A 72,089-nucleotide genomic window follows, 5' to 3' on the forward strand; every position below is an offset into this window, starting at 1 on the left:
GCTTAAGTGCCGTACACAATAATGCCGCATCTCAGAAAAACACACACACACACATACACACACACACACACACACACACACACACACACACACACACGAACACAACTGATGTTACGGCGATGCACCTGGAACTGCAGTAGCACGCTGTTCCATTTGTGAACACCTGGTTTTCGGTGGCGTCACTGCAGTGGTGCCACTTTCTGCTGCGCCGCAAAAAATCAGCTCAGTTGTATTGGGTTGCTGCATAGTGTTCGTAGCGCCCGTAAGTTTAATAAACACAACAGGTACACATAACAGAGGCTTTAATCATCAATAATATATTCTCCTTCAACATTAACAACAGTCTGCCAACGCTGGGGTAACTTTCCGATTCCGCGACTGTAGAAATCACGAAGTTTTGACGCGAAGAACTCGTCGAACCACTTTAGGAGAGCATTTTTATCCAGAACGGAAGTTCCTTGAATGTTTTTCCACAGAAAGCGGACGAGGCGAAAATCTGAGGGGGCAAGATCAGGTGAACAAGCTGGGTGCGGAATAACTTTCCAATCTAACTCCTGTACAGTGCTTTTTGTGTCTAGCATAATGCGTGCGGGCGTTATCGTGGAGTAGCATCGATTCACAAAGTCTTCCTGGTCGTTGTTCTTGCACTGCGCCTGTAAGATGTCTCAGTCGTTGACAATAAATGTCAACAGTCATGGTTACATCTTGGGAAAGCAACTCGTAGTACATCACACCGTCACTGTTCCACCAGATGCATGACATTATCTTTTGAGGATGCGCGCAGGTCTTTGCACTGGTAGTTGCTGCTTTGTTTCGGCTCAACCATTCCTTTCTTTTCCTTATAAAGCATAAAGACACCATTTCTCGTCGCCAGTAACTATACGGGATCGGAGTGGTCGGTGTTGTTCACAACCCAGTAGATGATGAGCAAGCAGAGTGGCAAATATGTCCACCGCTGATTCTGATTTTTGCGATTTTGGTTTAGAGCATGCGATATCCAAACATACGATTTTTGAACCTTCCCCACTGCATGCAAATGTCACACGATGGTGGAATGATCAGTCCCCGTGCATGCAAATGTCACACGATGGTGGAACGATCAGTTAATCACTTTTACCAATTTTCGAGAACACTGACGTGGATCATTATGGATTAATGCGTTTAAACTATCTTCATCAACTCCGAAGGTCTTTCGAATCTCAGCTGGATCCCTTTTTAACTCTGCCTTTTAAACCAGCAATGACCTCTCAATGATGTAGACATACGCGTTACAAAATATGGCGCCGAAGTCATCATATACCAATTTGTAAGAAATATTTATAAATTATGTACAAAACCTTCTTTGTGAATAAGAGTATTTATTTGTTAAGCCGGATCAAACCACTGCAACAGTTCCGTCTGCATATGCAGACGGCCACGAGCAACAAACTTCAATTTATGTACGTAGATAAGATGGACAAGATATAAGAAATGCAAGAAACGCACACCCAATGTAAATCCCTTTCGCTGCACTGCACTGCTGGACGACAAACTGATTCTTACTCATTCTGTAGGGCAGAGATGACTTCTTCAGCGACAGGCTTCTTCCTCCGCCAGCTCACTCTTCAATTTAACGACAGACTATAATTTACTGCGTACGCATCGTCATTCAAGCAGTACTTCTTCCCGCACTCCAATGAGAAGAGACTTTAATACGTGCTAAGGTGGTACGCACTTCACAGTGGGTCGCAAAGTATGGATCACAAACTATTTTATATTCCGGGCATCCGCAGCTATTGAAACGCACGATGTTACGGAAAATTCGGCTAATAGCTGGTAAAATTGTTTTTTATTAGAACACAACCGGTTTCGCGGCCTGAAACCGCTTCATCAGGTGCAACCTACATGCAACAAGCGAAGAAGTACAGAGTCCACACATTTTGTGGGTATTACAATTAATAAAGGAATGTCTAAATTTTACTCACAACGTTAAAAGATCACAGGCACATCCATCGCTCCTCGTAAAGATTTTACTATTCAGTGAATATTCAACACTATGGCGAGCGAAAGGTAACACAGACAGACGTTCTCCATTCATTTAACACAAATTGCTGTTTGATGAAAACTGCTGTTCAAAATTCAAATGGCTCTGAGCGCAATGGGACTTAACTTCTGAGGTCATCAGTCCCCTACAGCTTAGAACTACTTAAACCTAACTAACCTAAGGACATCACACACATCCATGCCCGAGGCAGGATTCGAACCTACGACCGCAGCGGTTGCGTGGTTCCAGACTGTAGTGCCTAGAACCGCTCAGCCACCCCGACCGGCGATAACTGCTGTACAGAGGCATGTTTTAAAAATTGGCTGCATCCAAAAAGAAAAATATTTTTTAGTGAGCGGTCCCTAAAAGTTTTTAAAGGGGCCGGACTGGCAATAAAAAGTTGTCACTGCTAACATAATTAGTCGCGGCACTATGTAAATTACTATGTGGAATGAATCAGGTGGCAGTGTCTTACCGGTGTGACGGCTGTGCAACCCTGTGCTGGGCAAAGTAAAAGCGGCCCGCACGAACGAGTAAGACTAGTTGGCCGGCGGGACAGAAGCCATCCACGTGGACAGTGTGACGTTATATACTCATGAAGATGCAATGGCTGAGTTATGCGGAGCTTCCTCGAGTACCAGAGCCACACGCTCACAGCAGCGCCAGTGAGGGGCTCCGTATGCACAGATGGAAAGTGTACGTCCTGAATCAGCCCGTGGGAGACCTGTTGAGAGCATCCGCAGGTTAGCGGTTGTTGCGACCTACCGGGAATGCCAAGTACAGGCGGTGGGGTAGGGGTGGCGCAGTCTCTCACTGCCTACAAGCCACGCGTGAGAAATCTGGTCTGCTGTGTGCGTGGCTCGCAAACGGGACCGGAGCGCCCAGAGGGCTAGTTCTGGGGCTCTTGTTACGTAGGCTCAACAGCCACGTCACCTACTATTTTGATGCTTCAGGTGTCTATAATATCCCCGTAACAGGAGAAATGGCAATAGCTTGTACGTTGCCATCCACAATACAATATGAACAGACAACTGTGACTGGCTCACTTACCAGGCTAACAATGTACAGGATAATGTTTGCCTTGAGGATTTCGCCACTCGCGTTGTGCGTGCGCGCTTTACTCTTTAACGTGGCCCTCGCCCCTCTGTTCACATCTTGTAGCGCGATAACAGTATTACACTGTCGGATCACATTAAGGTGATATGTTGAAAGACTAATACCTTTTGCAGCGCGGACTGCTGTAAGACGTGCAGTACAAGAGTTTTGGAAGGTACTGACAGTGATGTGCAGCCATGCTGACTTTAGTGCCTGACACTAGGCTTCTCGGTTGAGGATCTATGGCGTTAACTTCTAGATTCAGATGGTCCCACAGATTCTAGATTGGGCTTACTTAAATCCCTGAAGTTTTGTGGTCTGGGGTAAACACTGTCTGATGCTACTCGAACCACACATGAGCAATGCGAGCTGTGTGACGCATTGCATTGGAAAAAAAAAATGGCTCTGAGCACTATGGGACTTAACTTCTAAGGTCATCAGTCCCCTAGAACTTAGAACTACTTAAACCTAACTAACCTAAGGACATCACACACATCCATGCCCGAGGCAGTATTCGAACCTGCGACCGTAGCGGTCGCGCGGTTCCAGACTGTAGCGCCTAGAATCGCTCGGCCACCTCGGCCGGCGCATTGTACAGCAGCTAGATGTCATCGTACAAGGGAAAAACAAAATTGTGGGGCACACACAATCCCCAAGGATAGATGGATACTTGTGTTGATCCAGCGTGCCTTCCAGAATGACCAGATCACCCAACGAATGCCACGAAAATATTCTTCTGGCCCTCCTCTGGCCTGGACACTTTCGACTATTTTCCAAGGGTGTTTGCTTTCAGACATTTCGGAACATAAAATGTCATTCATCTGAAAAGGTCACCAGCCGCTAATCAGTGGACACCACCGCTGAACTGTCGTTAAGGAGCCACTGTTGATAGCCCCTTGGTTCATCTGGACGACCACAGTAGCCTGGGCGCCATTTTGCCATGCACGATATACTTTAACCACGGGGCCCATGAACAGTTTCCAAACTTAACCGCTTCGTAATACTTCCACCCTTGACCCGAAAGTCATCAATTATTCTCTTTTGGACATCAGATAGATCGCTCTGTTTCCGCATTACAACACGCTTTATATCTCCTCCACTGCTTGTGATACCGTCTGTGACTAGTTAATGCAAGATCACGTCGAACACAGGCGGTGGTAACATACTGTCGCCATGTGATGAAACCCTTCCGTTTGTCTCCATACCCTTCAGAAATTTTGGAACGTATTTTCGCGGAATGTGAGACGTAAACTGTAATCATGCAAACAACGTGGAGAAATTTTAATTTTTAAAACGTTCATGTTTCACGTATAAAGTAACGACAATATAGCCTCATGTTTCTAATTCTTGTGCTGGGTTGAACTGGGTCACTGCTTGAAGCTATTCCATCTGCGGAACCTCCACTGCTTCCATGTTATCCCACACGACACAAGCAGTGAAAATTCTAGGCTCTTAGAACTAACCATGGTTGCTTGTGTCATTTATACCTGCAACATCCATCTATTTGACCACGTAAGTAGCTCAAGCGCCCAGTTAGGATGGTTACGGTCAGATTAGTTACTTCACCAACACAGGCAGTCTACTTCATCAGTTTCTCAGTGCGTATGCACTCCGGTACCCTATACCTGAGATCAAGTACCATCGTTTCACTGTAACTGGAACATTCCACAAAAAAATACCATATTCAAACTCCTCCAGTGCTGCTTTCCGCCTCTTCAACAAGCTGCCTCTCACTCTGAGCAAAATTCAAGGCGCTGCTTGTTTTCTGTATTAACTCCCGGTTGTCCAGTTCACAGACACCAATTTAACACAGCTTTTCCGCAGGCTCTGATGTATTTCGCCTTCATGGAAGATAAATACAACTGTTACACGTACTGAAGATTCTGTCCTAGTTTTTTTTACACCAAAACATGTTTACAAGATTCCTTCGTAGTAGTTAAACAATAAATAAGAAAACAATGCGGAGCCAATTAGTAAACTGTACTAGTTACTTATCACGACACGTTTCTGACGCTTTGCTCCTTCATCAGTGGACAAAGTGGCATTTAATGATGTAAGGAGTACTTCAAAGAAGTTGTTCATGGCAAAGAACAGCTACATTCTCAGAAAAATAGTCTAGAGAGGCATTAGGAACGGAATTAATCAGATTTAATTAGAGTTATGTGGATTAGTACATCAGTAAACTGAACGTCTGAGGCTTATTTCCCTCAAAATTCCTCGGACGTTACTGATCCTTAACTCTCTGATCAAGGGTCTGGAAGTCTCCATATATAGCGGAACTGATCAAAAGACGTCACAAGAGGCGGAACCGCTAGTATCAAACATGGTGGTGGGTATTGTGTTAGCACTACAGAAGCAAAAGCAGCAGAAGGGGTCGATCCGGGCAGCTCAGTGACTTCGAACGTAACAAATCCACCAGGGACATTTCGAGCCATCTAAAGCTGCCAAGTCGATTGTTGGTGATGTGATAGTGAAATGAAACACGAAGAAACAACCACAGCTAGACCTAGGCCAGGCAGTCCTCTTGTACTGACGGACAGGAACCGTCAAAAAATGCGGATGGTGGTCGTAAAAAATCGGATGAAATTGGCGGAAGGAATCACACGAGAGTTTGAAAGTGCTACCAGGAGTCCAGCTAGCACAATAACCGTGCGTAGAGAGATAAAAAATGGGGTATGTGGTCGAGCAGCTAGCTCTTCGTAAGCCACACTTTCTGGAGTCATCGTAAGCTGGTGTAAAGAGCGATGCCACTGGACGGTGGATGACTGGAAACGAGTGATTTGGAGTAGGGAGTCACACTACACCCTGTGATATTCCGAAAGATGGGTTTGGGTTTGGCGAGTGCCGGGATGACATTACCTGCCATCATGTGTAGCGCCAACCGTGGAGTACAGGGATGTGGTGTTGTGGTATGAGAGCGTTTTTCTTCGTCAGGATATAAATGCCTTATTGTCCTTAATAAAACGCAAAATCCGGAAGTATCTGACCACATTTTATAGAATTATGTACTGCATACAATAGAGGAGTAGCCGGAGACGATGACTGTAATGACACTGCGTCTTATTAGGAAGTGGCATCCGTAACGCAACGGTTAAATCACAATAACTTTCCTAACATTTACTGGCCTACCTAGAATCCCGACCACAGTCCAATGGAATATCTATAGGATGAGTTAGAAATCGACTTCGCTCCAGACCACAGCGCCCAACATCACTACTTCCTCTTGGTTGGTTTCTTGAGGAAGAATGGGGTGCCATTCTTCCACAGATATTTAGACACCTCATTCAAATCATCCCCAGAATTCACGCTGTCATATATGCGAAGGGTCGACACACACCACATTAACGTTCGCTAATAGGTGTCCGGTTACTTTTGATATACACCGGTGAGCTGTTGCGGAGGAAGTAACCGTTAAGAACGTACCTTTAAAAGACTGTCAATGACTTTTGATTTTCATGTTCTATTGCAGCAGGCATTGTTCCTAAAATACGCGCTGACCCAAGGAAATTATGAAGAAATGTCTGACACAGGGAAAGTTTACTTCGTACGCATCAAAGGACACCTCCATACACTAGCCGAATGAAGTTGCATCACCTCGATAATGGTTTTGTGTTTGTAAATTGTCAAGGGCAAATAAGAAAATGGGCGTTGTTTACGGTATAAAAGTTTCAAATAATTTACCACAATGCATTTGATTTTCAAGTTCCCGGGTCATTTCTATCGAGCAGGCGCCAAGAAATGCTAGCGTGTGGCCCGAGACATCTGGAAGGCGAAGGGCAGCTAAGGTCAATCCAGCGCTCGTAGGAGGGGAAGGGAAATTGAGTGAGTCGGTCGGGAGGAGGGGACAGGGGGAGGGGGAGACCCAGTTGCTCCAGGGCACGATTAACTGCCGACAGAGCGAGCGGAGGCGTTTACGCAATCGCTGTTAACGTCGGCGGGCTATGAATGCAGATACTGCAGCCACGCTATAAGAAAAGGCAAACACGATGCAGTCAGGCTCGTCGTTGAGTGTCGAAAGAGCCACACATCATGTAACAAAAGTGACGGCATTAGGGACGATAAACACCGCTCGAAGAGCTGGCAGCAATGCGCAAGATTTATCGCGTGTGCGGTGGAATGAAGATCATATCGAGACAGCTAATCGTACACACGGGGACAAAAATAAGCTTTCTCGAATGTTTCCCACAAAGTTTAATGTGCTTCACCTCCAAATTGTTTGGGCAACATTCGTTAATGAAAATAGGGCTCGCAGTAGAATAAATCGGCAATCTGAGGATAGCTAAAGCAAGTTAAGGAGGAGGGAAGCAATGTAAATGGGCAAGCATACAAATGAACTGAAACTGAATAGTTTTCCTAGACAAGATGGTTTTTAACTTAGTACTGAACAGAGCTGCGGATCTACGTGCAAGTCTACAGGCCATTTTGCTTGGTGTCTCGAAGAAAGCGGCTGACGAAGGAGAATGGAAAATACTGGAAGAAGGACGTGCTTCTCCGAGGTACATAGTTGTTAAGAATACTCCACAGGCTGATAACTACTGTAATCCTGCCTCGGGCATGGAAGTGTGTGATGTCCTTAGGTTGGTTAGGTTTAAGTAGTTCTCAGTTCTAGGGGACTGATGATCTCAGAAGAAGTCCCATAGTGGAGACTTTTTTTTTTAAACTACTGTCGAAGTAAACAGTTTTTGGTTTCTTTGAATATGTGATTTCTAGCGTTCAATACTCAATGTATGAGTCCCACCACTTGTATTTCCTTCGGGACTCCCTGGTCTTCCCCTGGGGGAATTCCGAAGAAGTGGGATCCACCTAAATAGTCGCTGTTGGAAAATGTTCGGCCATTTGACTCCAGCATTTGGAATGAATGGTGAGCGGTGAGGGCGAAACCTAAGCGCGTCGAACAACGCTTTGTATTCCTTTTGGGTTGACTGCCAAAAGCGTACCCATTATGTGAATTATAGGTGAATGATGAAATAATATTGAGATTTCATGACGAACGGTTCTGTGTACACAATGGTTCTGTGTACACTAGGTAGCAGTCATGTTCTGTTATTCTTCATGCTGACACTGAATTGATGCCGTCCTTGTGGAGTGGTATGATTCGACTTCGGTTTGCGAAGATTTTGTTTTTTTGTTTTTTTTGGGGGGGGGGGGGGAGGGGGGGGCAGCTGCCCACCCCTTCTCCTGCCCTCTCGCTGGATTCGCCAATGTCGACACCGGCTACGAGAACTCAAACCAGTATCCTTTATGCATCTTCCCTTTGTAAAGGTGTCTAGTTGTCCACTGACGGAGGCTGGTGGGAAACTGCACAGTATTGGAAGTAGACGTGACTCTGCGCTGTCGCTGACGTGTTCGTGTTCCGTTGCGGGGCACAATGACGGGGGCGTGTAAGATGAGGTATCATTTCCCCTGCGACAGCTACCGTTTCGCTCCAGTTGCGCAGGCAGCAGCGGCGCGACCGCACACAGCCAGCGTAACGTGACGTGGCCGTAGAAAGCTGCAGGCCTTATACAGGAGAAATCGCCAAGCTGGCAGCGGTGGGGCCCGTCGGGCCACTTTCGCGGGCGCTGAGATCCTGCAAGAGGTGGCTCCAGCATAGGGTCATGGAGTGTGTGTTTTTGTGTGCTCGAGTGTGCGTGGTGTCTTACCGGCAACCGACGGCACGGGGTTAATCCTGGCTGCCGACGTCAGATCCAGCGTTCCGGCGTCAAGGTCACCTTCAGCGACAAGTGCTGCACACGCTGCTGCGCTGGCGTTTCCAGTACGGTGGCGCACGCACTCGGCCGCGTCGCCGCCGGTCGGTGGCACGCGGCGCGCACACGCACAGAGAGGGTAGTATGCGACGCGGGAGCTGGGCGGCTCGCTGGCTGCACTCGCGGCCTCCTGGGCCCTGGCTCGGTTGAGTCTCTCGCTATGCGGCGCGCGGCACGGGCAGCTCCACGGACGGTGCTCGCGCCACCGACTCACACAAAGAACTGGCCGCCAGCCGAGCGCGGCCCGGGCAGCGGCGCCCGCCGCGCTGTGACGCGCGCGCCGCCACCGGCTGCCCGCAGAACTGCCGCCCTGCAGGGCTCCGGCGTGCCTCGGCAGCGCGCTCCGTGACTCACTCCCGCGCAAACAAATCTCCAGGGGATTGTAAACACCGCCAAGCGCCGCTCGCTAAAAAAGAGAAAAAAGTGAAAAGTAAAAAAACCAATTCTCGGTATATTGTCACAGTGATCTGGGGACCCCCGCATCCTTTTTAGAGAATGAAAGGAAGAAAGGTTTATCGTCCCGTCGACAACGAGGTCATTAAAGACGCAACACTAGCACGGATTGTTTTAAAGATGGTGACGGAAATCGGCCGTGCCCTTTCAAAGGAACCGTTCCGGGATATTCCTGGATCGATTTAGCGAAATCACGGAAATCCTAAATCAGAATGGTCGGACGAGGAATAGATCCGTCGTACCACCGAATGCGAGCCCATTGTGATCAGTGTTACCAGCAAAGATTACGTCATGTTATTAAAGCGACAATCACAACATCCAGTTCTACGATTGGCGCTGTCCGCGATTTCAGAGTTTTTGAGATGGCGTCCCATCAATAGAAAAATCTCGGTCAAAGTGTGAAAGTGCCCCTCCTCGCTGAAATCTTGGATGTGATAACAAACTACTTTGCAGTGTAGTTAAGGATCAACGAACGTGAATGCGAAGTAGAGGTGGTGGCAGCAGACTGAAGTGTAGCGGACGCCGATGTCTACATTCGCTCTATTTGTTTCATGAACAGTTTCGACAGTAACTAGCTGTCGTCTTCAGAATTTCAGATCTCCCAGATTCTGAAGAAGACAGATATTTACACTCGAAGCTGATCATGAAACAATCTGTTTCACGTGAAGCGATCTTGGCCTACAATACTACAAAATGGTTCAAATGGCTCTGAGCACTATGCGACTTAACTTCTGAGGTCATCAGTCGCCTAGAACTTAAAACTAATTAAACCTAACTAACCTAAGGACATCACACACATCCATGCCCGAGGCAGGATTCGAACCTGCGACCGTTGGGGTAGCCCGGTTCCAGACTGTAGCGCCTAGAACCGCACGGCCACTCCGGCCGGCTTATAATACTGCAAATTACTATATGAGATCGCTTCAATAACGTATGTAAATTTAAAACAATTTGCCCTATCTTGATGCACTTTTCATTATCAAATCTAAAACAGGGAGGTGCATTGATAAAACCTATATTTGGTCATGGGCAAGTCTCCTACGAGAAATTAGTTGGATATTATGTATCAGTATTTGCATCGTCCATAACGAGGGAAGATCCAAGAGAGTCCATTACGTACCTTTCAACAAAACCCTGTTCGTACTATCGTTTCTACGCGTTGTACCATCTCCGCACGCTATAGTGTACGTTACCGCACAACGGCCAACCAGAAAGATATACCATATATTGGGCACCGATCTGCAAATACAAGGATTCAGTTAAGTCTTGTGTTGTAAATCTAATTTACATCAATTACGTATATCAGTTCTTAGGAATCCCGCCTGAATCCCTGCCGGACACGGGAACTTTCAGTCTGCCTTTCATGCTACTCTCACAGCTCATCGATGTGAGGAGTCGCTAGGAATGGCACGTGGTTCGGGTTCCACGTTAACATGTATGTCGCTTTTCACCGGTTGGATAACTGTGGTAGGTTAGGGATATGCAAGTTGCCAGAGTGGCGTCCAGTCGAAAGATTTGCATTCAGCCATTGAGACACTAGCTAATATTATCACTAGCAGTTAATAATGAATAAATGACCTGAGTGTGTTAACTGCAGGAATGTAAACAGAATGCATTATACTTGTTTTATGTCCACAAAATATATCTGTTTTAAACCACAGTTAACTGACTCCAGTCACCCTTCACAAAACATATTATGACACTTCCTGGCAGATTAAAACTGTGTGCCCGACCGAGACTCGAACTCGGGACCTTTGCCTTTCGCGGGCAAGTGCTCTACCAACAGAGCTACCGAAGCACGACTCACGCCCGGTACTCACAGCTTTACTTCTGCCAGTACCTCGTCTCCTACCTTCCAAACTTTACAGAAGCTCTCCTGCCAGGAAGTTTCATATCAGCGCACACTCCGCTGCAGAGTGAAAATCTCATTCTGGAAACATCCCCCAGGCTGTGGCTAAGCCATGTCTCCGCAATATCCTTTCTTTCAGGAGTGCTAGTTCTGCAAGGTTCGCAGGAGAGCTTCTGTAAAGTTTGGAAGGTAGGAGACGAGGTACTGGCAGAAGTAAAGCTGTGAGTACCGGGCGTGAGTCGTGCTTCGGTAGCTCTGTTGGTAGAGCACTTGCCCGCGAAAGGCAAAGGTCCCGAGTTCGAGTCTCGGTCGGGCACACAGTTTTAATCTGCCAGGAAGTTTCATATCAGCGCACACTCCGCTGCAGAGTGAAAATCTCATTCTGGAAACATCCCCCAGGCTGTGGCTAAGCCATGTCTCCGCAATATCCTTTCTTTCAGGAGTGCTAGTTCTGCAAGGTTCGCAGGAGAGCTTCTGTAAAGTTTGGAAGGTAGGAGACGAGGTACTGGCAGAAGTAAAGCTGTGAGTACCGGGCGTGAGTCGTGCTTCGGTAGCTCTGTTGGTAGAGCACTTGCCCGCGAAAGGCAAAGGTCCCGAGTTCGAGTCTCGGTCGGGCACACAGTTTTAATCTGCCAGGAAGTTTCATATCAGCGCACACTCCGCTGCAGAGTGAAAATCTCATTCTGGAAACATCCCCCAGGCTGTGGCTAAGCCATGTCTCCGCAATATCCTTTCTTTCAGGAGTGCTAGTTCTGCAAGGTTCGCAGGAGAGCTTCTGTAAAGTTTGGAAGGTAGGAGACGAGGTACTGGCAGAAGTAAAGCTGTGAGTACCGGGCGTGAGTCGTGCTTCGGTAGCTCTGTTGGTAGAGCACTTGCCCGCGAAAGGCAAAGGTCCCGAGTTCGAGTCTCGGTCGGGCACACAGTTTTAATCTGCCAGGAAGTTTCATATCAGCGCACACTCCGCTGCAGAGTGAAAATCTCATTCTGGAAACATCCCCCAGGCTGTGGCTAAGCCATGTCTCCGCAATATCCTTTCTTTCAGGAGTGCTAGTTCTGCAAGGTTCGCAGGAGAGCTTCTGTAAAGTTTGGAAGGTAGGAGACGAGGTACTGGCAGAAGTAAAGCTGTGAGTACCGGGCGTGAGTCGTGCTTCGGTAGCTCTGTTGGTAGAGCACTTGCCCGCGAAAGGCAAAGGTCCCGAGTTCGAGTCTCGGTCGGGCACACAGTTTTAATCTGCCAGGAAGTTTCATATCAGCGCACACTCCGCTGCAGAGTGAAAATCTCATTCTGGAAACATCCCCCAGGCTGTGGCTAAGCCATGTCTCCGCAATATCCTTTCTTTCAGGAGTGCTAGTTCTGCAAGGTTCGCAGGAGAGCTTCTGTAAAGTTTGGAAGGTAGGAGACGAGGTACTGGCAGAAGTAAAGCTGTGAGTACCGGGCGTGAGTCGTGCTTCGGTAGCTCTGTTGGTAGAGCACTTGCCCGCGAAAGGCAAAGGTCCCGAGTTCGAGTCTCGGTCGGGCACACAGTTTTAATCTGCCAGGAAGTTTCATATCAGCGCACACTCCGCTGCAGAGTGAAAATCTCATTCTGGATATTATGACACATTTAATGTGAATTTTAAAAAAAGTATGTAGATCAAAAAGTATTTAGATAAGACACATATAAAAAAAGTCCTTCAGACATTTCCAGCAGAAACTTATACACCCAAAAAACTAGCGAATGGAAAGTACTGCCAGAGAATGACGTCGCGACCAGACCAATGACAAAGTGGACTGAAGAAAGAAAAAGCATCCACAAAAAAAAAAAAGAGAACTGCTTGGAATCTTCGAATGTTTAAAATACAACGTCTTTGCGTGATCCGATAGGGTCCAATCGTGCCTAATAATAATAAAAATAATAATAATAACTAATTTCCATCACACACTATAATTAAAAAGCAAAAGTTTGACTACTGGGTTAACCTTTATCTCAGAGTTATAGTTATCACTCTGAGACAATCGTGGAGGGTGGACTTATTCTTGGGTGCTGTAGTATATACAGGAGGAGGTAGACAAAAATATGACACCAAAAACACGTCGCATTATCATGCCTAATACGGTGTAGGAAAACTGTTGGCATTAAAAAGTTTCCAGCCGTCTCCGAATGAATAAATACACTCCGTCTTCAGGCCACGAGTGGCCTACCGGGACCATCCGACCGCCGTGTCGTCCTCGGTGGAGCATGCGGATAGGAGGGGCGTGGGGCCGGCCGAAGTAGCCGTGCGGTTAAAGGCGCTGCAGTCTGGAACTGCAAGACCGCTACGGTCGCAGGTTCGAATCCTGCCTCGGGCATGGATGTTTGTGATGTCCTTAGGTTAGTTAGGTTTAACTAGTTTTAAGTTCTAGGGGACTAATGACCTCAGCAGTTGAGTGCTCAGAGCCATTTGAACCATTTTTTTTTTTTGAGGGGCGTGGAGTCAGCACACCGCTCTCCGGTCGTAAGATGGTATTCTTGACCGCAGCCGCTACTATTCAGTCGAGTAGCTCCTCGATTGGATTCATGAGGCTGAGTGCACCCCGAAAATGGCAACAGCGCATGGCGGCCCGGTTGGTCACCCATCCAAGTGCCGGCCACGCCCGACAGCACTTAACTTCGATGATCTCACGGGAACCGAAGTATCCACTGCGGCAAGGCCGTTGCCAATGGATAAATACAGGTCCCGCAAAATCGTGGCAATTTCAGGTAACTATGATGGAGCTGGACAGCGATCATGCAGTTTTCTTTTCAAAGTAGATCACGAAGTCTCAAACATATAGAGATTTGGTGAATGTGGGAGCCAGGGGAGATGCGACAACACGTTCTCATTTTCACAAAACCAGTCCTGGACGATGCAAAATGTGTGAACAGGGACGCTGTCGTCTTAGAACACGGTATCACCATTGGGAAACAAACATTGTACCAATGGATGGATCTGAGTTGTCAAAATGGTCACATAATGCTTGGCAGTAACGTGACCTTGCCGATATCCTTGGGGCCCATGGAATACCGCGATATGGACGTCCAGATCTTCGCCGAACACCCGCCATGTTTCACTTTTGAGACGTAAATTCGACCACATGTTGGAAACAGTGTGAAACAAGACTTTCTCTATTGCTCCTGAGTCCACTTTTGATGACACCGGTTACGGGTATTTGCATCACTGACGTGTGATATCGTAGTTACAGCTCACCCTGAAATTTCTTACTGACGCAGATCTCTTTGTGTTGTTTTGTTGCTGATAGATTCTGTGAGTGCAACACTCAGTTCTGCAATGACTTTTGCTGTAGATGTCCTCTTATTTTTCGTCACAATCCTCTTCAATGACCGTCTGTCATGATCATTCAAAACACACTTTCGCCAGCGTTGTGACTTAGCGGATGTTTTTTCGCTTTCCCTGTATGCAGTATACAGTTCCTCTTAAAACACAAACACTTCGGCTACACTGGTTACGAAAGCTCCCACCATACGAGCACCAACAACCTGCCCTCATTCGAAATCACTTAGTTCCAACACACGCCGAGGTGACAAAAGTCATGGGTTAGCAATACGCACATACACAGATGGCGGTGTTATCGGGTACACAAGTCGAAATAGGGCAGCGCTTTGGTGGAGCTTTGATTTGTACTCAGATGATTCATGTGAATAGGTTTCCGACGTAATTATTGCCGCACGACGCGAATTAACAGGCTTTGAACGCGGAATGGTAGTTGGAGCTATACGAAAGGGACATTTCACTTCGGAAACCGTTAGGGAACTCAATATTCCGAGATCCATAGTGTCAAGAGATTGCCGAGAATATCACATTTCAGGCATTACCTCTCACCGAGGACAACGCAGTGGCTGACGGCCCTCACTTAACCACGGAGAGCTGCAGCGTCTGCATGGAGCTGCCAGTACTAACAGACAAGCAACACCGTCTGAAATAATTGCAGGAATCAATGTGGAACGTAAAAAACAATAATACTCTGCGCAACAGGCGGACAGGAAATCCCAAAATATACAGGGTGTGTCTAAAACAATGACAGTACCAGGAACTGAACAACGCGTTTTAGAATCCACTGACGTTGCTGTAATCTTGCATATAATAAAAAATGCCGAGTATATTTGCAAAAGTTCATAAATATCGCAAACTCATTCCAGAAATTTATCTCCTTTGTTGTTGCTGTCTTCAGTCCGAAGACTGATTTGATGCAGCTCTCCAAGCTAGTGTATCCTATACAAACTTCTTCATCTCTGCATAACAGCTGCAGCTTACACCGATTTTAACCTTCCGACTGTCTTCAAGCCTCGTCTGGCTCTACAATTTTTACCCCCTCCTCCACAAACACTTATTTTTCCATTACCAAATTTATAATTTCTTGATGCATTTCAACAGGTCGCTTCTGTTAGTCAAGTTGTGCCACAAATTTCTTTATCGCAGTTCCGTCTAAAACCACCTTATTAGTTATATGATATACCTATCTGATCTTCAACATTCTACTGTAGCCCCGCATTTCAAAAGTTTCTGTTCTCTTCTGTCCAAACTGTTTATCGTCCACATTTCAATTCCGCACAAACGGCAAACTCCAGACAGGTACCTCTACGCAAAAAATTTCCTGTCAATTAAATTTATTTCTGATGTTAAGAAATTCCTCTTTTTCAGGAATATTTTACTAGCTACTGCCGGTCTGCAGCTTATTTCCTGTCTGCTATGGTCACTGATATTTATTTCGTTTCCCAAATAATAAAATTCATCTTACTACTTTGAGTATCTTATTCTCTAATCTAATTCCCTCAGCATCTCGTGATATAATTTGAACTCATTCCATTACGCTTGCTTTACTCGATGTTCATCTTAAAACATCTTCAATACACCATCCATACCCTTCAACTACTCTTTCAAGTCATTTGCCCTCCCTGAAAGAATGACAATGTCATAGGCAATCATCAAAGATTCTATTTTTTCTCCTTGAATTTTAATTTTCTTTGCAAACTTCTCTTCGGTTGACTTTAATGCTCGATCAACGTACAATTGAATAACATGGGGGATACTCTACAAGCACAGTTATACCAACGGTAGCGAAAATCTATAGAGCAGAAAAAAAGCAACCTTTTCAACTATTGAAACGATGGTAATCCTAAAGCGGCTAGCATGCATTGCTGTTTTTATTGCTGTTACTTCCATATTTTCCAGGCACCAAACGTGGCGGTGATTTTTCCTATGCGAATAGGAAAATGTAATTAATGTCCCGTCTCCTGTTACCGTCATTGTATAATGATAAAATCTGAGTGCAATGTAATACATACGGTTCACAGTAGCAGAGTCATTATCGTATGAACGAGGAGTGAATTGTAACCTAACGTGTTTAAGTTCAGAGGGAACTGATTACGTGTATATCCACATTCTGGCACGTACATTTTGATTCTTTGCGCCTATTGTAGTTCGTTTCACGAACTTTACGAAATCCGGGCTAGTTATAATACACTAAAGCAAGACACGATTTTCCATTCTTGAATACTAGTTGGTAATTCTTATAAACGCCCTTTTGACCTTGTCCTTGAATCTGAGCCTTGAGCGTACCTGTCATGTTCATCTGTTCTGTCTCCCAGGTATCGAAATGTATACATACAGTATTTTAAAGAGTGTCTTTCCCGGCAGTAACAGTTAGTCCCCCATCACGTCCATTTGTAACGCTTTCTTTTTATTTACGTGTATATCTTAAACGGTCCTGTTAAATGAGAAATTGTTTCTACCAATGTTTATTAACATCATTGGGTAGTTCTTGCTGAGAGTATACGTTTTATGTATCCCGACTGATGTAGGATGCACGAGGTAGAGGTTAAATTTCTTAAATGGAATCATGTACATTTTATTCATGAATACAGTTATCCTCTCCAAGAACTATTAAAAAATGTATCACACTGTACTATCCTTGCCAATAAGACATCGATGTGCAAGCGATCAAAAGTATACAGGTCAAGAAGAAACGGAGCTGTTTACTGTCTAGATAGTACACATTACGTATCCATCGTAGTGCTGTAGTAGACATGTGGGTTTTGTTTGTGATATTCGACGCATGTAAGCACAGGCACCCATCTCCCCCCCCCCCCCCACTCCCCTAGACACTTCGTTTGTTGTTGCATTAGCATACAGTACGCTGCTTCCCGACGTAATAACTGCGTGGCGGTAGTACACAATGTCAATACAGTTTTTGTTGTGTAAAGGTGTATGATACACAACCATGACGATAAGCAGAAATGCCGCTGATCTATAGAGAAAGTTCGTTGACAGGAAATAATTTAGTAACTTGCATTTTTATGTTCGGTGCTGTTAGAGAACATTGTAATTATTATGTTATTATGTCTACCTTTGTATTCTACTGTACATAGCTGTAGGCGGCTGTAATTGGCTGTAGGCGGGCGAAATTCTGTTCCGACACAGCTACTGTACAGCAGAGCATTTCCTTACAAGTGATCGCCTCCACCCTGGTTGTTTGATATTCCCATTTGTAGTCTATATAAAACCGGAAGCTTAAAAGCAAGACCTCTAAATTGTCGTAGAATACGAGCAGACGAAGCTGCTGAGGTCGTTGTGCTCGCTGCCGTAGCTGTGAATCCCCTAGTCAGCGCACGGCGAATTCAACATGAAGTTGGTGTATCGAAAACATGCAACGTCATAAATTCCATCGTTACGATGTTCATTTACACCAAGAACTTCATGTAAATGACTTCAACAATAGGGTTCAGTTTTGTCAGTTGCCTCAAAAAAAACTTGTGACTAATCCTGATTTCTCCATAGATGTTCTTTTTACCGACGACGCGTCATTCTCCAACAAAGAAATTGTCAGTATGAGAAATATGCATTGTTGGTCCATCAACAATCCACCATGGCTCTAACAGAGCATCAACGTCCATGGAACGTCAATGTTTGGTGCGGAATTACTGGAGAACTATTATCGGACCATTCTATGTAAATGGCAACCAAAGTAGCAGACAATATACCAGATTTTTAAGACGCACTCTTCCTGTTCTCTTGGACGCCGTACCTCGGAATCATAGAATGGTCATGTGGTAGCAGCATGATGGATGCTGTGCACACAATGCGTTAAGAGCACGACGAATTCTGGAACGAAATTCCCTGGTAGGTGGATTCGACGTGATGGCCCAGTTAATTAGCTTTCCCTGTCTCCGGACCTTACATGGTTGGATTTTTTTCTGTGGGGAGCAGTCAAGAATGCTGTCTACCAAGATGCTCCAACGACACCAGAGGACATGCAGCAACAAATTATTGATCCTAGTACAACCATCACAGAGGAAATAGTAAAATGATGTAGGGTGTCCTTCATCCACAGAGTGCTCCTGTGTATGAATGCCAATGTTCACCATTTTGAGCAGGCCATGTGAACTATTTGTTTTTCATGCAGTGGTAGTATCACAGGAAACGTTACTGTAAAGGACTATGTTAATTCTGCACAGCCATAAGTACTGTAATATGGTACTGTAAAATAAAAAGATCCTATTACTGTACAGTGTAGTACTTTGCATTCAGTGTTTATTGGCAATTTGTAAAATGTTCAAGCGGGCCTTGAAGAGTTTAAATGATTTAGTTGATGAAATGTACTGAAGTGACATTTAAATTAGAGAAGTTATGTATTATTTACCATTTCAATTGCTACTAGTTTCGTGGATAAAATGATACAGTGTGATCCATTTTTGAATAGCTTTTGGAGAGGTTGAGTGTATTATAAAATGTACATGGCTCCATTTAAAAAATTTAATCTCCACGCTGCGTCTGTGAGGATACATAAAAAGTACGCCCTCAGAAATTTCTACACAATGATGGTGAAAAACACTAGCTAGAAGAATTTTTCATTTAACGATAAGAAAAAAGTTATTTTGGGTGAGCAAGATAAATGGGACACCCTGTGTACGTGGCGATCAAAGAGTTTCCGTCTGAGGGCGTTGTTGCAGCATACATGCAACGTAACGCCACTCCGATGGGAGTATGTAAGCACCGACATGTAAGCAAGAGATTAGTGTGGCATTCCGAAACGTGAGCTGTGACGATGTTCGTTCAAGTAGGACCAACGTGCTGTTTATTCTTTTTTGCCTGCCCAGGGCAAATACTGATAGAGATCCATCAAAGGAAGAGGAACGTGTATGAGGCAGCATGTCTGTCGAAAATCACCGTTGTGGAATGGTGCGCGATTCGACGCAAGGGGGCGGTCGATCTGAGAGAAATCGACAGTTACGCCAACTTAAGTGACAGACCCCCGGGCGCCCGCCCTTTAGTCCTGATTTCTACCCATGCGATTATAAGGCCTTCGCCCCTTAAAAATAGCCTTGACAGGTCAATGATTCCTGTCGGACGAGGAAGTACAGCAGGCAGTTACGGGCAGCAGGACACAGTGTTTTGTCAGACGGGCATCTTCAGCTTGGTGCGTTGGCGACATGATTGCCTGAGTGCACATGGCGGTTATGTCTTATTGGCATACTGATTCTGGAATGTACGACCAAGCGGTGTGTGAAGGAAGGCACTAGTCGCGCCAAACTCATATTTCCCTCCTCCTGTCTCACTCGTGAGGGAAAAACGACTGTCTGAATGTCTCAGAACAAGCACTAATTTCCGTTATCTTTGAAATTTCCGTTATCTTTGAATGGTGATCATTGCGCGATATGAAAGTTGGTGATAATAATGTATGCTCTACATCCTCGGCGAAGATAGCATTTTGGAATTTTAGTGAGCAGCCCCTTCCGTTTAGCGCGTCGTCTATCTGCAAGTGTGCCCCATTTCAAACTTTCAATGAGATTTGTAAAGCTCTCGCGATGGTTAAATATATGAGTCACAATTCGTACCGTTCTTCTTTGGACCTTCTCAATCTCTTGAATCAGACCCAACTGGCAACGGCCCCATACAGACGAACAATACTCTAATACAAATAAGATGCATCGAATTAAAAAAAAAAACTACCCCTTACATGTGAAGAATATCGATTTAACTAATTTGCATAAATTTTTTATATCAATGTGGTATTAACGGTACAATGGTTAAAGGGGTGGTGTATGTGAGTGGGTGACATGGAGCAGAACAGCAGGTTAAGTGCAGAACACTAAGATAATTTGAATAATTTTTATGTAAAATGCAGTACAATAGTTTAAGAGGTGGGTGACAAAATAGAATGAGCCAGAAATGGTGTTCAAAAGCATGTGAAATTCGAAAACTGTACTAGAAAATGGTGGGAGGACATAACCGATTACTTAATTTGGTATCAAAGGCGGTACACTAGTTTAAGTGCAGTGACATGTAAAACCACTTATCTGAACAACAGGTTAAGTTCCAACAAAGGCCCAAGCATTAAGTTAAGATACTCAGAGTACTGTGCCAAACATAAGGTTATGCAACATGTTTGCCCCATGTAATTGCTTCTTGCAAGACCTACATGTTTCCAAACAGCAGAGAATGATGACCAAGAGAAATCTAACCCCCCACAAAATGAATTTTTTATAAATAAACAATATACCATTTCCATATATTCCATACACTGCCTTGAATCCTCTAAAACAATATTGCATACACAGTAAACGATTTCCCTCCAAATAACCGATCAACTGAGTGTCTTTCCCACCATTTTCTGGGTGAGAGGGGAGGGGGGTTTACGAGAGGGGCAGAGGTTGATCAGCTTAATTAAGTAGTCAATCAAACTGATAGTAGTGACAGGACCTACTCCAATAACTCAGACCTGAAAGTGTACCTCTAGCAGTGAGGGGGGAGGGGGCTTTGGTGGAGGGGGAGGGGGCAGGAGAACAATAGGTTGAGGGTGGTGACATGGAAAACCACTTAACAGGACAATAGGTTAAGTACCTGTCAATCAAATGAGAACGATATGTTTGCCTCTTAGTGCATACCTGCCCCTGATGTAGGCAACCTGCACTAACAAATTGGCCTGAAACGAACTTTGTTCCACTACTCATGTTCATTTCAGGTATCACTGCTGTACCATCAGTTAATCGTACTGTGCTAATTTTCTGCCCTTGGTAACCAATAACATACCTGCACGTATCTCAAATCCAAATGAAGCTGCAAAAAATTATAGCGCCATAATAAACTCCAAAATATGACCTCATTTGCAGTTTGAATGTACTTTGTGATTCCATAGACGTAATACAAAATCCTCGCAGTGTTTTGTAAATGCCAGCTGCTTAGCGGCGCTGCAGTAGCGTAGTTGCAGAAATACTGTGAGACAATCGTGACTGTGTTACGACCCTTCTCAATTAATACTTCCTTTCATGTCCTTCGACTGTTATAACTGCGTTCCAGCTTCTGTACAAACTGTAGATGACCTTTCACACTCTGTTTTTATCCCTACTACTTTGAACTTTCAGAATTTGAAGGGGTGTATTCCACTCAATAACGTCTAAAGCTTTCTCTAAATCAACAAAGGCTATAAATGTAGCTTTGCCTTTCTTCAATCTATCTTGTAAGATAAGACAGAAGATGTTCCTGCAGAAACCAAGGTAATCTCCCCGAGGTCGGTTCCTACCAGATTTTTCAGTCTTCTGTCAGTATTTCGCAACCATGACTTATTCGATTGACACCTGTCACAATTTGCCTTATTTGCGACTGGAACTCTTACATTCTACTTGAAGTTTATTTCCTTTATTTATTTAGTGTATTTATTTAGTTGCGACGCTGCGATACATTTGAGAAAGCCCACTATAATCCGAGAGCCGGCCCAGACAGCGACTGCGTCCGTGTTTTCTCGGTAGCTACGGCGGCGGCGGCCGGCCGCGGCGGCTCACGTTTCTTCCGGGAGGCGTCGGGCCGCGCCACGCCTGCTTATCTGCCGGCGAGTCGCCACAAAACACGTTCTTGGGTTGCAGAACGCGCCAGACCTGCTGACGTCCGAGGTGCTCAATTGTGGGGAACGGCCATTGTGTGGCACACGTAAGCAGCCTGCTAGAATGTCTGCGCGCTGCGGCAAAATACCGCAGATGCAGCGCTAATGACGATAGACCCGTCTGCGCCGGTCGGTGTGGCCGAGCGGTTCTAGGCGCTTCAGTCTGGAACCGCGCGACCGCTACGGTCGCAGGTTCGAATCCTGCCTCGGGCATGGATGTGTGTGATGTCCTTAGGTTAGTTAGGTTTAAGTAGGTCTAAGCTCTATGGGACTGATGACCTCAGATGTCAAGTCCCATAGTGCTCAGAGCCATTTGAACAAGACCCGTCTGCTTTGATTCACAGGTTAATTTCTTGACCACTGTCGTAGTAAATTATTCTGTCGATATTTCATATGGAAACTTACAGCCACGAAGAAGTGTCTCCATCACGTGCACACGACATACGTTTCTAATGGGAAATGGATTACGAAATGAGACACTGAAAGTTATAGACGAGATTTGGTATTAAGCTGCAGAATATCCACGGCAAATGCAAATAGGATGTGGAGATCAGACGGGTAAATGGGGTAACTAATGAAGAGGTACTGAATGGAATTTAGGGAAATGAAATTTATGGGACAAACTGTTTAAAAGTAGGGACTGGATGACAGGAAACATTCTGAGGCACAAAGGAATCGGCAGTTCAATAATGGAGGGAAGTGTCGAGGGTAAAAAGTGTAGAAGGAGGCCAAGAGATAAATACAGCTAGTTCAAACGGTTGTAGGTCGTAGTAATAGCAGAGAAGGTGCTCACATAGCGTAGCCTAGCGTGTGGAACAGTGTCAAACCAGTCTACGGTATGAAGACCCCAAAAATTTCAACATCTTACGTGAAAACACTGTCCACTGTGTCAAAAACGGCTTGACAAATTTAAATTATTTCTCTTTTTCTGTTCCGATATTTGTGACACTTTCGTTAAACACGTTCTTTAACACACTTCTAATTTTCGTTTTTGAACAGAGTATAAATATTGGAAGGTTTATCACAAAAATTCGAGAAAACCGATTTTTTCCCCTTGCATTTACCGTGCTCTGTTTACCAGCCCGTACGTCACTAATGTTTTGCTCAGTGAGGATTTGCAGCTTGCTGGTAAATCAAGCGATGTTTTCATCGGTACATTAATTTGGTCTGAACACAATCTCCTGGCTCCACTATAGTTACTTTGAGGCAAAGAATAAGGATTACGTAGTTATCGCTCACAGTCCATGAAATGGTACAGAAGCTGCCTTGGGAACAGACACACAACTGTAGACTGTCAAGTCAAAGTAATGTGACTACCTTCAAAGGCCTGAATAACCACCTTTAGGACCACTGCGAGAGGTGCAGGAAGAGAGTCACTCACGTTCCGGAAGATATCAATAAGGATGTGGAGCTATGCCGTGGCCAGTTGCATTACGTTTTTCAGTTGAGAACCCAAGGCACGAATAGCCCGATCATCGAGGTGGTCCCATAGATTCTCCATTGGGTTTTAAACCAGGGCGTTTGGTGGCCAGAGGTGTCCAGTAAACTCATCCTGATGTTCTTCGCACATTCACTGCGAGCTTTGTGACACGTCACATTGTCCTGCTGGTAGATGCCATCGAGCCGAGGAAAAATAAACTGCCTGTAGGGATGGACATGGTTCCCAAGGATAGATGCATACTTACGTTGATTCATTGTGTCTCCCAGAATAACGGAGTCACCCAAGGAATGCCACGAAAACATTTCCCAGACCATAGCGATCCTCGATTGTTACAGGGTGTTCGTTTTCAGAAGTTTCACGCTGTATATGCCAACGGCCATCTGTCCGACGAAGCATAAAGCGTGATTCGTCTGAAAAGGCCATCTGTCATCACTCATCAGATGTCCAGTTACGGTACTGTCGTGCAAATTTCGGCCTTCGTCGCCGTTGAACAGCAGCCAGGATAGGTGCATGAATCAGTGAACCAGGCACTTGCTGCAGACGCCCATAAGCAGCGACGTTCGGTGACTGATCGGTCGTCGAAGAGACACTGTTGGTAGCCTCTTGGTTCATCTGGGTGGTCAGGTGCCCAACTGTTGCACGTCTATTCACCCGTTCACACTTCCGCAGCCATCGTTCAGCCCTGTAATCTAAGGGGCAGTGGTGCACCTCAGGTGCCTCGGCGCCGGTCTCGGACATCGCCATTTTGTCGTGCATGGTACACTTTTACACTTTCACCATGGTGGCAAGTGAACTGTTGAAATACTGACGTTTCATAAATGCTTCCACCCTTGGCCCAAAAGTCGATGACCGTGCATTTTTGAACGCCCGATAAACCGCTACGTTTCCGCATTATGACACTGACAGCACTGACTGTCCTTCCCCAACTCCCAGCCCCACCGACGCGCCGACAAATTTAACCCACGCTCCACTGCTAGTGCTGCCACCTGCTATCTGTGAGTGGTTATTGCACACTGATGTCAAACACAGGTGGTGGTTAGATTAATGTGACTGGACCGTGTAGCTTACAACCCCTTGGAAATTCTGTAAGTTGTACCTTTTTCTGACGTGAGGACAGTGATTATACTGTGGGGAATTAGGTTATTTCTATCTTGCGTAAACCGACTTGACGATCGTGATTCCGCTCATTTATATGACTTAACACACCCCAAAGCATACTTTTTCATATTAGGTGCATTGTGCTGCCACCTAGTGCTAGGTACTCCATATGAGCTACCTCAGTAGTCATTAGACATTGTGAGAGAGCAGAATGAGGCACTCCGTGGAACTCACGGACTTCGAACGTGGTTAGGTGATAGGTTGTCACTTGTGTCATATGTCTGTCCACGAGTTTTCCACACTTCTAGGTCCACTGTTAACGATGCAATAGTGAACTGGAAACGTGAAGGGACACGTACAACACAAAAGTGTACAGGCCGACCTCATATGCTGATTGACAGAGACCGCCAACAATTGAGGAGGGTCGTAATGTGTAATAGGAATTCCAAACTGCATCAGGAGTCACTGCAAGTACTACGACAGTTAGGTGGGAGGTGAGAAAACCTGGATTTCATGGTCGAGCGGCTGCTCATAAGATACACATTACGCGAGTAAATGCCAAAGGATGCCTCGCTTGGTGTAAGGATCGTAAACATTGGATGACTGACAGGGGAAAAACGTTGTGTGGAGTGACGAATCACGGTACACAATGTAGCGATCCGTTGGCAAGGTGTGGGTATGGCGAATGCCCGGTGAATGTCATCTGCCAGCGTGTGTAGTGCCAACAGTAAAATTCGGAAGCTGTGGTGTTATGGTGTGGTCGCGTTTTTCATTGAGAGGACTTGCACCACTTGTGGTTTTGTGTGTCACTATCACAGCACAGGCCGACATTGATGTTTCAAGCACCTTCGTGCTTCCCACTGTTGAAGAGCAATTCGGGGATGGAGATTGCATCTTTCAACACGATCAAGCAGCTGTGCATAATCCACGGCCTTTGGCGGATTGGTTGTAAGGCGTCCGGATTTAATGGACCTTACATGAACTTTATCCATAATGACAGTACGATACAGTATGACTTACTTGACTTAATTCCTTTGGCCCCTATGGGGGCATAGGGCATCCAGGAGAACTCGCCATCCGTCTCTGTCTTTTGCCATTTGCCTCAATTCTGCCCAGGTCTTACCAACTCTTTTTGCTTCCCCTTCCACTGTCCTCTTCCATGTGCCCCTTGGTCTTCCTCTCTTCCTTGTTCCCTGGGGATTCCATTCCAATGCTTTTTTCTCGATGGCTCCATCTGGTTTTCTCAAGGTGTGCCCCAACCAGCCCCACTTTCTCTGTCGTATCTGGTCTTCTATAGGTATCTGGTTTGTTATTCGCCAGAGCTCCTCATTACATATTTTTTCTGGCCACCAGATATTCATGATGCGTCGAAGACATCTATTTATGAAGCTTTGTAACTGGGTTGTTATCTTTTTATCCATTTTCCAGCTTTCACTGGCGTACAGAAGGACAGCTTTCACATTTGTATTAAAAATACGGATTTTTCTTTTGTATGTGATATTTCTATTTTTCCATATTGGATACAATTGTATGAAGGCATCATTTGCCTTTTTAATGCGGTTTTTCACGTCATCTCCAGCTCCACCATCTTCTGCCACTATACTACCCAGATACAGGAATGAGTTGACAGTCTCCACTCGCTGCTCACCTATTAACAGGGGCACCTCCATGTTCCCTGAATTTACTCTCATTTCCTTTGTTTTGCCTGTATTTATCTTGAGGCCAGCAGTCTCTGCTTCTTCTTTCAGCAAGTTTAATTTAGCTTGCATATCAGTCAGCCTTGGAGCTAATAAAACTATATCGTCTGCAAAATCCAGATCCTCCAGACGTTCGTGGATCCCCCACTGGATTCCTCGTCTCCTGCCTGCTGTGACTCTTCTCATAACAGAGTCTAGAATGAGTAGAAAAAGTGTTGGTGACAAAATGCAACCCTGCCGGACTCCAGTTGTTACTTTTATGGGCTCTGTCATATTTCCCTTGTGGAGTACGCAGCATTCGTAGCCATCATATAGATCTTTTATGATGTTTAAGATCTTCTGTGGTATGCCATACTTCCGCAACACCTGCCAGAGCACTTTATGTTTCACGGAATCGAAGGCCTTTTGAGAATCAATGAATGCCAGGTACATGGTTGCTTGGAATTCTTTGCTTTGCTCTAAGATGATCCTAAGAGCGTTAATAAGATCAACACAGCTGCGTTGTGCCCTAAAACCGGCCTGTTCTTTATGCAGTCGCTTTGCAAGGGATTCTTTAATTCTGTTTAAAATAATTCTGATGAGGACCTTACTGGGCACTGACAACAATGTAATACCACGCCAGTTATTACAGTCTGACAAATTTCCCTTTTTTGGGAGCTTTACCACCAAGCCATTTTTCCACTCCTTTGGAGATTTCTCTTCAAGCCAAATATGCTTCAGCAAAGGATGGAGCATTTTAACAGTACTTTCAATATCGGCTTTTAAGAGCTCTGGTGCTATGTTGTCTAGGCCTGGAGCCTTTGTATTTTTTAGTGTTTTCAAGGCAATCCTAATTTCGTCCATTATGGGGCACTGCAAATTTATATCTTGATCTTCAACTTCCTCTGGAACATCTCTTACCTGTTCCTCTTGGTTGTCTTCACAATTTAACAGTTCCCTGAAGTGCTCCTCCCATCTCTGTAGCTGTGCCTGTTGAGTTGTAAGCATCACACCATTCTTGTTCTTAACTGGTCCTTCATGTCTGAAGTTCTTCATTGACAACCGTTTGGTAATGTTGTAGAGCTCTTTCATATTTCCTTGTCTTGCTGCCTCTTCTGCTAATTTTGCTTGCTCATCTATCCATTTCCTTTTATCTCGACGTAGCAATGCTTTCACTTTTTTGTTTGCCTCCATGTATTCTTTATGCGCTTCGCTCTTCTGCGCTCTTGTCTTACAAAAATTTAACTTAAGTTTTAGTTCTTTCCTGTGGCTGATTTCATTCCATGCAGCATCGGAGATCCATTCCTTCCTTTGATGTGCCTTAAATCCTAAGATTTCTTCTCCCACACCTAAATAACTGTTCTTGATTTTTTGCCAGCATGTTTCAATTCCCTCTTCCATAACGTTTTCTTCAGAGAGGACCTGAAATCTGTTTTGTAGTTCAAGGGCAAATGTTTCTTTGATCTGTTGGTCTTTTAATCTTGCCACCTCTATTTTCTTGCACCTATGATTGAGCTTGGTTCTGTTTGCCACTATCTTCAGTCTGAATTCCGCCAAAACTAGGTGGTGGTCACTTCCAACGTCTGCCCCTCTTCTATTTCTGACATCTAACAGAGAGTGTCGGAACTTGCGGCTTATGACTATGTGGTCTATTTGATTTTCGGTAACGTGGTCTGGAGAAACCCACGTTATCTTATGGCAGTTACGATGTGGAAACAATGTGCCTCCAATGACTAGGTCATGTTCAGCGCATGTATCTATCAAAAGTTCACCATTTACATTCCTGATCCCCATGCCATGCACTCCCATGATATGTTCAAGCCCTTCATTTTCTGAACCAACTTTTGCGTTCAAGCCACCCTTTAAAATTTTTATGTCCCTAGAATTTGTTTGTCTAAGGACTCCGTTAAGCACTGTATAAAATGCAGCTTTTAATTCTCCTTTAGCTATTTCAGTAGGTGTAGCATTGAATTACAGTGACATATCGCCGTTTGTTTTAAAGCGTGCGGTTATTATCCGTTCTGAGACTGGTTTCCACTCCAGTAAGCTCTTCTTGCTTCTTTTAGATAGTAAGAGCCCTACACCATTCCTATGCATCGCGTCCTCACCTGTCTGACCCGCATACAGCAACACTCCACCATTTTGTGTTTGGAATTCCCCAGATTCTGGCCACCTTACTTCACTTAGTCCCAATATATCTAGTCGATAGTTCTCCATCTCTTTTTCAACCTGTCTTAGCCTCCCTGCCTCTCTCAACGTCCTTACATTCCGAAAACCGATACTGGTTTTCCTTTTCAGGCCAAAGGTCATATCCTTAAGATCCATCCGGCTGTTTCTCCTTTTAGTTTCTGTGATATGTGTTTTTTGGTGGTGCGGGCTATCAGCCCACAGCCCCCGAGTGTCTTGGTGGGGCTGCCACCTCATGGCCTGGACTCCTGCCAAGGTTTTATTTCAGGGCCTTACCCCTTAGATAGCTTGTCTTCACCACGACTACAGAATGCTATCCATCCCTTTGCAGTAAGGCCTATGTGCATCAACGTTGTCCTGGTTTCCAAGGATCTTCCGCTGTCCACATTAGGGGACTGTGTCTGCTGCCACACAATCACAAGGAGGAAAAGGAAAGGAAGGGAATGTATAGGATGGGACAGAACAGAATAGGATAGGACAGGACACTAGACGGGACGTTGTGAGACACACTTTGTCTGGATCCTCTATGGAGACCTGTCCGGCTTGGGAGGCCCTGCTGGTAGTTACACCACCGCCGGTATAGCCCTCCACTTCATTGGATCACACAAACCCCCTCGCCCACACGGACAGTGTTTCGCTAAGGCGGTGTCTCCTGAGGGGGATACAGTATGAGATCCTCAGAAAGTAATAATTACATTATATCAACAAAAGGCAATTGCAGTTAATCTCACCTATCCGAAAACTAAAAAAAAACAATATCTATCAATATATGGACAGTGGAATGAAACAAAGAAGTTCAAGCAAAACGCATTGTGGAGACAAACAGAGCAGGTGGCTAATGATACCGCAAGACTCCCATTAGCAAGAGAACGGTGAGCTTCAGCGCAGAAAGGGATAAGGCCAGAACAATACATTATTACGTTTAGAGTAAATAAGGCCATGACTCTCTCTCTCTCTCTCTCTCTCTCTCTCTCTCTCGTCCCACGGCAGACTGCACAAGTGTGGAAAGAAGCAAAAGGCGTTGGGAAGTGAGTACGATACGCTTCAGGTATCGTGGTGACAGATAGCAAAGCGGTAGTTAAATATTCCTGCGGGAATTTTTGCGGGCAATGATAGTCTGCACGTCGCTCCAACCCATAGCGAGTGTGCAATAGCCATTATTTCGACTAGGAAAAGATTAATGTTCTACAGAACGCAGGAAAGTTGCGACTGAGTGAATTCAGTCAAGGCCAGAGAAGGGAATTAGCATTTCAGATCCAGCACGGAGACGACGCCGTTGTAGATGCCAGTTGGTTAAAGTACCATCCGCATTAGGCCATGTTGAGTATAGATTTTGCTCACTCGAACTTTTGTATGCTTTGACCCTTGAATATCAAAAGCTCGGATACTAACCTACCCTCACACAGGGTACATGAGAGTTTTTCATTGGTTCAAAAAGTAAATTTATTCTCCACCAACTCGGTACTTTGACCAGCTACGATAACATATGTTTAAATGAGCTGATGAGGATTGTTAATATTCGTTCTTTCCTGTGATAAAAAAATTTTCTTGTGTAGAGATAACAATTTTAATAATCGTCATTTCAATATGTCCAAGAATTAAATATTTTGTTATTTACTATCAAAAGTAATTAAACGATATTGTTGTTTATCACTTGACCCCTGAAAGCAACAGTTGATAAATTATATGTAGAGTAAAAAAGGGAATAGCTATTTTGTCTTTCTAGAATAGATCCCGAACTTTCACTTTTATTAATTGATGCATTCTAGGTACTTGAAAGCAACATTTCTAATTATTTTTGTTACGATCCACACCTGACATTACCTGCCTTACAGGGTCAGGGTCATATTTATTTAGAATGTCTATTTGACACCCTGGGCTTGAGAAGACAGTTCAGAGGTTTTGTCCATTCGCGCGCTAAGTGGTAAGCTAATTTTGCACACATTAGTACACTCACTCCCCAGATACAAAGGTTGGACGTACGACATGTTACAAGACAATAACGTCCCTGTAATGGACTGGCCTGCACAGAGTCCTGACTTGAATCCTACAGAACACTTTTGGAATGTTTTGGAACGCTGACTTCATGCCAGGCATCACTGAGCGACATTCTCCTCAGTGCAGCACTCGGTGAAGAATGGGCTGCCATTCCCCAAGAACCCTTCCAGCACCTGATGGAACGATTGAACGTATGCCTGCGAGAGTGGAAGCTGTCATCAAGGCTGAGTGTGGGCCAACACCATACTGAATTCCAGCATTACCGATGGAGGGCGCCACGAACTTGTGTCATTTTTAGTCAGGTGCCCAGATACTTTTCACCACCTAGTGTATATACAAGATGTAACAAGTTTTGGAAATTTGTGGTAAGGTCTTATGGCACCAAACCGCTGAGATCATCGGTCCCTAAGCCCACACATTACTTAATCTAACTTAAACTGGCTTACGTTATGAACAACACATTGATCCTTGCCTGAGGGAGGACTCGAACCTCCGACGGGTGGGAGCCACACGGACCGTGACAAGGCGCCTCAGACCGGGCGGCTACCCCACGCTGTAGGAGATGTAACAGACGACGTTTTAAGAATTTGGGAAATTACAGAGGGTGAAATTCTGAACTTTTGGAACAGGGAACCTATAGCCAGAAATGTGGAATAACGTTTCTACAGGACTACGCACTTTCTACGCATCCGGTAGCCTAAATGAAATACCAGATTACTGTCGTTTGGGAAACTTTTACTGACAAAATAATAGCGTTCATGTAAGTACCGTAAACCGAATCCGTGGCTTGTGACGACTGCCAACTTAGTTACATAATGTGGAAACATGACCCCCTTTCGTGGTATCAAGTGCTATATAGATGCGCTCAATAATCTTAGGTGTTGTTCCTGGTGGTGCTGATTACGCAAGGGACTTTATAGAACCCCAGAGGAAACACTCAAGAGGGCACGTGCAGGCCAAGGGACTGGGCATCCGCTTCGAATTACTCGCTGCCTCAAGTTGTCTGTGAGTCATGCTTTGGCCCGACGGTCAAAGAGCACTGGAGCACACCCATGCTGAAGTCACAACTTAGTACGTAATTACAAGGGAAAGTCCTTCAGAAGTTGAGACAAGGCATTCTCCGAAAAGTTGAGACACCATGGACCATCCAACCTCGTAAGATGTGAGGTGAAGTAAAGTGATCTCTGAGAAATCCAACTGAAATGTTTACTGAGCACTCATCTGGTAACTTCTCGTATGGGCAGTGCGTATAAAGCGCAAAATGCTGCAGAAAACTTTATACCACATTTCCTCTACAACCCTGCCGTATAGGGTAGCCGCGTGGTCTGAGGCGCCTCGTCACGATTCGCGCGGCTCCCCCGTCGGAGGTTCGAGTCCTCCCTCTGGCATGAGTGTGTTCGTTGTCCTTAGCGTAAATTAGTTTAAGTTAGATTAAGTAATGTGTAAGCCTAGGGACCGATGACCTCAATATTTTGGTCCCATAGGAACACCACAAATTTCCAAAAATATCCTCTACAATCTTCCAAATGTTTCAAAGGTCATTCTGTAACACCCTGTAGAGATGTATGAACAAATTACAGGGACTTTGAAGCCCATTCTATGGAGCTGACTGGGGAAGTTGCGGTGATGGTTGTAGATTTTGTCTACCATATGTCCAATCGGTAAACTGAGTTTTTCTAGAGGTAACCGTTTCAGCTTATTATGCTAGAGGTCCCTGTGCTGTACTGTTACTTCCTCTCTTCATTACTCTTGCATTAACTTCAGGGATATGGTCAAACGCATTGAAATCAGTAATAAGTAAGTTCGTTCTTTTCGGGAAGGTCCATGTGCTTGTTTGGTTGGATGCCTAGGTGCGCTGGCATACATAGTTACATAGTTCTCAAGTTCATTAAGCCGAACATGATAAACATCCGCATTATGCTCTCAAGGATACAAGGAGGATCAGATACAACCAAGAGCTTGAGGAACTATACCAGCAGCCCAACATAGCAGGAGCTGTCAAAGCCAAACGAATGCAGTGGGTCGGCCATGTGGCCCGGATGGAGGATCACAGATGGCCTCGGAAGATCCTGGATTTCACACCTACAGGAAAGAGACCGCCAGGGAGACCCAAGAAGCGTTGGAGGGATGGACTCCATGAAGATTTAAAACAAATGTCAATAGATGTGGACGAATGGCGGATAGCAGCAATGGACAGAATACAGTGGAGGAGGAAACTTGTAGATGCGTGCGGTCCACTGGGCCTGATCACGTAGTAGTAGTAGTAGTAGTAGTAGTAGTAGTAGTAGTAATTGTGCTCTCAAGAAGAAAGTTGCTGTCTCTATTTCTGGGGTACTGAGAGCCGGCAATATATTTAACGGGGAGGAGTTTCAGCTCTAGAGGCCTGATGAAATGGAGAGCTTGTATGATGGCCGAAGTCACAGTCGCAGACCCTGAAGTATTCGCTAGGAGTGAGTATGTTCGGTCTGTATAGAGATCAGAACAAAAGAAGGCACTTCCCTCACATGGCTGATCATTTATTTTAGCCTTTTCAGTGAACATTTTAAACGTAACTGGCCCCTACATTGGAAAGGTAGCAGTGAGTACGTTTTTAATGTTTTGTGACTAGATGATTGTTGCACTAAAAGAGTAACTGAGAAAAGGAATTTCTAGTTACTGATTCGTTCGGAAAACTGCGCAGTGAGGAAACGTTCTTGTTAAGCACCGATTGCCAGTCAGCAGCGCGCTTGTTTCAATAGAGAGACGATATTTTGTCAAAAGAAAATCGTGCTCTTCGAGTAATTACTTGGCGTTCGCCGTACCATATTATTAGACAAAATCGTATTTACATTCGATTCCATTCGATCCCGTTCCTATTATCCAGGAGTGTACTATCATTCAACAGAACGTTAAAACACCCAGGCTAACACAGGAAGGATAGGTACGCAGCCCAAGCGATCTGACGTAACGGAACGCTTGCCAAACACGATCAGGGTCAACAAGAACATTACGTCCTATTCTCGCCAGCCTTACTGGACTGCACGTAACACTACACGATATGTTTTTGCGTGCTGTATGCAGAAAAATTTTGAATCGCCTACAGACATCCAAAACATCTCTTACACAGTTCGTTTTACCATGATACAGCATTTTTATGCTGCAGGTATTCTTCGACAAACACAATTGGTCACTAGAAAAAAAGTGTCACGTAATGTCGCATGTGCGTAAAAACGAACATAGAAGTAGACTCTCTATATTCGGTAAAACAATAAAATAACTGCGTGGTTATGGAATCTTCAGGTTTCAACAGAATGTGTCAAAGCACATTTTCTTTGAGGGACGTCTAGGAACCACCACAACACTGTCTTTTCTATATCTGAAGGTCTTTTGCGTTACTACCACAAGATTATTGGTTCGCCGGGCGTGAAAGTCACACAGATCTACCCACATCACTAAAACTCACACAGTCAAAGCAAAGAGGTTATTAATCTGAAGATTGGTTCGAACATTACAGTGAAAGATCCTGTAGATGATGGTGTGAAGTATGAACCATAGCGCAGCTTGATTCTGTCACATACGTTACTCTTTTCCAGAAATGAACTTCAGTGTGATTAAAAAAATAAAACTAAATAAATGAGTCAAAATAACAATATTGACGAAAGGACTGTCTTTCTGACAGCAGCAAAACCGCCAAGCCACGCACACATGGAACAGCTGCATTGATTAACAGTCGCTAAAGAGCAACTGACACTTGTTAAGAACTGCCAACTGCAACAACGGAACACTGCTGCGGTACATCTGACCAGTGATAGTAAAAGGAAATGTAGAGTGCGAAACGTGTTAACTGCAGCGAAGCGTGTGCACGAACGCTCTGTATGCATCTGACAGTTCATGCAGTACCGTGTTTGACGAACGTTGTTGTGGGACTGATTTGTGCGACATTCCGTGTGGTACGGCAACGTGTCTGAAAGACATTATTTGTGTGCTTAAGATAGTGGAAGAGCAGTAATGGGTATGTCCAAAAGTGTTATCTCGCGATTAAAAAAATTCGCTGAAGGTGGAAATGCTTTACGAATGAATGCCGGTGGTCGTTAGCGTTGCCAGCACACCGTTGGCAAAGGAATAGGGCGGATCGCTGGAGCCCTTGCAGCTGCTACAGGTACAAATGTTTGTGTATTTCTCAGCGGTTAAATCAGGCTGGTCTTTATGCTCAGAAGACTGTCAAACGCATCCCGCTTCAACCAAGTCATCGTCGAGAAAGAGTTGGTTGATGCAGGGAGCGTGTTGGCCGTTGTCCACAGTGACGTTCTCCGACGAATCCCGCTTCTGTGACAAGTGATTCTGGCCCCAGTTAGGGCGGAAAAAGAGAGTAAGACGTTACACACCACAGGATTTTCATCAAAGTCATTGGTATGGCTAAGGAATTATGGTATGGGCAGGCATCATGGGCAATGGCCGAACACCGCTGCATATCATTGCACGAGGTACCGTTACAGCACAGGGAGATTGTTCTGGATCATGTCCGTCTGTTTAGGGGTGCAATAGGTTCAAACTTTCTGTTTAAGGTCGACAATAGCCACCCACGTAGGACCGCTGAGTTGTCGGACACACTGGAAAATGAAGACATTGAACGTATGGAATGGTCTGCGTACTCCCTGGACCTAAACTCTATTGTGTAGCGGTAGTCAACGTTTTTTACCTACCGTCAAGGGTGCCCATACCGTAGTTCAAAGGAGGGGGAATGGCGATGTGTAAGTAGCCAGTCCGACCCTGTTAAAAACCCACATAATACTGACTTTAAATCATTTTCTTGAAAGAAAAACACCTGAGTACACCACACATTTTTCCTTACACTAAGAGCCAGGGTGTGTGTGATGGGGGAGGCCCCTCTTGCCCCCGGATATGGGCGCCCTTGCCTACCGCCCACTTTTGTATGTTAGTAGTAAAATTTTTTATGGTGTGGGTTCCTGTAGTCATGTCCTAGTTCATGAACCACGGGCAACGTATGAGTGGCCAAGTAAGTGGTCCCGACAGTCGGGATACCAGTTACTTTGGAATAAGGCTGGGCATCTCGGACATATTCTGAGTCGTGGTCACCTTTGTGCTCATACGGCAAAGACTACCAAATCCACCGGTTAGTCCCTCAGCCGTTAGGGGTAAAACCCAGAGGGACTCGGGGCAAGTAAGGCTAGCAACCTGCTTCCCTGGTACTTTAAATATGATGCTGGCAACAATCAGAGCAAAATGCCTCGGACCTTTGGAGGTGACGGAGTCCCACCTCTAACTGACAAACCAGGGACTCCTAAGATACGACTTGGCAAACAAATGGTAATGAGATGGGGAGCTATTAATATCAATGGGGGCTACTCTTGGAAGAAGGTAGAGCTGGCAGAGGCTGCAAGTAAGATGGGGCTGGACGTTTTAGCTGTTAGTGACATTCGGGTAAGGGGTGAGAAAGAAGAAGAAGTGGGAGAATACAAGGTCTACTTGTCAGGAATCAAAGCAGGAATAGCACAATGGGGTGTAGGGCTTTACATCAGGAAAGAAATGGAACCCAGCGTAGTTGCAATAAGGTATGTAAACGAACGACTGATGTGGATAGATTTGACAGTGTCTAGCAAGAAAATTAGGATTGTGTCAGTATATTCGCATTGTGAAGGGACTGATCAAGATAAGATGGATAGTTTTTATGAGGCACTCAGTGATGTAGTTGTTAGAGTAAAGGACAAGGACAGTGTTCTGCTCATGGGTGATTTTAACGCCAGGATTGGAAATCTAACAGAAGGGTATGAAAAGGTTATGGGTAAATTTGGAGAGGATATGGAGGCCAACAGGAACGGGCAGCAGCTCTTGGATTTCTGTGCCAGTATGGGCTTAGTAATCACAAAACTCCTTTTTTAAACATAAGAACATTCACCGGTATACTTGGGAAGGCAGGGGAACCAGATCTGTCATTGACTATATAATAACAGATCAGGAATTGAGGAAGGTTGTGAGGGACACACGTGTATTCAGGGGATTCTTTGATGACACTGATCATTATTTAATCTGCAGTGAAATTGGGATTGCGAGGCCGAAAGTGCAGGAGGTCAGGTCCATATGTAGGAGCATAAGAGTGGAGAAACTTCAGGATAAGGAAATCAGGCACAAGTACATAACAGCGATCTCAGAAAGGTACCAGTTAGTTGAATGTAGTCAATTACAGTCATTGGAAAAGGAATGGACAAGGTACAGGGACACAGTACTAGAAGTGGCTAAAGAATGTCTTGGAACAGTAGTGTGTAAAAGTAGGAGGAAGCAAACAGCTTGGTGGAATGACACAGTCAAGGCAGCCTGTAAAAGGAAAAAGAAGGCGTATAAAAAATGGCTACATACTAGAACTCAGGTAGACAGAGAAAGTTATGTTGAAGAAAGAAACAAAGCCAAACAGATAATTGCAGCATCCAAGAAGAAATCTTGGGAAGACTTTGGAAACAGGTTGGAGACATGGGGTCAAGCTGCTGGAAAACCATTCTGGAGTGTAATTAGCAGTCTTCGAAAGGGAGGTAAGAAGGAAATGACAAGTATTTTGGACAGGTCAGGAAAACTGCTGGTGAATCCTGTGGATGCCTTGGGCAGATGGAGGGAATATTTTGAAGAGTTGCTCAATGTAGGTGAAAATACGATCAGTAATGTTTCAGATTTCGAGGTAGAATGGGATAGGAATGATGATGGAAATAGGATCACGTTTGAGGAATTGGAGAAAATGGTCAATAGATTGCAGTGCAATAAAGCAGCTGGTGTGGATGAAATTAAGTCGGAACTCATCAAGTACAGTGGAATGTATGGTCTTAAATGGCTACACAGGATAATTGAAATGGCCTGGGAGTCGGGACAGGTTCCATCAGACTGGACAAAAGCAGTAATCACACCAATCTTTAAACATGGAAACAGAAAAGATTGTAACAACTACAGAGGTATCTCTTTAATCAGCGTTGTGGGTAAAATCTTCTCAGGTATTGTTGAAAGGAAAGTGCGAGTATTAGTTGAGGAGCAATTGGATGAAAATCATTGTGGGTTTAGGCCTCTTAGAGGGTGTCAGGACCAGATCTTTAGCTTACGACAAATAATGGAGAAGTGTTATGAGTGGAACAGGGAATTGTATCTATGCTTTATAGATCTAGAAAAGGCATATGACCGGGTTCCTAGGAGGAAGTTATTGTCTGTTCTACGAGATTGTGGAATAGGAGGCAAACTTTTGCAAGCAATTAGAGGTCTTTACATGGATAGTCAGGCAGCAGTTAGAGTTGACGGTAAACTGAGTTCATGGTTCAGAGTAGTTTCAGGGGTAAGACAAGGCTGCAACCTGTCTCCACTGTTGTTCATATTATTTATGGATCATATGTTGAAAACAATAGACTGGCTGGGTGAGATTAAGATATGTGAACACAAAATAAGCAGTCTTGCATATGCGGATGACTTAGTTGTGATGGCAGATTCGATTGAAAGTTTGCAGAGTAATATTTCAGAGCTAGATCAGAAATGTAAGGACTATGGTATGAAGATTAGCATCTCCAAAACAAAAGTAATGTCAGTGGGAAAGAAATATAAACGGATTGAGTGCCAAATAGGAGGAACAAAGTTAGAACAGGTGGACGGTTTCAAGTACTTAGGATGCATATTCTCACAGGATGGCAACATAGTGAAAGAACTGGAAGCGAGGTGTAGCAAGGCTAATGCAGTGAGCACTCAGCTACGATCTACTCTCTTCTGCAAGAAGGAAGTCAGTACCAAGACTAGGTTATCTGTGCACCGTTCAATCTTTCGACCAACTTTGTTGAATGGGAGCGAAAGCTGGGTGGATTCAGGTTACCTTATCAATAAGGTTGAGGTTACGGATATGAAAGTAGCTAGGATAATTGCAGGTACTAGTAGATGGGAACAATGGCAGGAGGGTGTCCACAATGAGGAAATCAAAGAAAAACTGGGAATGAACTCTATAGATGTAGCTGTCAGGGCGAACAGGCTTAGATGGTGGGGTCATGTTACACGCATGGGAGAAGCAAGGTTACCCAAGAGACTCATGGGTTCAGCAGTAGAGGGTAGGAGGAGTCGGGGCAGACCAAGGAGAAGGTACCTGGATCCGGTTAAGAATGATTTTGAAGTAATAGGTTTAACATCAGAAGAGGCACCAATGTTAGCACTGAATAGGGGATCATGGAGGAATTTTATAAGGGGGGCTATGCTCCAGACTGAACGCTGAAAGGCATAATCAGTCTTAAATGATGATGATTAATTTTTAACCTTTCCAGAATGGTGGTGATTTATAAAGTAAGAAAGTAATTTATAAAGCAGAGTTGTCGCAAGTTAAAGCATATTATAATAAGAATAATCACTTACCAAATACTTTACGTCAAAATTTTATGAAAACGTAGTGAAAATATCTTTAGCCCCCAACCGCCTGCCGCCCACTATGAAAAGCTGGACCGCCCGCTAGTGGGCGTTAGTGACCAGGCTGACTACAACTGCTACAGAGGGAGCACACCTGGGATGCTCTTGGCAGATGTGTTTCTCAAGGTACAGCCCCTCCCCACCCTCCACCCCCCGAATCGTGAAAGAACTAAAAATCACCTTGAGGGAGGAGCGGGACAATAACCCCCTCTCGCACTCCCAATGCTCTGAAGGCACTCAGCCGGGCGCCCCCTAGAAATGCGCCCATTTCAGATTTCATCAGTGCAGTGGCACAAGTATCCAACACACGTCCATCAAATTTGGCAGTCCTTGCACTCAAGAGGCTCTGGGAAGACTGCGGAACCATGGTGTGCAGTGATGAATTCAGGGGGTGGCCCGGGGGGTTCAAATGGCTCTAAGCACTATGGGACTTAACTTCTGAGGTCATGAGCCCCCTAGAACTTAGAACTACTTACCTACTAACCTAAGGACATCACACACACCCATGCCCTAGGCAGGATTCGAACCTGCGACTGTAGCGGTCGCGCGGTTCCGCGGTTCCAGACTGAAGAGCCTAGAACCGCTCGGCGAAATCGGCCGGCGGCCAGAGGGGGGGGGGGGGGGGGGGGTGAAAGTCCCCCCCCCCGGAAATTGGAAATCCCCCCCCGAGAAAGCCATCTCTAAGTTGTGGTGAAACATAAAAATTATCACCTGGTCTGTTAACTTGTACCGTTGTGACAAAATTTAAACTACGCAAGCTGCTGTTGCTAATGAAGGCTGGAGTCAACTATGGAGAAGTCGTGAAGACATGCAGTTTTTACAAGCAAAATGAATGTGTAACACAATAGGTGGCGGCTGGGTCCCTATAGTTTGGTTTCGTTGCTTATCGGTTCGGTTTGGAACACTTAGCGTCGATTGTTCTGTTTTTATTATTATTATGCCAACACCTACAAATTAGCAGTTGCTGTATAATAAGTGTGCGGTAAAACTAAGCGTTGCAAGGTGTGTTGGCAACGCCGATTGTGGAATAAGTCAGCCTTTCCTCTCTCAGCCGGCCGGAGTGGCATAGCGGTTCTAGGCGCTTCAGTCTGGAACCGCGCGACCGCTACGGTCGCAGGTTCGAATCCTGCCACGGGCATGGAGGTGTGTTATGTCCTTAGGTTAGTTAGGTTTAAGTAGTTCTAAGTTCTAGGGAACTGATGACCTCAGCTGTCAAGTCCCATAGTGCTCAGAGCCATTTGAACCATTTTCTTCTCTCATGTCTTCCCTCACCGCACCTCCAATCGGCCAAACGCGTAAGCTAATCCCTTAGCTACGCAGCCCACCCTCGCTCCGAACTTTATTCTTATCCACCACTCGTATCTATACTTTATTTGCCCTTAGAATAACCCTGATGTCGCAAAACACGTCCCCGTGTATTGCTACGGAATTGGAATTAGAATATGACATTATAAAAGACTGTTTTCATTTTTTATTGCATTATTGGGAAGATTTCCAAGATTTAATAGCCATATAGATTTTTCCTAATCGATGAGTCCAAAGCTCAAACCAAATATTTGTGTACACACTTGACAATGATTTTCGCAGTGTCAATGGGGATACAGAATTTTTGCCTAAAGAAGTGGTACATTCCACCATGAGTGGGACGTTTGGCAACGCTGCTCTACCAGTATAATCTAATCTTTCATTGTTGTATAAAAACTCAATGCATTGTTGAAACTGTTGCAAGGTTGTAACAGTCAGTCGACAGGTTACTATGGAAGTGTGATGTGATTATGTAGTGTACTACGTGCAGTCTTCGTCAGTTTATAACATAAAAAGAAGTGTTAGTGCCGAAATACAACGTCGAAACCACAAACTTTAATTTCTTTCTTTTCTAATAAAAGACAGTGTATTACTAAAGACAAAGACGAGTGTGAGTCTACTGAAAGAAGTGCTAGTGATTGTGACGATGAATTGCATAGGTCTACCAAGTCCTCAGTTTTCCTTCCACAGTTTTCAAACGATGAATGTGCTATTTCTGGCCCATTCGTAAAATGCAATTCTAAGCAAAGTATTGAACGCGAGATTAAGTATCAGCAAAAATGGGAGTGTAAGTGCAATTGGTTGTACTTTGATCACGAGCAGGGTGGGGCTTTCTGCAAACTGTGTGAAATGCATTTAAAAAACGATATCGAAGCTCTACAGAAAACAGGAGAAGTGTTCATTTCTGTACCTTTCACTAAATTTAGAAAAGCTACCGGAAGCATGGGAAAACTAGAACAGCACGCCAATTCAGAAAAACATGCAAGAGCCGTTGCACTTGAAAATTGTAGGTTACAGGGATTAAACGCTCCATTTCATACACAGATATTTAAACAAAATGAAAACGAAAAAGCTTTAAACCGCCAAGCATTGTCATCGTTAATTCGAAGTCTGTATTTCCTCGTTGTTGTTGTTGTTGTTGTCTTCAGTCCTGAGACTGGTTTGATGCAGCTCTCCATGCTACTCTATCCTGTGCAAGCTTCTTCATCTCCCCGCACTTACTGCAACCTACATCCTTCTGAATCTGCTTAGTGTACTCATCTCTTGGTCTCCCTCTACAATTTTTACCCTCCACGCTGCCCTCCAATGCTAAATTGATGATCCCTTGATGCCTCAGAACATGTCCTACCAACCGGGCCCTTCTTCTTGTCAAGTTGTGCCACAAACTCCTCCCCAATTCTGTTCAATACCTCCTCATTAGTTATGTGGTCTATCCATCTAATCTTTAGCATTCTTCTGTAGCACCACATTTCGAAAGCTTCTATTCTCTTCTTGTCCAAACTATTTATCGTCCATGTTTCACTTCCATACATGGTTACACTCTGCAACTACACGGTGTTACCAGATAAAATGGTGCTGCGGAATCGAAAGTGTAGTACGGACTTTGCCACAGTAGCAGACAGCTGCTAATTTCGGACCATGACCGTGGATTACACTTCGGTCAGTGCTGGTTAGAATGTTGCAACTGTAAATGGAAGGCTTTGTTTGACAGTCTTGTGCTGATGCTGTCTGAATAAATTATGCCATTGGATAAAAAGCGGTTTAGTTTTGAGACCTAACCCACAAGGGGAGAAGGCACAGTGGTCTGCTTCAGGAATTCCAAGCAATAAAACACAAAAAGCAACCCAGGAAGGGTTCGAACAGCTACTTTCATGCAGAGACATTCATTTGGAATCTGTTCATCGTTACGGGGTCAAACAAGAGGGTAACATTACTGAAACAATGATCAGGCTACTTAGTATGTAAGAGAGCATACAGACTTGCATTCTTTTAGGTACGTTATTAGTAATAAATTAGACGATACGTCTTCTGATGTTGCTTCTTTAATTCTGAGAGCCGACATGGGCTACGAAGCACTACGGACACTCGCTGAATGTGTACTGTGCATTCCTGTTTCGACTTGCAGTGTGGAAAGGTCATTTAGTACAATGAACAGGGTGATGACAAAATTAAGGAATAGGATGGGTCTGGAAACGCTCCAAGCTCGTGTGAAGATTTCAAATGAAGGGGACGACGAGCCAACAGAAAGTTTTATTGATGACATCATCAAGAGATATGCTGTAAAAAAGCCTCTACATATTAGTTTGATAGAAATGTGAGTTTTTTTGCATGCAATAAAATTATTTTATTATTTAATATAATTAACTTAGGCTTAGCCTATCAGCTTAGTACTTAACCTACATATTATTTAATTATGTATTAGCTATTCATGAAAAATTTTAACTATTAATAGCGCTGCTACGTCTTTAGAACGCTATCACTTAAATTTTAAGTCTGTAACTTATTCCTCTCTTCCCCCCCCCCCCCCCCCCCCCCCGCCTTCCGGGGGAAAGTGGCTGTATTCATCACTGCCTTACTTTCATATACAGTTGTTCTGCAGTCAGTTAGGTAATTTAGATGGTTAGGGAAGGCAAATGGCCGAGAAAATCAACAGGGTTCTGAGGCAGTACAGTGCGACTCATTCACGAGTACTTCGGATTAAAAGAACAAATCGAAGCAATTAAGAGGCGACCTTGTAACCTGTACCGGTCGGTTAGATCAGTATGAGTCTTATAGAGGATATTCTCTGAGCTTGGATGGAAATACTTGGAGAAAAGAAGATCATTTCGGAAATCGTAATTAATTAAATTAAGAGAACCGGCATTTGCAACAGAGTACAGAATGATTGTACTGCCTGCAACGTTTATTTCGCGTAAGGGCAGTAAGGACAACATAAGAGAAATTCGGGCTCGTACAGAGGCATACATGTTACAACGTTTCCTTAGCTCCATTTACAAGTGGAGCCGCAAGGTCAATTACTAGCAGTAGTAGAGACCAGGCCGTTTCTACCTTTAGCAAGGCTGACTAGGCGGCCGCCCAGGGCGGCAAAATTTTAGCGGCGGCAAAAGGCGGAAAAAATTAATTTCAAATCAAATAGCGAAAAAATTGAGCAAATGAGGAAAAAGCTGAAAAAAAGAAAAAATTGAAACACCGAGCTGTTTTCGAAAACCTACGGAAGTGTTACGTAACCCTTTCCGTGGTAACGTTGCTCTCAAGCAACATGGTCTTTCTTATTGTCTTGTAGACGGCCTTCACGAACACGGGCCACTTCTTGTCAGTGTTGCTGTCTATAACATTCCCTGAACTCGATTCAGCACGTAGTTGTTCTAATTGTTGACAGAGAGGCGCGCAGAAATAGTTTGTTCGAGTGCATATAACGATTAGCTGAGACTAAGCTCTGTAGTGTTCTAAATTCTCATATGGTTTACATAGTAGAACTATGAAGAGATAAGTGTACCTGCAATTTATTAGCAGAAAAATGTATGCCTTTGTAATATGAGGTGTTATTTGTGTTTATAAGCAAATAATGAAGGTCAGAGAAAAGACAAAATACACACGTTGCTTTAGAGCAATATTGCCAGTAAAAGTAATTGAAAAATAACATCACGGCTAATAGGTATGTTTGTCTGTAGCTAAAACGAAGATGAATCCAGTGAGTTTTTATGGAAAAAGGAAGTGTAAAGCCACTATATCCTCCCGTTGGACCCTTTGCTTTCTGACTGCGACAGTTCATGTTCGAAACTAGATATTCTAGCGGACAGTTTTGAAGACGATCCGGATTACCAGCCTCAAATTTCACGAAATAATCAGTTGATAATCGTAGCAGAAACTTATTCTGAAGATGATGAAGTAACAGTAGACGAAGTAGTGCTGCAACACCCATGTGACATAAGTGGCACACCGGAACCCTCTACCTCCACCAAGAACAATAGAGTCCCCCCAGCAAGTCAGTTCAAATAGGTGAAATAAGACCTTATGTGTGATTATTCAGATCTGTCTCATGAAGTAGTCTACGTGAATCGTGTAGTGAAACTCCTTTACAATATTTCAGAAAACTACTGAGCTCTGAGATAATAAAACTGATTGTTGATCAAACAAACATATTCTGTGAAGCATGCTATTTTACATGGGCATAATAAATTTCCCGTCATATACTGATTACTGGGCTCAGTCTACTAATATAGTGTTGTGGGTTTGAAAAGATTTCAGAAACTCTGCAGATATCTTCACATCTCGAATAATGAGAATTCTGCCAGTTCCAGCGACAGGATGGTGAAAATTAGACCTGTTCTGGATGCTGTAGCAAGCAAGTGTCGAAACCTTGATGGAGAAAATGAATATTAAATCGATGAGGTACCAGGGCTGGCAATCTACGTTAGTATATTCAGAACAAACCCCACAAATGGGGCTTCAAGATTTTTGTACGAGCAGGAGTGTCTGGAATTGTATACGATTATATTCCATATACCGGTAAAGGTATGATTACGGACTTATCAGAAGATGAAAAGATATTTGGAATTAGTGGCCAAGTTGTAATTTTGCTGTGTAAGGCAACAGCTGAGCAGCTCAACTCAAGAGTGTACTTCGACGACTTCTTTTCCACACTGGAATTGTTCATTTTCCTGAAGAATAAAGTGAAGAACATAGATTCTCTGGGAATAGTACGTAGGAATCGTATAAAAGATTGCCCACTTGAGCCAGAGAAGTCATTACTGAAGCGAGTTCGGGGAAGCTACCATAATAGGTTGGATAAAAATTTTGATTTTGTGGAATAGAACCAGTGAAGGCTGTAAAACGTTGGAATCCTGTTCAAAAACGAAAGACAGATGTGCCATGTCCGAACACTGTCAGTTTCTACAATAAGTGTACGGGTAGCGTGGACCTGACGGGAATCCTTATCGAACTATACAGAGTGGCTTTTCAAGTCAAAGCGCTGGTAACTGAGAATTTTTTGCTGGTTATTGGACACATGTGTCGTCAATGCACGATTACTTTTTCGCCGTGACAATTGTGATATGAAAATTTTATTGAAATCATTTCGAATAGACATTGCTAATGCTTTGATGGGTACAAACAAAAGGAAAGCAGGGAGACTTAGAAATCGCCACCTCTCAAGAAGACAGAAAAGATTCCAGTGTCTGTACAAGAGGTGAGGTTCGATGGCCTATCCATGGATCGAAGTGTCGATGTTGTTATTGCCCAAGAGGTTACTCAACAGTCACGTGTTCTACGTGCAATATGGCTTTGTGTTTTGTGCCTGGAAAAATTATTTCAAAGAATTTCATACAAAATGTATTTGATTTATGAAATTACCCATCGTCGGTAATCTTCGTTTTTCGTTGTTGCGTGCATCAGGAGACTGATATTTTCATGTATGAAGACAGTAAGATGGTTGTGGGCACTTTTATCGCAAATGAACTGAAGTGAAGCAGAAAGTAAATTACATTCAAATTTCAGTATATCAGTGTCACTGTTTGGCAATGTTGCTCTCAAGCAAAATTATGTATTTATTATATAATGAATAAATATTACAATTAAAATATTTATTTATTATCATTATTAGAAGTCTATATAATGAGGATAAACAAGGAAAAAAATTTTTCTCTACCACTTATATTCGGACCAAATAAAGCGTTAATAAGCCTTTACTTACTACGACGAAAGTAAACACATTGCCTCTACCTACTGCGTACGAAACGGAAACAAACATGACCTTGATTCATCTCTGTCGAGCGGTGGAGCGGGGCATCTACGCTGCCTTGCAATCATGTTGCGACTTCGCACCATACCTCCCTCAGTCCTTCTTGTTTTTGTCTCTGCAGATCATCTGTCAAATGTCAATTGTATTGAGTGGTTCTACTATGATTTCCTGTGGATAACTGATTACGTATTCACAAGTTAGGTTTTAACATATAAAAAATGAGAAAAGGGTAGGTGCATGTCATCATACCCATACATAAAAATGAGTTGGTGTCTGTCTGTCTCTGAGTATCTGAGACTCGCAGCACGAGAAAAGAACTACATTGTCTCTCCTCAAAGAAATTAATTGTTGTTTCCTTAAAATTGATGACAAAAAATAAGAAACTGAAGACATTTGTTGTTCTCAATCAGTTTTAAAGGAATTGAGGACAAAGCACAAAAACTGATGAATGTCACAAGAAATTGAGGAGTCTGCTCATCTTAGTTCAATGATTAAAGTATAATAGGAGATAAGAGGGGGCGTCATTTTTCAATTCTCACCTAGGGCGACAAAACAACCAGCAACGGCCCTGGTTGTAGAGCATACAGGCCTAGATATAAATGTAGGTGCATACATGTCGTCGGCTCCAGCCTCCCTTCGTCAAAAGGAACATTTTAAACGAAACCAGACACACTCGACTGCAATAACTCCGATCACAGAGTGTATTCTGGTTTAAATATTAACCCTACACTACTTACCACTGATTACTCAGAAGCCTCAGTGCATCCTTATTCCTGACTAACCCTTCCTGAGATAATAAGAATGTCAAAAGTGGGAGCATTCCATAGTTAAAATATCAATGACACGGCAAAATTGGACTGTTAATTAATATGTGGTTTTCCGCCAGTTCAACGTGTACTTTTGACAAGTTAGTTATTACATCACATGTATGTTTATTTCTGTTCTAGTTTCAGTAACTTTCGAACATAAACATGTTTAAAATCTAATGTCCAAGGCGGGACTCGAAGATGCGAAAACCGCATCACACATTAGCGACGGTGCCTCGAGATCACAGAGGCAGGTGAAAAACATATTCGGTAAGGATCCTACGTGTCGTGCAAGCGTTCGCTTGTCAGAGGGAGCTCACAAATCAACGTAAGGGCAGTAGCAGCAATATTCTAGTCAAAGAGGAGATCGCTAGATTTTTTTATTTTATTATACACATATCTTGCGTTGTATTGATGCTAAAGTAGTTATTCGTGAGCACTTCTGTCACCGCCCACCGTATTTTAAACCTTATAGTGAAACAATGGAGTTGCCAGAAATACTAATACTATATCTAAGCTGGAATAAACAGTTTCCGTGATAAATTTTGTTGGGTTTCAAATGGCTCTGAGCACTATGGGACTCAACTGCTGAGGTCATTAGTCCCCTAGAACTTAGAACTAGTTAAACCTAACTAACCTAAAGACATCACAAACATCCATGCCCGAGGCAGGATTCGAACTTGCGACCGTAGCGGTCTTGCGGTTCCAGACTGCAGCGCCTTTAACCGTGTTGGGTATCGACACGAAACTAGTAATTAACATTGGGTATTTCATATTTGCTGCCTCCCTCATTAACAATAAAGGACGATTCGCAAATGACAGAATGAAACATCAACACCAAATAGCAGGCCATCAACGGCAAGTTTTAACTTTGTCACAATTAGGGTAGGAGGCGGGATGGAGAATGGCTTCGTCTGCTAACATCGGAAGTTATCCTGTTCTCGCCGGACGCCGCACTCACTCATGTTCTAGCAGTGGAAATTATATTTTATGTCTTCTTAATTTGTATCTTACTGTTTTCTATGTTTTGGTGACAAAGTGAAAATGTTCCAGTAGGACCTAGATACATTCCCTTTGAGTGCTTTTCCACAAGATAGGTCAGATATCTAAATGCGAAGAAGATTTAATTTTTACAGTATCTGGACAAAGTAAAAGCTTACATTGTGCATAAATATGAACATAAACTGACAAGGTTGAAAGCAAAGGGGTGTAAGTTACAAAACGGAATATTTGAAGATATATGCCCCATACTCTACTGAAAGAATCAATTTAGTTGGTGGCAAAGGGGTATAGATGTATGGGGTGATCTGAACTATTTCCTAGCAGTTGCCGGCCTGGGTGGTCGAGCGGTTCTAGGCGCTACAGTTTGGAACCGCGCGACTGCTACGGTCGCAGGTTCGAATCCTGCCTCGGGCATGGATGTGTGTGATGTCCTTAGGTCAGTTAGGTTTAAGTAGTTCTAAGTTCTAGGGGACTGATGACCTGAGAAGTTAAGTCCCATAGTGCTCAGAGCCATTTGAACCATTTTAACCTAGCAGTTACTTGAAGAACTCCTTAACAAGTGTTTTCTCTTTGGATGCAAAGAGATGCAAGTGTGCATTCATCTCTTTGGTTCCAAACATTTCATAAATTGTTACGGTCAGTTGATTCGGTGAATTATGCAGAATTAGGCAGATTAGAAACTGTTTTTGCATTGAATACATTAAAATAGAAGATTAGATGAAGATTAAGAAAAATGGAGATGATAAACAGTCAGGCAGTAAAAATGATAATAGTGATCCTCAGTCTGTAACGATCGTCATTGCTTTTAGTGATACTGAAGGCGGTCAGAAAAAAACGAAACCATCCTTAAGTTTTGGGTGTATATCATAGAGCGCACCTCTTGAAGGCCAGTGACAACAACTTCCTGGTTTCAGCCCACTCCTGTTTGGAATGTTATATAAGACTAACCTCACTGCTGACACGAACTTTAATCCCATTGAATGGTTTAAATTGCTCTGAGCACTATGGGACTGAACGTCTGTGGTCATCAGTCCCCTAGAATTTAGTACTACTTAAACCTAACTAACCTAAGGACATCACACACATCCATGCCCGAGGCAGCATTCGAACCTGCGACCGTAGCGGTCGAGCGGGTCCAAACTGAAGCGCCTAGAACCGCACGGCCACACTGGCCGGCTTTTTAATCCCATTGAGGCGATCAAACCCACAATGGCCAAGCTCAGCCATAATACAGTTCAATGCACTGCCACCATTTGTCGTAACAACAGAGAAATAACAGAACCTGCAGCATCCATTCTATACAAATAAAATCAAACAGATCACTAGAAACGGAGGGCCAAACACACAGTCATCTAGTGACGTGGTGCCATCTGATGATGCTATGTGGCACTCAGAACAGGCATTTACTGTAGTAAAAAAAATGGGAGTGTTTGCATTGTATGTGCTAAGAGTTTGGTTGGAAATTTATTTCTGTGGATAACACTGTTTATTCATTTGCCTTATTCACTCCATTATATTTATATAATCAATAAAATTTATGTTTATGGATTAGTGTAATACGAGAAAATGGGACGAAATACTGTACCACATTGTTGTGCTTCGTTCCAAACCCGATACTAATGAAAGTCAAAGGGACATAAGTGACATCTTGGAAGTAGAAGGGATGTAGGTGCTAACATTATTGGTAAAACCTTACTGAGCCCAACATTCCCAATTTAATTCACAAATATTGTTTGTATAGCTTAATTAATAACCACGGCATATGATGTAGACAATGTAACAAATGAACACACAATTTAAACCTTTCAGACGAGCTTTGAAGCCTATTTTCTCAGAATCGTGGTTTTGTCGCTTACACTCTTTTGCTTTTAACCGCCTCTATTGATGAAGCCCTGTTCATTAACTAACCTTTTTTGAAAAGCGAAAAAAATCAGCTGCTTTCGAGGGGGGAAATACTGTATTTTTGACGTTATTTGATAAGTCAAAAGAAAAGAAAACGCAATGAAGAGTTAAAAAGACGCTATATATTGCCATTTACATGTTGTTTGATTTGTTTGTATGCGTATAGATACGTTCCCTAAAAAATGAATGTCGATGTTTCGAAATGTCTGGTCGACACTCTACGTGTTGATTCACTTCTCATAGTTTCCGAAGCGAACGTTTCCAAGACCATTCGTTATGACTTTTGGTTTAGTCATTAACAAACTTCATCTTTACTCCTTTCTTAATGCGGACACTATACTCCGACATTTTGTACCACGGATGGTATAACCGTACGGTATTGGCCTGAGTGTAGAGAGTGTGAGCACATCACCGTTTGACGGTGACGTCGATGTCACCTTCTGTTCCTTTGACGTCAAGTGTGAATCGAACTTACGCCACTTCTATTTGTGTGCAAAATATGTGTGTGTGTGTGAGAGAACAGAGAAATGTTTTAAATGTAATGGTTCCCATGAAATAAGGAAGACTTTGAAGTGTTGTCATTATAAACTATAATTTGTCGTGGTATGTAAGATATCTGCATAATGTAAATCTCAGGCCTACGATCGAACCTCATTTTATTATTGATACCTTTTCGATGCGTGACTGGAGATCGTAAACGAACGGAAGCGTTGGCAGGCGAGCCCGCATGCTTTCGGAAACACGTCCCGCATAACACAGCAGCAGAGCTAGCGCAGTGCTTTGCCCGATTACGTTTTACGACTACAGGCAGCGGTTATCCAGTGGAAATTGGCAATTACAACTTTAGTAAACACGTTCCTGGTGGATAGTGTGTGTGTGTGTGTGTGTGTGTGTGTGTGTGTGTGTGTGTGACGCGAGGTGTATTTTGTAGACTATTTATTCGTCAGCGAGACCTGGCGAAACGTCCTCGCACCTAAACAAGCAATATCGGCCACTAATGAACCATGTGTGCGATGCAGCGTCCTGCACAGAAGAGGAAATGAAGCCGACGTACTGGGTTGCTACTCCGATTGGTACAAACCGTGTGGAGTCGCTATCAAACCACACACACCAGACGGATGAGACCTGTACCGATAATTTTTTTCGTGGCTGTCCGCAGATACTGAATGAGCTTTCTCCCACAAAGCACCTTCTAACTAAACTGATAATTCTTTTAAGTACATTCTGTATTTGCTTACTTTCATGGACATATATTTCGTGAAAGCATTAAAATCCTTTGACCGCGCTGTACCCAAACGGTGCTCTTACACTATGGGTCAATTATGTTTGTTTATTGTAGTTTCGGTATGTTTTCACATCTTTCGATGGTACCTATCTTAGCTACAAATTTTTAAGCTCCATTTACTAGTTTAGAATGACAGACCTATCAACATGACGATCGCATACTTCGAAAACAGCAATAAAATAAATTTCTTGCGATCAATGACAGCCTTACATTCTACTAGTTTTATACATCGAGTCGCTTGTCCTTCACTGTGATTACGTAACAGTTCATCATAATAAGATATTATACCACGGCGTACTGAAAAGTAATGCATCCGAATTTTTTATGTGCAAATTCTTAACCTTTTTAATTAAAACAAACATTATTATTCTACATCTTTATTCTTCACGTCTACGTATCTACAGCACTGCCTCTAGATGGTTCCAAATTGTAGCTTGTAACATGGCGGTGTAATGTAACTAGGAGAGCTTTCAATAAGTAATGCAATACATTTTTTTCTCGGCCAGTTTCGATCGAAAAAATGCGTAATTTGTTGTAGCACTTCGTGGAATATTCCCGCTTCAGCCCCTATAGTTTCATGAAGTTCCGACAGGTGGCGGTGCTATAAGTAACCTTTGAAACGGTGTCTCTAACGGAGGTGCATCCCAAGCAGAGAGCTGTCACTGGGTTCTTGTTGGAAAACCAGAGCATCACAGGTATTCATAGGCCCTTGCAGACTGTCTGCGGAGACCTGGCACCGAAAAAAAGCACTGTGGGTCATTGGGCGAGGCATTTGTCATTTCGCAACAAGATCGCGCAAGACCTGTTAGATCTGCCGCGTTTCGGCCGGCCGCACGCAGCTGTGAATCCTGCATTGTTGGAACGTGCGGACACACTCATTCTAGGTGATCGACCGATCACAATCAAACACCTCGCTGCTCAGCTGGACGTCTCTGTTGGTTGCGCTGACACACTTCTCCACCACTCAAAAGTGTGTGCCCGCTGTGTTTCTTGCCGTCTACTAGAGGACCACAAAGAGCAACGAAGGACCATCTGTGAGCAATTGCTTGTGCGTTATGAAGCTGATCGTGACACGTTTTCTGTCGACCATCGTTACAGGTGGTGAAACATGTGTTCATCATTTCGAACCGAAAACAAAACGTCAATCCACCTCCCCTCCGAAGGAAAAGATCAAAGACGCCCTCTCTACCTGTATAGTGATGGCGACTTTCTTCTGAGACTCTCAAGGGATTATTCTATTTGATGTTCTCTCTCATAGTGCAACGATCAACTCTGAAGTGTATTATGCTACCCTTAGGAAACTGCAGAAACGCCTTCAGCGTACGCCACAAAAATGCAGACGAGAACTGCTTCTTCTGCAACACAACGCAAGGTCTCACACAAGTCTGCGCATCCTAGAGGAGCTCACAAAACTTCATTGACCTGTTGATCCTCATCCGCCATACAGTCTGGATCTCGCACCTTCCATCTGGCACAATGACGGATGTACTCACCGAGAAGCAATACGTGGATGATGGGCAGGTTATTGACGCAGCAAGACATTGGCTTCCACGTCGAACACTAGAGTGGTACTGTGCGCGCCTACAGGTCCTCCAAGTAAGGGAGCGTAACCCCGTCTCATTTAACGGAGACTTGCAAAATTGGGGTTTTGTAGCAAAAAGAGTGGGGAATAATATGGTGTCTAGGAATCCTGAATAAAACCAATCTGCTTTCAGAAAAAAATGTGTTGCACTACTTATTGAACGCCCTTGTATGTCGATGCGTGAGAAACAGCGTGCTGCAATAGAGTTTCGAGTTCGAAGAGTTTGTTTACACTCCTTCAGCATGACAATGCCAGACTACACACGAGCTCTGCGACATCTGCAACAATACGACGCCTTGGGATCACTGGCATCGATCATCCTCCATACATTCTCGACTTGGCGCTATCCGATTTTTATGTGTGTCTAGAACTTAGAACTACTTAAACCTAACTAACCTAATGACATCACACACATCCATGCCCGAGGCAGGATTCGAACCTGCGACCGTAGCGGTCGCGCGGTTCCAGACTGAAGCACCTAGAACCGCTCGGCCACCCCGGCCGGCAGTATTAACAAAGGGTCTCTCGAAGTGTGCGTCGCCAGGATGACTGTTGAGAGATAAATCTGTAGACATGAAGACCAAAGATTTATAACGTTAATAACGTTTATTACGTGTAAAAAGCTTTAAGAGTTTTCACATAAAAAATTCGAACACCCTCTTATTTATCTGTTAATTTCGTGTGAGATGTTTTCTTTCGTAAAACTACGAACTGTGACTATCATTTACAGCTAGGAAATAAGCTGGAGTAGTTGTAATGCTGAAAAACATGACTACTTCTTAAAAATCGTGCAGCAACTCTGAAACGCGTTGGACGTAAACAGGAAAAATACGAGAGATAGTCATAAAGTTTTAGTTATCGTAGGGAGGGGCGGGAGGATGAAGTCGTATAATTAATTTTATGTTTGTTTGCGGATACATGCCTGCCGTCTTGGTACACATTGAAACCTCCACACCGCAATATCACAGCACGCCGCTGCCTATTCATAAAGTGAAGATTCAGTGCAGTCATTCTTTTTCTGCGACTGGAGGGGACAACACTGAGGTGGTGGGAGCGAACTGGCTTGTGAGACAGTGATTAGGTGATGCAGATGCCGGTGTAGTCAAACAAGAACGAAACGGCAGGCCGCCTCTCTATGAAGAACCAGAAGTCGTAAGAGAAATGGAGGCCCTGGTACTCGACCACCGGCGTAACACAATCGAGCCGATACTGGGAAAAGATAAATCAGCAATGGATCAGTTTTCCACATACTGCACGACGTTTTGAACATCGCCAACCGATGGGTTCCACGACTGCTCACACATAGGGATATTTTGCCCTAAAAGTCGGTCAAAAGTCCACTTTTCCAACTCGAGGAATTCCCAAAATGCATTACTTTCTGCGATAGTCTGCCAGATGGGACATGGCTGAGGCAGTGTGTCATTTACTTATTGTCTACTGATACACGGTGGAGCTATTCTGTATTTACGTATGTGGCTTACAGTGCATCTGAAGCATCTCTGCTGGTCTGCAATCAATCTGCATTTTCGAATGTGTTAAAAGTGTGTTTTTACTTGAAGTGTGGTGAAAAGCAATATGAGTTCCAAGGATCCCGTTATGTATAATTGTTTTTATTCGTGTTATTTACTACTTTTATTAGTAATCGTTCTTTTTGTTGTAAGAGTCCCTGCATATTTGTTAACACATTGTGATAGAAAAATCATTCCTCTACTGGAAATTAAAAAAAAATAGCCGCTGAATACAGCAGTTTGATTTTCTACAGTTGTTTTACGTTAATGAGTTGCCAGCTCTAAAAAATGTTATCTATGAAATGAATTCTGACAGCATTTTGTTACTATCCTATGTCCTCCAAAAGTCAAAATTATGACAAGAAAACGCCTCTATGACCTTTTGAACAGACGTTCTGAAAAAGAGTTTGTAAAAAGATTGGACTTTATGGAAAAATGTATATTATCAGTAGCTGCCTGCACTGACGAAGAAAGGAATGGTTCTAGACATAAACTGTCTTGTAAAAAGTAACAATTAAAGAAACGATGGCTTGCTTCGCACAAAGTTGGAAGCACTTCCTTAAAATTAACCGTAATTGGCTACGAAGTATCACTAAAATTCCACATTGTAAAACTCGAGTTGGTAGGCCATTAAAGTCGTACGTACAATGGGGCGAACGCAGTAAAAGGCATAGGATACCGCTATTGAGAAACAAAATTAACGTATGCCAGTAAAATGAGGCTTCGAGAATCTGGATATGACGCGGGTTCCAAAGTAATTACAGATATTACTTTATCTCCCACATGAGTAGCTAAATACAGACAAGCACTAGATCGTAATCGTAGAGACTTCCATATATCTCATGGACAAGTGCTGGGTATGCCACTATGACCCCAAGATTAAAGGTACTCAGTAAGCAGCGCAAACACCTGTATTCGCTTACGCCGTAGTGGGCAAGACCTTATCATCATTAGACAAGTTGACGGCGAGTTTTTCTTGGGACTACCATAGTGTGACGCTAACAGATAATGCTAGTAAGGGGGAAACCGTCATAGAAGCACCCTAGCGAAATTTCGGGTCTGTCAAGTGAAAGCTTTGTGCAAAGCTACACGACGCCGCTCCAGCTCATTCTGCACAACACACACTCACAGGTGCTGGCTGTCACATTCTGCCTCATCCCAGTGTTCTCCTCGCATGGCATCCCGTGACTGCTTCCCCTTTCTTGGGATGAAAAAACCATTGCATTTTAGACCTTTCCAGAATGACGACGATGTGATTTTGGAGGTGGCACGTTTCCTGCCACAATGTAGATTTCTACAACTAAGGCCACCGCCATATGATCCAGCGTTCAGAAAATAAATCACATAGAAGAGTGAACATGTAGAGGAGGACTACCACACTCACCAAATTTCATGGTCACGTCTTGATGTCACTGGCGGTGATAATTAAAACTTTGTGACGATATATCATAAATTAGTTTGACTGAAGACTGTGTATTACTAGTGGAAGTAAGCCAAAATATTTTATTGGCTTTCGACTACATTGAAACAAATGGCCACAGCGATGAAGTAAGATAACTGTGAAAGATTTAGGGGCCCATTTATCACACGTGCTATTCGAGAGTGGAACGGTAGAGAAATAATCGAAAGTAGTTCTATGCAGTCTGTGCCAGACACGTAAGTATTACTTGTAAAGTAATCATGTAGATGAAGATGATATTCTGGACTAACTAAAACTAAAACTAAACTTTACGCCTGGTACAGAGGTCGTGGCCTGCAAATTTACTGCGAACTTCCCAGCCACAGATCCAGTTTTGGGTTTTAGAAGAGATCGCAATTTCTTATTTTCTCCTTCCACATCCTCTCAGATACATTGTGCCAGTCACATTAATGTGACCACCGCTCAAGAGCCTTACCTTAAACTTCTTCTGTTCAAAAAAATAACATTATTCAAAATTTATGTTCCTTTCACCTTTCAAGCGTTGCTGTCCTTTACAATAAATCTCTCTTCATCTAACATACAATCACAAGTCAACACAGCACTACTGAATACGTCCAATACCTACCACACTTCAACTAGGAATGTGTCAGACTGCGCAGAGACAAAGACTGTGCCACGAAAAGAACAAAGATTGCTTAACAGTAATGTAACTCTTTCTCTCTCCGACATGCACATCGATAACATACAAAAATCAAAATGACATGCCCCACCTTACTGTCACATGTTACATTGTTCTGCTGATAGAAGCCACCCTGCCCAGGTAAAATTTGGAAATTTGTGGTAAGGTCGTATGGGACCAAACTGCTGAGGTCACCGGTCCCTAAGCTTGCGCACCACTTAATCTAACTTAAACTAACTTACGCTAAGGACAATACATACACCCATGCCCGAGGAGAGGACTCAAACCTCCGACGGAGGGAGCCACGCGGAGCGTACACGACGCCTCAGGCCGCGTGGCTACCCCCTCGCAGCTGTCGAGATAAAAACAAACTGCATATAAGGGTGAACATGGGTCCCAAGCATAGATGGACGTGCCTTTGAGAACTGCGAGAACACCCTGTCAATATCACGAAAACATTCCCAGACCGTAACGCCCCTTTCTCCGGTCTTGACCCTTCCGACGATTATTGTAGAGTGCTTGCTTTCAAATACATCTGAGAAGACTACCTGTCGTTATTTAGTTGATGTCCATTTGCGGTATTGGCGTGCGAATTCCAGCTTTTGTAGCCGACGAACATCAGTCAGCATGGGTGTATGAACAAGGCGCCTACTGCGAAGGCCCTTATGCAGCAACTTTCGCTGAACGTTCGTTGACGAGGCGTTTTGATACCCATTGTTCGTCTTGGCGGTCAGTTGACAACAGTTACACGTCTATTCGCCCGTACACATATCTTCAGCCGCTGTTCACCCCTCTCATCTGTGACCAGTGGCGCGCAACGGTTTTCGATAGCGCCATTATGCAATGCACAGTATACTTTAACCACGGCGACACGCAGACGGTTTACAGACTTATCCGTTTCGGAAAAGTTTGCTATGTGACTCGAAAGCCACTGATGATGCCCTTTTGGACGTCAGATAAATCGTTCCGTTTCCGTATTACGACGACGTCTGCATTAGTTTTCCGCGTCCCCCCCCCCCCCCCCCAAATGTTCGTTATAAACCCTCCACTGCTAGTGCTGCCACCTGCTGTCTGTGAGTGGTCAGAGGACTGACGTCGAACATAGACGGCGGTCACATTAAGTGACTGGACCGTGTATAATCTGCTGTCACTCTCACATTAACTTGCCAAAATTAGAGTCAATAGCAATATCAATAGCACATTTGAAATGTTTTGATATAATAGTAACAAATTGCTTACATTAACGCTTCAAACAAGTATATCTTACAAGAACAATAATTTACATGCTATAAAATCGAAGTATGCACTTACCATTATCAGTATGTCACTTAGCACTATGACCATTATCAGTATGTCACTTATCACTGTGACTGTACACAGATCTGCAGACTATTTCTTGTTGACAGCAGGAATGCCCGGCTTTGCCTGGCTAGAACGCTCTCTGCTCAGTCAGCAAGTCCATCCACGTGGGCTAGCTCTCAATCAAAATAGTGAATAGTGTTATAAACGTAATTTGACATTTGGTAGAATCCCTTGCCAATTTCTGCATCGGAGCGTGCGCTGATACGAAACTTCCTGCCAGATTAAAATTATTTTCCAGACCGGGACTCGACACTGGGACCTTTGCCTTTCCTGGGCAAGTGCTCTATCAGCTGAGCTACCCGAGCACGACTCATGGTACGTCCTCACAGCTCTACTTCCGGCAGTACCTCATCTTCTGCCTTCCAAATTGCACAGAAGTTCTTCTGACAAAATTGCGGGGCTAGCACTTGCCCAAGAAAGGTAAAGGCCGCTGTTTCGAGTCCCGGTCCGGCATACAGCTTTAATCTGTCAGGAAGTTTCATATCAGCACATACTCCGCTGCAGAGTGAACGGTTCATTCTGGAAACATCCCTCGGGCTGTGGCTAAGCCACGTTTCCGCGATAACATTTCTTCCAGAAGCGTTAGTCCCGCAAGTTGCGCAGGAGAACTTCCGTGAAGTTCGAAAGGTAGGGAACGAGGTACTGGTGAAGTGAAGCCGTGAGGACGGGTCGTGAGTAGGGCTCTGATAACTCAGTTTGTTTTAATGCTAGTTTATTCTCAGAAAATTATTTAAAAAACGTGGAAGATGACGTATGACCAAATGTGAACGCTTTTAGTAACATGTTCTCGGACCCGCACGACACCCCACACCAAGCCCGGCGAGCACCACGAGCCCTGAGAGGCGGCCCCCTACCGGACGCGGGTCTCGTGTCGCGGCGGCAGTCGCGGGGAATGCGGCCTCAGCAGCTGACACGGCCGCGTCTCGAGTTCGGGGCGCCGACCACAGCTTCCGCGGCACAGTGTGCCTCGTATCTGCCCCTAGGCGCCCTCTGCCAAGCCACTTCTAATTAACGAACAGCTAATCACCCGTGGACGCCGCACGTTCAATTCCAGTAACTGCTCCAGTTGGTTCACAGATTCACACATGGAACTGCCTCAGCAACTGCGCTTTCGCGGGAAGTTCTACGTCGGCGGCCCAGAACACTTTGATAATAACTACAGTCGGCTGCAACAAATCACTTATTACACACTACGTTAGTTCTATTATCAGGTTTTCGAGCTCTTTCAACCTCGTCCTCAGATGAAGCATGCGGGAACTAACATAATATTTCTTAGAGCATGATGCTAGGCTAGGATGGTGATTGGGAAACTGTTACAAGTTTTTCCACTATGCATTCTTCGACATAAACTGCAAATAACTTTGTACACGGCTGATATTTTGCATTGCTGTATAGGCGCAAAAAGTTTGTGAAAGCCCTCCATTTGCAGAACTTACAAAAACTACTAAAATCTTGTTTAACACAGCCATTCTGCAACCAACATAGAAGAGACCTTTAATGTACTTGATATAACCCACAAAGGCATATAACGTGACACTCTTGAACAAACATAAATTTATAAATTTATCTTTTTCAGTCGCAAATAAATTTTATTGTGTTTTACTGGTTCCGACAAATTGATTTGTCATCTTCAAAAGCCTACAAAATTAGGGATATTATAAATCTTTAGACCTTATCTATGCATTTATGTAATTAAATATGATTTACATATAACTGGCAAGGGCTACAAAGTGAACCTTTTCGCACAGAATTTGAAATATATAAATATAAATTCAAAAGATTTGTTGAATGTTCAACTTGCATTGAAAAACAGACACTATTCTGATTGCATATCATCTCTTAAAAACATGTGAATCAGCCCATCCCTTTCATATATTAGTATTTGTGTGATGCTTTTTTTCAAATGTATTAAATATAACTTCTTTGTACGCCTTGGTTTTATTCTTTACGTATTCTTTTAAATATGTTCCTTGATGCTAGCAAACAGATACATATACGTGATTCAGTTATTGTAAACAGTCAAACAGTGTTTAAAATAATCACATACAATATGCGACTTTCTGGACATACCACGGCATTATTCTTCTGTGAAGAAGATATTGACTGTTTGCTAGACTAAGTATGTTTCTGTAATATGCTTCTTTTACTTCACATAAACGTTTAGTCAAATTCTAAAGATGTATAATACCTCTAATTTTGTAGGCTTTTGAAGATGACAAATTAATTTGTGGAAACTGGTAAAGCATGATAAAATGTATTTGTAACTAATGACTGAAATTTATCCTGAAAAAATAATACTACAGTTGTTGAAAATTACAGCCGTTAATAAAATTATAAATTTATTTCTACACAGACGCACAGCATCATATTTTCTTCTCAATCAGACCGAACTGATGAACAAGTTTTTGTTACTGGACTTTCAAGATCTGTATCAAAGGCCAGCAAATTATCTGCCCCCCGCCCCCTCCATTGCTCTATCTATATCTTGGCTTCCATATCTACATGTCCGTTTGCAGCTCACACTCATTTGCCTGACAGAGGAATCATCGATCCACTTTCACACTATTTCTCTACTGTTCCACTCTAGAACAGCGCACGGGAAAAGCGCACACTTAAATCATTTTTTGCGAGCTCTGATTCTCTTATTTCGTTATCGTCAATATTTCTCTCTATGTAGATGGGCCCCAATAAAATATTTCCGCATTCGAAGGAGAAGGTTGGTTACTGAAATTTCGGGGAGAGAGCTCGCCGCAACCAAATACGCCTTTGTTTTAATCATTGACATAGTAATCCGCGTATCATTTCAGTGAAACGCTCTTCCCTGTTTCGCGATAAGACGAAAGAGCTTCCCGTCTTTGAACTTTTTCGATGTCCTCCGGCAATCCGATCTGATAAGGATCCTATAACGCACAAACGCAGTCTGTGGTTCCCCTTCCCAACAACGTTATCTATATGATCGTTCCAATTTAAGTTGTAATCCATAGGTATTTATTTAGACTGACTGTCTTTACATTTGTGTGGTTTATGTAATAGAAATTTAACAGAACTCTTTTACACTCATGTGAATGACTTTACATTATTCGTTATTTAGGGTCAACTGCCACTTTTCGCGCAATACAGAAATCTGAAATAAACAGCATGTGAGTCAGTGTCATGTGCAGGATGTGCCGGGGCATTACTGTGGAGCAAAACACACACTTAGACAGATTCCTGGGACGCTTCGTCTTGCTAGCCTTCCGTAACCTTGCCAGGATACTCTGCTAGGATGCTGCTGTGACGGTTTCCTCCTTAAAAGCATATCTGTTAGCAACACACCATGGTTGTCCCAAAAAAAAAATTCCTGATGGTGGTTGGGTCTTCGCCTTTTTCTGTGGTGGTTAATCCATACGTTTGCTTTGCTCCTTTGTCTTGACCACACTATAAGTCTTAACACCTGATCACTGGGATAATGACGTTGCACTGTTGCCGTACATTTCCACCCATTAAGCATGGGTAATTGGTGGGTCGTTCCTTTTCAAATGCAGAAAACGAATTACCGCACAATATTTCATTTTATCAACGGGCCGCGCCATTGTGTTTTAGCTTTTCTAGCGGGGTACTGCGGTAACGTAGCCCAAGCATTTCAGTGTATGAAGGACCGTGGGTATGTAGCCACAAACATAAAAATCAACCCTCATACAGCTACGGTAAAAACAGTTGCACCTGCATACGGTGTGTGTGTGTGTGTGTGTGTGTGTGTGTGTGTGTGTGTGTTAGTTGCCTAAAACGCACATTATGGAAATGAATTTTTTATGGATGCCAAGATGCAATGCAATGCAAGTATCCTAAAACATGACGATATTTCGTTCCGTAAGTTTTTTATTAACACATCAGCACCTCGGCCCTATCTAGCGCCACGTGGCCCAGATAATAATGTTGCTCCAGTAACTCCATCTGATGATATGCCTAAAGTGGCTCGAAAGGAGTTAATGGTACAATCAATCGTATTAAATTCCAAAAGCGACTGGTGTGGTATCCCCTTTTCCTTGCTTCCCCTTTCCCTTTTGTTGTTGTAAAGTGAAATGTAAAGGACAAAGTGAGACTGTGTTATTGGCAAGAGACTGGAAACAATTTTAAAGAACGTAGGATTATACGTAGCGTGCAAGCAGTGAGCTAGAGATCACGAGTAGGAGCGCTATGTGCTCTATGAAAAACAGAGATGGATTATTCTTTGTACTAAAATTGTAGAAGAGAGAGGAAGCTATGTATTAAAGAACTCCGGTGCGAGTAAAGAATATAAATAGACCTGAAGTCATTTGATCCGCCATAATCACTAACTGTTGCAGCGGCTATTATATAAAAATTTCTCGAATAACAGATGAAGACGTTCTCCTGTGGACGAGTCTAATAATTATTCTTGTGCCAGTGGTTAGGGAACAATATATGATTTTTAACAGAATATATCTGCCTATTGTATAAGGTCCGTTTCACGCATTTTCTTTAACTTAGTCGACCCTTAAGCTGTCACGTACTGCATTCGACGTTTTTATAAGTCGTGGGATGTGTGCAGGATGATTGGGTAACACAAACCTGCATTACAGTCGACGTCCGTTTGAGTAGCAAGTGCAACACTGCGACAGCTACTCTCTCGACCTCCACGCAGTGAGCAGCCAGGCCCACAGGCGGACTCCCCTCCCCTTATAATTATGAAAGTTTGTTGAAGATGCTCATAATAACGGTGTATTTCTGATTTAACGCAGAACAACTATCCTGAAGGGTTCTAAGCTCAGCTTAGTTGTCAGAATCATTGAAAATGGAAACAGTATTTCATAAAAGGCGTTTTATAAAATACTTTACGGCTGTTGAACCTCACCTTGTGTAAAAATAACAAACCGTATAATTGTGCATACAATTTACTGGTTGCATATCACACCTACATAAACCAGCGGTTTAAATCACAGTTTCAATTCGGCATCCACAATAGATATAATGAAAATCTTTACCGTCTATAGATATGTTGTTTCGGTCGTCAACCCGTGGTCCAAACTTTATCTCTCTTCTTTTCATTATTTATGTTCTTGTTATACTTTTTTTCTACTTGACTCGCTTCGGGTTGTCTTCATTCCTTTCTCAATCGACCCTTCTTATATTCAACAGTTCCCTGTCTTCCTCACTGTCCACGTTTCGCGCCTGTGCGGAGTTGTGCCTCAAACATAGCTTTTGTGTTTTTAGTCTATATTGCGAACTTATCTTCGTACTTTACGCTACAATCACTGTTCTATTGTGAAAATTGCACTGATGTTAACTTGCCTCTGTTGTAACTACTGCCGGTTGTGAAGCGTTCGTCTTCTAGTGTTTTTATTTTACATTAAGAATATACGTTTGTACGTTGAACTCTTTTTATTGTTCTACTGTGTGCAAATTGCAAATTACTGTGTACGAAATTTGCGATTATGTTTACAAGACACTTTTGGCTGTACGGTCTTTGCTCCCCAAATCAAATAAATAAATAAAAAATTTAAAAAATCCTCAAATGAGGCTACTGCTTCTACTGTGTGAGCCTGTTGCTGGTAGCCTAGTTCCACTGGCGTCACAAACCGTTGAACTCTCCACTACTCTGGAAAGAGGCTCTTGCACGACACTAGCAGCCGGGGCGAGTGGGATGAAGGTTTGTTAAGATGTTGCTTCTCCACCACTTCCTCTTACTCGCAACTTTTCAAAGGCAAAGCCTGTAGTTCCAAGTGAGAGGTCAGGTTGGTGGGTACAGGGAATAAGTTCTGCAACCACGGGTGAGAGTTTTCAGAAACGCAGTTTACCCAGACTACTTCTCAAAGAGTACTTGGCCCATTCGTATCGAGCTGCTCTGGCGGGTGAATTTCTGGCGGGTGAACATGGCTGATCCATAAACTGGGTAGCAAGGTCTCCGCATAAGACAAATGATGTCTGGGGTGAACTAGGAGCCGAATTGCAGTCCTATTTTACCGAGGTTATTAAACAATTGATTTCGTAATTTAAACAGCAGGCTTGTACGTAGTAGGAACCGTCGATTATAATTTTTGAAATCAAACAGAATTTTATTCTCTGGATGACTGACTGTACACTAAACTGTTGGTAGTTTAATGGAGCGATTCCCAGGTAAATGACAGTTGTCAGAATATAAAGATATGAATAGGTGGCGTGATATCACAATCTCGTAATCTCTATTTGAATCTCGTAAATAAGGCGTGTTTTACAATCCTTCCCTTACACTGTCGTCGTACAGAAAGATAAGCTATCTGTAATCACAGAGACACTTCTGCAAAATAACCCAGTGATAGTACAGTAAGAATACAACATAATAACGTTTCACATCTCTCTCTCTCTCTCTGTCTCTATCTCTACCTGTCTATCTATTATTCATCTATCTACCTACCTCCCTGGCTCTCAGAGTGTGTGTGTGTGTGTGTGTGTGTGTGTGTGTGTGTGTGTGTGTGCGCGCGCATTTCACACACCATCAAACTTCTTTAGTACGAGTATTTCGATGTTATCTGGTATACCACTTCATGCTTCATCCAGTTTTTGGCATCTCCTTCTTTTGATTAAATCAGCTGTTAATTGGTACCGTTTCTCACGCTCATTTGTCCACCGCAAAAGAATTTCTCTGCCTAAACAATGCGTAATATCCGCTGAATCACATATCAGCTGTGAGCCTGGAAAAAAGTCCTATTTGCCCCCAAAAGACCTCCTATTCAATAATTAAATGTTTTTGCGTGTGTTTTTAACTTATTATATACGTTAAACTTAACTTCCGTACCAAAGTTTATACAAGAAATAGTATAACTTAATTTTTTAATAACGACTACGTGTTACTTTTTGTTTTAATGCATGTCATTTAAATGTGTATATATTACCAGCTGCCAAACCCGGCGGTGGCCGTGTATTTATTTTGCCAATTTTCTATAAAAATTGAAACAAAAAATGCATTGTGTTTGTAGTTAAGTAACGAAAAAATTTCATTTCCATGTGTTCGTGAAAACACCTTTGAAATTATGAAACAGCTGTACAGAAAAAAATTCATAGTGTACAAACGTGTAGCTACAATATTCAAATTAAGAAACATGCTCTAGGACAGTTCTGGGGGCAGCTGGTTCGATGGTCTACAAGCCGATTTTGTAAACTTCTCTAGGGCAACGTCTATTCATATCTCTATAGACAGCTACCGTTTTCACTTAAGATTGAAATGAAATATTTATCCCCTTCAAGGGTAGAAGCAGGGCAAAACAGTATATAAAGTCTAAACCCAAAAAATGGGGATTCAAAGCATGGGTACGCTCTAGCTCACATGGATACGTGACATTTTTTGAGATGTACTAAGGGAAAAGGCAGGAAGAGAATAACACACTGAGCCCTAACTTTGGTCCTATTGGGAACACTGTCGTAAGATTGTGCCAGGAGCTAGAAGGAAATAATCGCAATATCATTCTTGACAATTTATTCACAACAATCCCATTGCTTTGTATCTGAAGCAAAAGAAAATTCATGTATTGGGAACCATAAGGTCGAACAGACTGAACGATGCAGAGAGTAAATTGACCAACAGCAAGGCTCTAATGAAATCAGGTCGAGGTTCAATGTCAATTACTACTTCTAATGACAATATTACAGTTGTGTGATGGGTGGATAGAAACATTGTCCACATTGTATCTACCTTTGCTGGAGGGATACCAACTGATACTGTCAAAAGATGGGATGCGAAGTACCATGCTCGCATAGATATAGAGAGGCCGTATGCTGCAGCACGCTACAACAAATTCATGGGCAGAGTAGACATGACTGACCGGATGGTTGCACAATACCCTCACACAATGAAAAGTAAGAAGTTTTATTTGAGAATATTTTTCCACTTTTATAATGTTTCCCTAGTAAATGCATGGATTATTTACAAAAGAGACACTGAAAGAAATATTTCTTTTGTGGAATTCGAGGCATCAGTTGCTGCAACAGTTATGGAGCTTGGAAGCCTGCAAAGGAAACGTAGCAAACCATCAAACACCCGTGCTCACTTGAAGAAAAGGCAAAGCACTAGATTTTCTGCAGCTATAAGAATGGATGGAATAGGCCATTACCTTAAAAAAAAAAAAAAAAGGAATGTAAGAATCCTCCTAGGTGCAGTGATAAAAACTGCAAAAGAAGGACAAGATACATTTGCAAAAAATGCAAGGTTCCTGTTTGCCCAGAAAGTATGGAGTTCTTCCACACTACATGTATGTGAATAATTTCTTGTTACTTGAATTTTGCCATTATTTATCACATGACTTCCTTACATCTAAAATAGTGTTAAAAATAATTGTCAAAATTTAAATTATTAAAAAAATTCGTCCCTGAAGAGGTTAAGTTATTTTAAGTAGTGTGTCAGTCTACACAGACGGATGACCTCAGCATTTTGTTCCCTTAGGAATTCACATTTGAACATTTCTAATGAACATCGAAACCTTATTGGCAAAATGGGAAGTTGTATTTATGGCTTGCCGGCTTACGATTTGACTACTAATACAGAATATGAATTTGCAGTAACAATTAACAAGACTCGAATCAGTGAGTGGGGAGGAGGGGGAAAGAGGAGGAGCAGTGGGGTGGGAGCAAATGGGCGCACAAAGCTGAAAGCAGGGGAGGGGTCATGAGGAGAGGGGGAGAAGAAGATGGACATGGAAAAGCGGAAGGAGGTAATGGACAAAGAGAGGAGAGAGAGAGGGGAGGAGGAGGAGGAGGAGGAGGAGGACAGAGAAAGAGAGAGGAGGTGATGGGCAGAGAGAGGGAAAGGGGGAAGAGATGGACTGAGGCAAAGGGGAGAATGAGATTAGGGCCGGCCGGGGTAGCCCAGCGGTTCTAGGCGCTACAGTCTGGAACCGCGCAACCGCTACGGTCGCAGGTTCGAATCCTGCCTCGGGCAAGGATGTATGTGATGTCCTTACGTTAATTAGGTTTAAGTAGTTCTAAGTTCTAGGGGACTGATGATCTCAGAAGTTAAATCCCATAGTGCTCAGAGCCATTTGAACCATTCTTGAGACTGGGACGTAGGGCTATATCCAGTTCCCATGCATATCAGAAACGTAAACTTTAACTGCAAAGATTTGAGGTGGCGATGATGATCAGCAAAAGCGCGCGGAGTGGGGCGGTGGCCAACATTCAAAGGCAACAAGGGGTCGCTGAGCTGAAGTAGATTGAAATTCGCTTTGCTAAACGATAATATTGATTCGAAACTCTACAGATCTGCTGGCATTTGTTCAATATGCGAACTAGTCCTGTTGATCCCAGGCACCATTATTCAGAAACACTTAGATCTGGGGTGGGACATCAGTGTGCACAACTCACGGCTCTCACCAAGCTCGTCAGGATATAGCAGTTACGTAGATGCAAATAAAGCTGATGATTGCGAGTGGCGAGTCATCAGTCCAAGATGATATACTTTTAACTAGGAGTTTATGTTCACGTCCTGTGGTCCTGACGCAGTAGATGGGCTTGTCGGAAGCGGCTGCGTCCGAGACGGTGGCACGGGCGCCTCGGGTCGCCAAACACGCGCCAAGGTTAGCCGTGCCTGGGCTCTGGCGCCTGGCGTTCTTGCTCGGTCGTTGCCGGCCCACCGGCCTTGGAATGCACAGGAAAACGGAGACGTGCGCCGCATCGCGCGCCTGGCGTCCCACGGGTGGCGCTTCCCGCTGCAAGGCCTCACCTCTAGCGTCCGCTGTCCATTTCCTTTCGGCGCTCCTACACATGCTTCCGCTTACCGACACTCCTGTTTCCGTCCCTCCTCAGCGTCTCGCCGCTCTCTCCGAGCGAAGAGGCACAGTCATGGAAACAATGCATCCAGTGGGAATGTCCGTTACGAGTTGTCTCAGTATATAATTATACTGGGTGTTGAGTAATTACGAGGCGTCTTTTTTTAAGTAAGTACCGTTTTGAAATTAAAAAATGACATGCTAAGGTATCTCAATAATTTTATTTTTACATGAAAGCCTGTACCTTAGTCTACCGACTGACGCCATTACAGTCTGATTCTTCCTTGTTTACGTTGTATACTGAGTGTTTAAGATGCCCCCGATAATAGTGAGTCCCTCCGGCTGTGAAGTACGGGCTGTTATAAGTTTTCTTAGTGCTAGGGGCCTAAAAGCGATCGATATTCATCGTGAGATCTGTGCAGTTCACGGAGAAAACATTGTGGGTGATGGAATGGTAAGAAAGTGGGTGAGAGCATTTGAAGATGGCCGCACAAATGTGCATGATGAACAATGGAGTGGGCGTCCTTCGGTCGTTAATGAAAGTTTGGTGCAGGAAGTGGACAATAAGGTGAGAGAAAACAGACGCTTTACGATTTCCTTCTTGCGTGATGACTTTCCTAATGTTTCTCGTAGTGTTTTGTAAGGCATTGTGACCGAGCACTTGAATTACCTAAAATTGTGCGCACGTTGGGCACCGAAAATGTTGACGGATGTGCACAAAACCAAACCTTTAGACAGCGCATTAACTTTCCTTGAGTGGCACCACAACGACGGTGATGATTTCTTAAGCCAAATTGTTACGGGCGATGAAACGTGGGTGGCCTACGTCACACCAGAATCAAAGCAACAGTCCATGGAAGATGAGCTAGGGCATCGTTTTGCTGCAAGACAACGCCCGTCCGCATGTGGCGAATCAGACCAAAGATCTCATCACAACTTTTCGATGGGAAACTCTAGATCATCCTCCGTAGAGCCCCGATCTTGCGCCCAGTGACTACCATCTGTTCCTGCACTTGAACATCACCTAGGCGGTCAGCGTCCTCAAGACGATGACGAGGTCAAAACAGTGATGATGCAGTGTTTAACAAGTCAGGCGGCAGACATCTATGAAGAGGGTATTCAAAAACTGATACGTTATGACAAGAGCCTCAATATTGACGGAAATTATGTAGAAAAGTAGATTAAGGTACAGGCTTTCATGTAAAAATAAAATTATTTTGATATCTTAGCACGTCTTTTTTTAAATTTCAAAGCGGTACTTACTTAAAAAATCAGGCCTCGTATTAGCGAAAACTGACAGTGATGAAGGTCAAAAACGCTCCAGCGAACACATGTGTGTGCAAAAGAGTCATTTTCGCGACAGTTGGTAAATGTAACTTACGTAAAAAAATGCACGTTGGTTACAAATAAGCTTTCGCTACTTGAGAGGGTCTCCCTGACAAACGAGTAATCGTAGGACAACGAAATTTTGTGGAAACTTCTGCATGAGAGGGTAACATTTGATAACTGCGTACCATATTTAAGTTCCAGGTTACAAACGTTGCTCAGTGTCAAGACCATCTGCATACACAACAGCTCAAAATGGTTCAAATGGCTCTGAGCACTATGGGACTTAACATCTGTGGTCATCAGTCCCCTAGAACCTAGAACTACTTAAACCTAACTAACCTAAGGACATCACACACATCCATGCCCGAGGCAGGATTCGAACCTGCGACCGTAGCAGTAGCGATACACAACAGCCTAGAACCGCACTAGAGATTGCTGTACTGCTGCCCGAAACAACGGTGGACCATGGAATGCTCAGCTGTTGACACAGCTCGTGCAATGCTTGAAGATCGCACATTCTGCCCAGCATTCTCAGCCGCGGCTACAGTAACTTCTTCACCAATTTATGACGCAAATGGTCCTCGGTCTCTCTCAGGAACAAAATCGCCACTTTTCTCGGACTTCTGAGTCACGTTCTTAAACCTCGGTGCGAAGAGAGGATCTCTCCGTATTCCTTTAATGTGCTATTGCTGTTGTTTCGATAAAACAGCTTAGCGAGTAGAGCCCTGCTCACCCTGTCCACAAGCATGCTTACCATCTGCAAATGCAATGTACTGTACATTGATGCTTTTGTTTCAGCCTACCAGTACCGACGCCTACCAGTACCGACGCCTAACGGCAAGTCATAACACTAACACAACTAACAATGGAAGTCCTGCAGCGCACAGTCCAAACGTCATTCCTATATGAAGTTGGGTACCCATACGGTTGATAGTTTTCCGTCTACACTGGCTCAAGTAACAAAAGTTTAACAGGAACATCCTGTAATATAGTACAAACGTATTTTTTTTTTAAATCTTACTCCTATTGTGCTCTCGGTACTCTCTTGCAGGTCCCTAGGTTTGTTCCAAGTATCAAATAGTAAAGAAAACGTTTCCAACATTCAATACTTCTAGGCAGATGAATTTTCTGGCAAGCATTGCTTGTATCAGGTGTTTCGTCAGCCAAACCTGTGACCCCATTCCACGTAATTCCAATGCATACAACTATTCTGATTTTAATGATGTTGCTGAAACATTACTGTTCATACAGGAATAGAAGATTTCCAAATGCAGTATGATCAATGTGTCTCATACTCATCCATCTCAGATAGCTATTAAAAATTGTTATCTGAAAAGAAAAAAACGTTGTGAAAATGCCAAATTGTTCAGAAGAGGAAAGACCATGGCAGATGTACGCCAGGGCGTGCTTCGCCTGAAAGACCAGGCATGCATATGAGCTTCAAAACATAAAGACCATTTCTTCAACGGCACAGTGAGTTTTGCTGGCCGGTGTGGCTGAGCGGTTCTAGGCGCTTCAGTCTGGAACTGCGCGACCGCTACGGTCGCAGGTTCGAATCCTGCTTCGGGCATGGATGTGTGTGATGTCCTTAGGTTAGTTAGGTTTAACTAGTTCTAAATTCTAGGAGACTGATGACCTCAGATGTTCAATCCCATAGCGCTCAGAGTCATTTGAACCACAGTGAGTTTTACAGTAAACTTTGCAAGATCTGATCCCAAGAATGGAGTTGAGTGAGAAACAGAACTCAATGCTGGGAGATGGTTTTTCATGAATTTAACTTATCCTCTCGTACAAAAAATGAAAAAGGATTTTGGTTGACTTCATAACTGCTGTTTAAAATATTATTCCTGTGTTTTTGTCCTTGTATTATCACAAATAAAATCGTAGTGTCTCTGTATTACTGAGACTCGGAACAAAAACTTTCTTATTGCACTAGAAACAAGTCAGTTTACTGGTATGGCACTTAGAACATTATTAATAAATTGTTTATTCCATAATTTGTCTCATTATTTTTTGCAGTGATGAGGTGGTATGAGAATAACTTATCAATTTTTTGAGTACAAATAACTTATGTACAAAAAAATACATTTTTTGACTATCCTGACAAACGTGAGATTTAGCATTGTTAACGTTTCCCACTTCAATTATTCAAATGTGTTTCAAATGTTAATGTTTCAATTAATTCCCCATCTAGTTGGGCTCAGATTCCATCCATGGTCCTTGGTTAGAAAATACGATACATGGATGAGGGGGAACCAGCACATTTTGCTGCTGATATGTAAGACGCCAGTACGGTCCTAGATCGATAAGTCGAGCAGATCAACTGACCTCAGACTTCCGATTTTTTCTGTCTGGTGTTATCTCAAAATTGAAAGGAAAAACGATACGACTGAAAAACTGGAGCAGCGAATTGTACAGTCTTGAGGAGATTTCCAAGATGATTCGGATGTTTTTGAAGAATTCTTAGCTCTATAGAGAGTGCACGGCTGTATCGAAATGAAAGGACGATACGTGGAACACCTATTTTAAAAAATACGAATTTACAGTTGAGTGTAACATGTAACGTACTGTAGCAGTATTCTATTTATTGTTAAATTATGCCATGTGTGAAATCTGAGCCCAATTAGATGGGGATTTAAACGAAAAGTTTACATTTGCAATGTTTTTTGTGAGAACTGAGACAATATTGCAAACTGAACTCAGTGGCAGCTCGTAACAAGAAATCCGCAGTTGACTCGCAAATAGTTCGTTTGCAGATCCACGTTTACTGAAATTTTTTTGCTTCTATTATCGTACATTTTCTCCACGATCAGTTTCTGGTAATATTTACGATGCACGCTTGTAACCCCAAAGCGGAATTAATCTGCACGTTCTTAATATCAGGATTAAAGATTAGTATATGTTTAACAATAGCAAGAAAAGTTTTTTTGAAAAGGAGTGGTCTGATAACATCCAGTTTAGATTTAAAAGTTAAAAAGTTTTTTCTGACGATATTTATTTTGAGTGTAGTCTTGTACGGAAGTGAAACGTGGACGATAAGCGCTTCAGACTCTGGGATGGTCACGCGAACGAGACATTGCAAATCGGGAGTACACTGTGTTGCACTACCTTGACGTCCACTGCCTTTTATCTTTACCGGTGATGAATTTCAATCCAACGCGTGCAAAATGGTTCAAATGGTTCTGAGCACTATGGGACTTAACTTCTGAGGTCATCAGTCCCCTAGAACTTAGAACTACTTAAACCTAGCTAACCTAAGGACATCACACACATCGATGCCCGACGCAGGATTCGAATCTGCGACCGTAGCGGTCGCGCGGTTCCAGACTGTAGCGCCTAGAACCGCTCGGTCACCTCGGCCGGCCAACGCGTGCATGTTGACGCAGAACATAAGCATTATTTCACTGGCATGGTAGGGGACCACGCGTGAAAGAAATGGTGTAGAATAGCAGGCAGTGTGGATCCCGGGCACAGACTATTTCCACGCCATATTTTCACCTGCCGTCTACAGTGTCGTTCTCATACCAGCCTCCCACTTGTCACCATACGAAATGTGGGAATGACG

Source organism: Schistocerca piceifrons, chromosome 6 (assembly GCF_021461385.2).
Source record: "Schistocerca piceifrons isolate TAMUIC-IGC-003096 chromosome 6, iqSchPice1.1, whole genome shotgun sequence".
Classification (NCBI taxonomy): domain Eukaryota; kingdom Metazoa; phylum Arthropoda; class Insecta; order Orthoptera; family Acrididae; genus Schistocerca; species Schistocerca piceifrons.